Below are 72,089 nucleotides of genomic sequence, written 5' to 3' on the forward strand. Positions count from 1 at the left end.
CCACGGGTGGGTTAGTGTGGAGGAGGCATGGCTGGGTCAGTGAGGATGGAGGAAAGCAGCAAAGATAGAGAACATTAACAAGTATTTATCGAATTATGGATAGGAGGTGGCCCAGATAAAAATGATCCAAGCAGCTAGCATAGGATAGAGGCTGGGAGATAATGGAAGGTAACTTAGGGGTATCTGCTGTGCCCCAAGTAAAAAAATATATTTGGTGTCTGTGTCTTTATTGATTGTAAAAGCAGGTTAATAATACTGCTGTAATAATTATAAGCCTAATAATAAACATAAATTAGGCCATACAGTAACAAGCCACCAATATGGCTTCCCAACCTAATGAAATACTGTGCAAACAGTATTGTGTACTATGTGTGACGTAGTATGAGACATCATTGGAAAGTGGGTCTGCAGAGATGGCTCAGCAGTTAAGAGCATTTGCTGCTCCTGTAGAGGATCTAGTTTCAGTTCCCAGAATCCACATGGTGGCCCACAACAGTCCATTTCCAAGGGATCTGAGCTCTCTTCTGTTTTTCCTGGCCACCAGGCACACACGCAGTGCTCTTACATACAGGCAGGCAAAACCGTTCATGCATATAAAAATAAAAATGCTTTTAAAGATTTACTGAAAAGTGTGATATAATGTTAGATAGAAAATTAAGAATGTAAAAATTTATATAAAATTAACCTATGCGTTATGGGTGATAGCATATCAAAACATGTTGATATGGTTTTGATAAGGAATGCCTCCTTGTGTGCTAGAATTGGTTGGCCCTGATGAATTTGAGGATGGGGGAGAGTAACTGGATTATAAAGGGTTCACAATTCATTAGACTATTGGGAGGTGGTGGATACTGTGGAAGACGGAGCCTGATTGGAGGATGTGGGTGCCGCGGTGTGTCTTTGAAGGATGCATCATGCCCCAGCCCATTCCTGTCTCCTTCTCTCTGCTTTCTGGCTGCCACGAGGTGAGAGGTTTGCTTCCCTGCTATCATGAGGTGGAAGGGGGGTCTACTGAATGCTCCATGCCACGGAGTCTGGCTTCTCCTCAGGACCATGGTACTGACTGAGAGCTGAGCATGCTCAGGAGGCGTGGCTCCAGATGATGGTGGCTTTGATGACACCCAAAAGAAAGGCTCCTTTTGGACTAAACAAAACAATGACATATCAAACACAAAGAAGGACTGGAAATACGGTGCAGCGACTAAGGGCACTTACGGCTCAATTGTGAGAACATGGCTTAGAACCCACACCTACAAAGGCCAGTAAATCCAGCTCCAAGGGATCCAACGCCATCTTCAGGACTCTTTGGGCACTTCAACACATAAACACATGTGCACATATTCTCACACAGACACGTGAACACACATACAAAATGGAAAGACCTTTAAAAGGAGACCTGCAGAATGGATTCACAGGGATTTTGCACTATGCTGTTGAAAAAGTAATTCCAATCACAAACACAGAAGGGAAAACGGGCGGATTTTTTTCTTCTCGACCAGGAAGCCATGCACAGTGTTGCGTCTGTGCTTCACACAGCAAAGTCAACATCCGGCGTAGCATTTACAGAGCCTGTTGCACGTAATGCTGGGTTGCGTCACCCGTGCCGCTCTCTCTGACTTTCTGTGCACATCTCTGAATTCTCGCGTTGCTAGCCTGACTCCTTCACTTCCGTTTGTTCTCTGCTCTATGAAAAACAGTGGCCTTTGTGTTCCTTCCACCCTCCTTTAGCATGGGAGAGACCAGATTCCTGTTCACAGAACCAGGAGTCCCATGAGAGAGGCCTCGGGAGATGATTTCCGGTAATGCCATCCTTGGTCTTCCTGAAAGAAAACCTGAATCGAAGGGGCGGAGTAGAGTGGCCTGTGCTCCCAGAAACGCCTCGGCTCAAAGGAGTTCTGAACAAGAAAAGCTCCTGCATCAGAACTACTTGAGGAACATTTTAAAAGTAGCTGAGAATTGGGGCAGACATATGTTGGGTTGGTATGGTTGGGGGAGGCTCCCCTTTTCTGAGGAGAAGGGGAGGGGGGAAGAGGAGGGAGGGGGCTGCGGTTGGGATGTAAAGTTAATTAATTAATTAGAAAAATAAAATAAAGCATGTCTGCGTTGGTATGAAGAAGCGGAAGTAGCTGAATGACGGCGGCATGTCAGCTGTAAACTCGAGTCAGCCCCAGGCTAGTTTCCATCCGTTTCTTGGCTCTGAAAGGGATTCCTGTGCCTGCTAGGTCTGTTCCTTTCAACAGAGCCACCGTGTTCCTTGTGGTTTCACCTCTAGCCCAACACCACGAGGAGGCCAAGTCCTGTGAAGAGGCACAGCGGGTGGACTTTTGCCTGCAGAGGGATGAAGGAGAAAACTGGTATGCTCACGGGGACAGACAAAGTGACCTGAACCATCAACAGGGCTGAGGCCAAGCTAAGTGACCTTAACCATCACCAGGGCCCCTCACTTTCTGAGCTCTCAGTTGAGCTTTCTGAGCTCTTTCTGAGCTTTCAGTTACTGGCCCTTTCTGAGTTCTCAGGCAGAGGGTTCATCTTCACTTTCCAAGTCAATCTTACCTTCTACTGGACCTTCCAGAATCTCACATTTGATTTCTCAAAGTCCCACAGAGAATGGGAGCGTTCCTGTTGGGGCAGGGTCATGGCGATGAGTTTTCCTGGTCATTCGGATGAGGAAGGGACAAATGCATCCAGAGATGGAAGGAAGGTCTGAAGAAACTGTGGTAGAAATAGCACCGAAGTACCTGTAGGCTTTTCTCTCGGGTGTGGTGTCCTCAGACATGCATGAGACAACAGTGGCAGCTCCTTTATTACTGGCTTTTCTTGGAGGCACTGCTGGAGCTCAGTGGCTTCACAGTGACCACAGCAACACTTCGTTTGTCTGAACACATGACCCTGGTGATGTGGGGGTGAAAGTCATAGCCTGAAACCAGTTTACAAAAACTAAATTAGTTAAAAAAAAAAAAAAAAAGAAACTATTTCACACAAACTAGAAATGACCTTGGTATATAGCGATGCTACTAGGACAGCGATGAAATGTAAAAAATCTATTTTTTTCTGTTTATAAAATATCAAGCCAACATATATTTCTAGATTCTTTAAAAATAAAGTATGGTTTCTGAGCTGAATTGACAAGAAGGGAAGGTAAGCTGCCAAAACCCTTCCAACACGTGCATCTCTGAATCTTTACAAGGAATGGCACTTGCATTTCTAGCAACATCTTTGCCATGGCATGTAAGAAATGCCTTGAGCCGCTTTCTCAGAAAAATGGGAATAGTGCTTCCTCAAGACCCAGCTATTCCACTCCTTGGAATATACCCAGAAGATGCACTACCACACAACAGGGACATATGCTCAACCATGTTCATAGCTGCCTTATTCATAATAGCCAGAACATGGAAACAGACTAAGTGTCCCTCAGTAGAAGAATGGATAAAGAAACTGTGGTACATTTACACTATGGAATACTACTCAGCTATTAAAAACAAGGAATTCCCGAAATTTGTGGACAAATGGATTGAACTAGAAATTATCATAATGAGTGAGTTCACCCAGAAGCAAAAAGAGTTAAATGGTATATACTCACTTATATTGAGACACTAGTCCAAGGGGTACGTCCCCATGGAAAACTTTACCTACCAGGAAAGTGGGTCAGAGGGGAAGACATCCTATTGAGACTTTAGGTGTGGGAAGCTTGGGAGAATGAGGAAATAGAAGGATCCAGAGGGTCCTGGAAAACTACAGGCGGGTCTGGGCCCTGGGGTCCTCCTCAAACTATGGCACCAGCCGAGGAAAATATAGGCAGTAAACTTCGAACCCCTACCCAGACTAGCCGATGGACAGGACATTTTCCACTGTTAAGTGGAGAAGGAGATCTGACTTTCACACAAACTCTGATGCCCCATATCTGACCATGTCTCTCTGATGGAGACGCCTGGTGGCACTCAGAGGAAGGATAGGATAATAGGTCATCAAGAAGAGACTCGATACCCTATGAGCATATACAGGGGGAAGAGGTCTCCCTCAGTCACAGACATAGGGGAGGGGAATGGGGGGGGGAAGCGGGAGGGAGGGAAGAATGGGAGAATACAAGGGATGGGCTAACAACTGAGATGTAATTTGAATAAATTAATAATAAAAAAGGAAAAAAAAAGAAACCTTATGGAAATTAAAAAAAAAAAAAAAGAAAAAGAAAAAAAGAAATGCCTTGAGCACCTAAGAAACATCAACATGGTAAGATAATGTCTGGCATCAGCTCATGTGGTAGCCAAACCACTTGGACCACATTTGTAGCAACCTTTGAGTGCAGGGGTGGTGAAACATGGCGAACACTTCCTTAGATGATCCTGTGAAAACTGAGTTCCCTAAGGATACTCACTTCTCATGAAAAAGTCTTTTGAATGAATCTGTTTTTTTCTACCCTTGAGCCTGTATGAGTGACCAATTTCTAAAACATTCCTAAGGTACTTTTCTTTTTGTTCTGATGCTAATTATTTGGGTAATATTAAAGGCAGAAATGGTACCTTCCTTAGCCCAACCTTTGTGTGTGTGTGTGTGTGTGTGTTTCAAAAACTTCTTTATACATTTATTTTTAAAAAACCACAACTATTTTTTGTTTTTTTAAAGATAAGATTTCTCTGTGTAGCCTTGGCTGTCCTGGACTCACTTTGTAGACCAGACTGGCAGTAAATACTAATTTTACAACCCGACATAATGAAATTTCAAATCTCATTTTTGTATCATAACAAATAAATCAATAAAGAATGCCAGTTGAATCAATCATTTATTTTTGGAACCAATTAATTTTCCCTACCTTTTATCTGTGCTTCTGAGAGAAGAGCGAAATGTATCCTTGTGGAAATATCTTCATATACAGGCAAGGAAACACATTAAAATCCTTATCTGCCTTTTGTGTTGTCCTGACAACAATCACTACCATAAATCCATGGTGCAAAGGGAACATGGAAATGATGTCTCATATATGGTAGTTTTGCAGTCTAGTCAGCTGTTTAAACAATTTACAATGCCATTATTATCAATAACTGTCACAGAGGAACTTCATGGTTCCACAAAACAGTCAATGATTCTGACGTCGTAAATATAGAATCTGAACTCTGTTTCTGGTAGCTATAACAAGCTAGAGAGAAATAATTTACCTCAAATATGGGAAAGACTTTCTGATTGCACCTCAGAATAAGTCAGGCCCTAAGTAAAGCAACACTCGGTAGGAAGACTTCAAAGATTCCCATGCCTCCATTCAACGGTCATGACATCCCAGACACTGCATTTGTGACTTACTTCTATATCCCTTCTATGTTTCTTGTCTGTTGCCAACACTCAAGACCTCAATTCTGGGGCATCATGCCTGGCAACAGTTAGACTTCTTCTATTCCACTCTACTTATTTTTGGACCTTTGGTGTCTCTCTCAACAAAGCTCAACACATTTTTTGAAACATGGCATGTTCCCATGCCTGTGAAAAATCCCCTCCTCCCGGGAATAATCTTCCACTCGTCTTTTTTCCCCCGATCCTCTCTAGTCCCCTCATCTTCTGTCTTCTTGAATCATTTGCTGCTCTTGTGATGAAAAATATTTTATGCTGGTAGGCCCTTTGGCACACTCTTAGTCTGCCACCTACATAATGTTTATTCTGTTTACTCTGTATCAGAATATTTCTTCTTAAGTGACTTTATTATGTCTAATTGACTTCCTTGAAGTCTGTCCTGACAACACAGGCTGTCTGAACCACTCCAGTTTTCTTTTTGAAACATTTGTATTGAAAATAGATTCTTTTCTCATACAATACACCCCAACCACAGTTTCCCCTCCCTCCACTCCTCCTAGTTCCCTGTACCTCCATTTTTCCTCAAGTCCTGTGGGGAGCCGTGCTAAATTCTGCCATGTTAGTAATCCCTTGCATAGGCTGCACGCTGTGACCTTCAAGCTGCTGACCTTTGCCAGAGGAGGTCTTGTGTTCTAGGCTATCTATGGATTACTTACCTTTGAAAGAAATAGGGAAGTTCCTAATGGGAACCACCCAGAGGGTAAAGGAAGTTCTTACAGGGAGCTACTCAGAGAAATAGGAAGTTCTTACAGGGAGCTACTCAGAGAAATAGGAAGTTCTTACAGGGAGCTACTCAGACCATTGTATTCTTGCCTGGGGACTAGGGAGAGTGGGGTCAGAATAGATCCTACTGACCTTGCTATATATATCCTTACTCATCCGCATTAAGGAGTCTTGATCAGAAACTTCCAGACTTGACTCATTATTTCTCACGTCTCTGTACCCTACTTTCAATCCCCACTCCTTCTTTCAGGTGAACCCTGGTTTGATTTGTCCTTCAGGCTGGGACACATCCAAGTCCAGGCCCCTGTTTCCTCTTCAGAAAAGAGCAGACCTCCAAGAGATGACAGCCAAACAAGACAAGATGAGGTACAATAAGACAAGGCGAAAGCCCCGATATTGAGGCTGAACAAGGTGACCCAAAAGGAGAAAAAGAGTCTCAAGAGCAGGCAAAAGAGTCAGAGATACACCCACTTTCACTGTTAGGAGTCCCACAAAACCCACCAAGCTAACAGACATAACATAAACACAGAGGACCTAGTATAGACCCATGCAGGCCCTGTACTTGCTTTTCCAGTTTCTGTGAACCTATGTGAGCCCTGCTTAGTTAATTAAGTGGGCCATGTTCTCCTGGTGTCTTATATCACCCCCCGACTCCTACAATTTTTCCTCACCTTCTTCCAAGGAGTTTCCCAATCTCCAAGGTGAGGGACCCAAGGGAGACCTCCAGATTAAACTCTCTCTCCACATAATGTCTGACTGTGGGTCTCTGCATCCAGTCTCATCAGTTGTTAGAGGAAACCTTTCTGTGATAACTGGACAGTAGCCCAAACGTTTTCAACCCTATGACAAGTTTTCAAGTCTGTCTGTTCTGGTTTGTCTCCGAATTCTTTGCAAACCATACAAGGGAGCTAGCAACAGCCATACCACAGATAAATGAAAAGCTGCCTTCAATATTTTTTATTAACTTATTCGGATTACATCTAAATTTTTATCCCCTTGCTTGTCTCTTTCTGCTCCTCCCTCCCTCTTTCATCCTATTCCCATCCCCTAGGTTTTTGACAGAAGGGGACCTCATCCCCCACCATATGATCACAGCCTATCAAGTCTCATCTTGGTAACCTTCCTATTCTTTCTCTGAGTGCTACCAGTCCTCCTTACCAAGGGGAAGTGGTCAAATATGAGGCACCAGAGTTCATGTCAGAGTCAGTCCCCACTCTCCACACATTGGCTAGATCTGAGTAGGAGTTCAATGTTTACTGCATGTATTGTCCTTGGGTTGGTGCAGTAGCTTGAGCAGACCCCCTGGGTCCAGATCTGCCCATCACGATGTTCTACTTGTAGGTTTCTAGGACCCTCTGGATCCTTCTATTTCCCCATTCTTCCATACTTCTCTTACCTAGAGTCCCAATAGGATGTCCTCATATCTATCCTAATCTTCTGGTAAGTGAAGACTTTCATGGGACATCCCTGTTGGGCTAGTGTCCAATTATAAGTGAGTATATACCATGTGAGTCTTTCTAAGTCTGGGTTAACTCACTCAATATGATCATTTCTAGTTCCACCCATTTGCCCACAAATTTCAGGTTTTTTCTTGTTTTTAATAGCTTAGTAGTATTCCATAGTGTAAATGTACCACAGTTTCTTTATCCATTCTTTGACCGAGGGACATTTAGGTTGTTTCCAGGTTCTGGCTGTTACAAATAAGGCTGCTATGAACATGGTTGAGCATATGTCCTTGTTGTGTGGTAGAGCACCTTCTAGGTATATTCCAAGGAGTGGTATAGCTGGGTCTTTGGGTCTTAAGGTAACCCTATTCCCAGTATTCTGAGAAGGTACCAGATTGATTTCCAAAGTGGTTGTACAAATTTGCACTCCCAACAGCAATGAAGGAGTGTTCCCCTTTCTCCACATCCTCGCCAGCATGTGCTGTCACTTGAGTTTTTGATCTTGGCCATTCTAATGGGTGTAAGATGGAATGTCAGAGTCGTTTTGATTTGCATTTCTCTGATGATCCAGTTTCTTTATAGAGGCACTTAATGCTATGGATTTTCCTCTTAGCACTGCTTTCAAAGTGTCCCACAAATTTGGGTATGTATTTCCTTCATTTTCATTGAATTTCAGGAAGTCCTTAATTTCTTTCTTTATTTCTTCATTAGGTAGAAAATTGTTTAGTTTTCATGTATGTGTAAGCTTTTTATTATTTCTGTTGTTGTTTATTTAAGTCCAGCCTTATACCATGGTGATCTGACAGGATACAAGGTATTATTTCAATCTTCTTGTATCTGTTGAGACTTGTTTTGTGACCTACTATATGATCAATTTTGGAGAAGGTTCCATGGGGTAATAAGAAGAAGATATAATCCTTTGTGTTTGGTGAAAAGTTCTGTAGATATTTGTTAGATCCATTTGACTGATGACGTTGGCTAGTGTCAATATTTCTCGGTTTAGTTTCTGTTTCAATGGCATATCCTTCAGTGAAAGTGGGTTGTTGAAGTCTCCCACTATTAATGTGTCGGGATCGATGTATCGTTTAAGATTTGTTAATAGTTCTTTTACAAATGTGGGTGCCCTTGTATTGGGAGTGTAGATGTTCAGAATTGTGATGTCATCTTGGTTGACTTTACCTTTGATGAGTATGTAGTGTCCTTCCTCATCCCTTTTGATTAATTTTGGTTGAAAGTCAATTTTATTAGCTATTAAAATGGCTACATCAGCTTTTTTCTTGTGTCCCTTTGCTTGGAATATCATTTTCCAGCCTTTTACCCTGAGGAAATGTCTATCCTTGTGGCTGAGATGTGTCTCTTGAATGCAGAAGAATGTTGGATCTTGTTCATGCATCCATTCAGTTAGTCTGTGTCTTTTTATTCGAGAACTGAGACCATTGATATTGAGAGATATTAATGACCAGTGACTGTTAGGTCCCTTGATTTTGATGTTGGTTGTAGTAGAGAGTTTGTGTGGTTGTGTTTTTGCGCTGGTGTAGTTATCTATTTCCCATGCAATTTTGGTTGTAGTTTGTTCCTTTGGGGTGTAGTTTTCCTTCTAGTAATTTCTGTAAAGCCAGATTTGTGGATAAGTACTGTTTGAATTTGTTTTTGTCATGGCTTGCCATCTGTGGTCTCTTAGGGTTTTCAGGACCTCTGTCCAGGTCCTTCTGGCTTTTATGGTCTCTGCTGAGAAGTTGGGTGTAATTTTGATATGTTTGCCATTATATGTTACTTGGCCTTTTTCTCTTGCCACTTTTAATATTTTTTCTTTGTTCTGTATGTTTTGTGTTCTGATCATTATGTGGTGGGAAGGTTTTCTTTTCTGGTCTATTCTATTTGGTGTTCTGTAAGCCTCTTGTATGTTTATAAACATCTCTTTCTTTAAATTGGGGAAATTTTCTTTTATGGTTTTGTTGAAAATATTTTCTTGGCTTTGGAGCTGGGCATCTTCTCTTTCCTCAATGCCTACTATCCTCAGGTTTCATCTTTCCATGGTGTCCTTTATTTCTTGGATGTTTTGTGTCAGGAATTTTTCAGATTTAGCATGTTCTTTGATGATAGCTTCAAGATGTATGATTGTATTTTCTATTCCTGAGATTAGTTCCTCCATCTCTTGGATTCTGTTAGGGAAGCTTGCCTGTCCATTGTTTGCTTTCTTCTCTAAGCTTTATCTTTCCTGTTTTTCTTCCGTTTGTGTCTTTATCATTGTTTTCATTTTCATCTTCAGATTTTGTACTGTTTTATTGATTTCCTTCATCTGGTTGTTTGTATTTTCCTGAATTTCTTCCATTGCCTCTCTATAGGCTTCTTTTATGCCTTCCACCTGTTTAGCTGCATTTATTTATGGATTTTATTCATTTTCTCCATTATCATCTTCATTACTAAGGATTTGAGGTCATTTTCTTGTTTTTCAATTGTGCTTGAGTTCTCTGGTTTGCTTTCTTTGGGATAGCTGGGATCTGGAGATGTCATATTGTTTTGGGTTTTGTTGTTTATGTTTTTATGGTTGCTTTTAGTCATCTTGTTGTCTCTGATGTTGGGAGGTAGCTTCTGGTGTCCTTCACTGGCCACTGAGAGCAGTATGTTGGTGAGTGATTATAGGTCGATGGTCTTTGCCTGTGGTGGTCAGGGAACTCTTCCCTAGGAGAGGAAGGTGACCTAGTTTTGGCTCCTGGAGACTTTGCTCCACACCCTGGGCTCCTCAAGGGGTCAGCCAATGTGGATGCTGGTGCTCTGCAGCTCCAGTATTGGTTTGAGGTAGTGTATATAGAGCCAGTTATCCTGTCTTTGGCTGGGCTTTGAACACCATGCCCTCAGGCCCTAGGGCTTTGGGCCCTAGGCTTAGATCACTCTATAGTACCTGAACACCTGCTGGCTTCTAGAAGTTGTTTAGGTTTCTGCCTGCTCCAACCAGGTAGTGGGGCCTAGGTTCAGCCTGCCATGGAGAGAGCAGCTATTGCCTTCTGATTGTTGTTGGTTGGCTAGATTTTTGCTCTATCCCCTCCAGCCTGCCCAGCCTCTCCCTAGAGCATGTGAGTCCCTGATAGGCTGTGGAGCCTGGTTAGGCTGGGTCTGTTGTGACCAATTGTGCCAGGACAGTCCTCTTGTGCCAGCAGTTAGGCTCCTGCTCAGCCCTGGTCAGACAGCTGCTGTGGTCCATGACTCCTGGTAGCATCTGTGGTCTCCTCCTTGCAGATCAAACACTGTGCATCTTCATCGTTGCCATATTGCCTCCAGCTGCCTTAAATATTATCTCTACCAGATTGTCTCTCACTTTTAAGTTCAGATTTATACAAAAGCTCAGAAAACAGACAAAACATAGACAAGTTCATATTAGAATATGGTATTCATGACCACTAATTCAAATTTCAAAACAGTGCTTCCCATTTGAAGTTTTGTGGTCCTGGACTTCACTGTACCTATTTATGTTGTAAATCTTTCCATCTGAAATGTCCAGAAACATCCACTAGGTTTTTTAAAACCAGTATAATGTTGCTTTAGCCCATATCTTAAAACTTCCAAATTCTACCATAAATCAGTTTTGAGTACATACAAACTGTGAGTCGGGTTTTGTAACAGAAATGAGCTCACTCTTTTTTTTTTAGGTGGGATCTCCCTGTAGCCCAGGCTCTTCTGGAACTCACAATGTAGACCAGGGTGGCCTTGAATTCATAGAATTACACCTGCTTTTTGCCTGGGATTAAAGACGTGTGCCACCAAGCTTGACATTACTTGTTTTATACCAACTTTTGTGAAGCTATGACCAAATGCCTGAGATGGTGACTGAAAAAAAATATTTCTTTTGCCCCTTATTTTTGCAGGGGGTTTGGTCCCCTGAGCTTGGGCAGAACAGCACAGCAGTGGGGGTGTGTAACAGGGAAGGTTCTTCACTTTGTGGATGACATGAAGTATAGAAAGAACAATGAAATCAAGAACAAGTATAGCTTCCAAAAACCATTTCCCCTTTGTCTTACTGCCTCCATCTAGGCCTCACCTTCTAACGTTCCCATAACCTCCCCAAACAATGTCACCTCTAGGAAGTGAACATTCAGCATTCAGTCTATGGGAGACATTTAATATCCAAGCTATAGCAGCTACTTTGTAATGGCCAAGAGATGAGTTCATCTAGAACAAAACTAAGTTTTGAACACCTAATTTTATAAAACAAATACAACTGCATCTAAAAGTAGAGATAGTATCCTAACATTAGGGGATTCAGTTGTCTATTTTTATTAATGGATAATACATCACCAGGGTGAAAAAAAATTAACAAGGAAACAGAGCAAAATCTTACTGTACATCAAATAGACTTAACACACATTGACAAACTCTTCTGTCCAAAGGCCATGAAATCCACACTGAACTTTCTTCAGAATATATAAAACCCTAGGCCACAAAGTAAGTCTTAGCAGACTAACACAAAACAAAATAGAACAAAACCCCACTCTTCTGTATATTGTATAATCACAATGGAATGAAATTAGAAGAGGATCTTCTAGAAATTATACAAATTCATGGAGATTGTACAACATACTTTTGAATAAACAGTGAGCATTGTGGAAGTCAGAACAGAATTTAAAAATTCTTTGTTATAAATGAAAATGGAAGTGCAACATACAGAAACATTTCTGTTACATCAAAGACTGTGCTAAGAAAGTTTATGGCAGCAGGGTGCAGTGGTGCACTCCTGTAATCCTAGCACTTGGGGAAGCTGAGGCAGGCAGATCTCTGTGCATTCAAGGCCAGCCTGGCCTACAGAGTGAGATCAGGACAGCCAAGATGACACAGAGAAACCACCCTGTCTTGAAAAAACCAAAAGAAGAAAGGAAGAAAAATCTTCAAGTAAGCAGATTTTGAATAAACAGCCCAATTATACATCTCAAAGTCTCTGAAAATAAAAAAACAACAACCCCAGAATTAGCATATATAAAATGGAAGAGGCAGGGGCAGGCTTGAAACCATCTCACAGTTAGGCATACCAATAATGAAAGAAGTGAGAAAAAGTCATATCATGATATCAGGATGCCTGACTCTTAGTACTCGTTCGGCTTGTGTTGTTTCTGCAATTATTTCTGGAACCTGATGCACAGTTTCCCACCACTAAGATTGATTTATTGATTTGGGGAAGCAACATCTAGTTCCAACATTCTTTTTCTGTGGAGGACCCAAACAGGGTCAGAAAAGCAACTGAAAATTGGGTCCTGGTGTTTAATCCCTTGCTCTTCTTACCTCCAGGTGCCAAAATGGAGACTTGAGTTCAAGAACTGGTTTCTATGTCCCTCCAAGAATTCTGGTCTCTCCTGCAACATTGAGTTTCCTTTGGGATGCACTTATCTCTTCTCTGCATGATGATTGAACCTCTGTAGAACTGTTTGTTTTTGTTGAGTAATGGGATTCCCCCAGGACAGGAAGGCCCTTGAGGTAACACTGGGATCCAACTTGAATACAGCCATAGAGATTCTTTGACCCATGAGCGTCATTAATAGACCAGTCAGGGTATCTTCAAGGGAACTGCTGAGACTCAGCAGCTTCAGAATGTGGCTGAAGTAGGGCCATCTGACAGACCAGTACCTGTATTTTGGAACTGCCTAAAGCAGTTGCCAAGACATGGGTATGAAACAGGAGTGCACATTACACTTGGAATCAGGAAAGGAAGATAGGTAAGGAAACTGAAGGATAAGTCCTTGAAATGGCAATTCCCACAAGTTCACTGTGAGCCATCGCTTCAACACTGTAATGCATCAGGATGGCACTGGAATAGCAGAGTCCATTAAAGAAAGATCTTTGATGATGGCAGAGGTGGATTGTGTCTCTCAGTAGCTGGGCACCATCAGGCAAGTCTCTCTCTCTCTCTCTCTCTCTCTCTCTCTCTCTCTCTCTCTCTCTCTCTCTCTCTCCCTCCCTCCCCTTTTAAACCTTCAGAATAAAAAGAACTTGTAATTATAAATGGCTATAACAGTTATACTATTTTGAACACTATTCTGTACAGGCATCACATTAAACAAACACCCATGTAATGTTTTAGTTAATTATTACCAACATCCTTTGAGATGAGTTCTAATTTCCAGACGAAGATGTAAACACAAGAAATTTAGATAGTTTACCCAAGACTAGCACCCATCTCCTATACTAGTATCCATGCTCTTTTTAAAAATATAATCATAGTTACATTTATGTACAGAAAACTTAGCAATGTACATTTAACCCAGTTTAGTGGTGAGTTCTTTAGCCTTTAGCCTTTACCCTTTCCAGCTTTGCAATGTGAGCCACAGATTTAGGACCCAGGATGTTGCCTCCCCAGTGGCAGTAGATCTCATCATATCTGTCGTTGTAATTGGTCCCAATAGCTTCCACCAGCTTAGCCAGAGCACCCTTGTTTTTTGAGTTAACCTGTATGAAGATAACAGTGGCTCAAGCCTTCCTGTGGACTACCCACCCCAGCCTGGCCTTTCCCTTGATGATGCAGTAGGGGGTCTCCGTCTTTTGACACAGGGCATGTAGGAAAACAATCAGCTCAATGGGATCTACACCATAGGAAATCACCATCAGCTGAAACTTTTTGTTCTCCACCAAGGTGGTGACTGTATTGACCCTTGCTCAAAGGACAGGTGGTCTCTTAGTTGGGATGTCCCCTTTCCCAGCAGCTTTCTTCTTAGCATAGGCCAGTAAACTTTGCTTCTTCTGCTTTGTCTCTGGCCTGTACTTGTGGGCAAGCTTAAGCAACTGGGTAGCTGTTTGCTGGTCCAGGGCCTGGGGGAACTGGTTAATGGCAGGAGGTACTTTGAGCTGCTTATAGAGGATGGCCCTTTGCCTCTGCAGCCTGATGTAGTGAGGCCATTTAATGAAGCGAGTGAGATTTCTTTTGTGATAGATATCCTGCTCGATGCCAAAGTTCTTGGGTCTCTTCTCAAGCAAAGGATTGACCACCTTTTTGGCCTCCTTTTTCTTCATGATGGTGGGGACCAGGGCTACTTTTTCTCCTTGGGCATCTTGCTGCGCTGGAGGAGAGAGTGTCCATGCTCTTAATGATGTCCTGCCTTTAATGTAAGGAAACTAGGTCATGCTCAGAGAAAAGTTGCTTCTGTCCTTGTCCATCCTTCACCTTAATCCCATCTCATTAATATTGGAGGAGAAACTCATCTGAGAAAGAAAAAAGCTATCAGGGGATTCTTAATACACTTCTCCAAATTTTCCATAAAATTTTGTTCATATTCATTAACAAGTAGCCAAGGAGGGAAATATAGTTGTGGTGAAAATTGATAGCCTGGTGTTCAGGTAACCACTGGATTAGATATTCATTGTTGAAGGTAACTTACTATTGTATCATGGCACAATTTCATAGTCATCTATCTAAGATTTACTAGCCCTGCCCATGATATGTGCTAAGAATTAGAGACAGGTGGTCAAGTTGAGATTTTTCATATTTAAGAGACTCTATAGGTCAGTGTGTGTGTGTGTGTGTGTGTGTGTGTGTGTGTGTGTGTGTGTGCCTATGAGCAGTAATGGAAGTACCTTCAAAGGTCCAACCAGAGGCCAAAGAAGAATTAGGATGAAAATCATGCAGGATGTCCATGATTAGAATTTTATTAAGAGGCGGCAACAAGGAGATTTCCAACAAAAATGAGTAAATAAATAACAGCAATAATAATAACTGATATCTAATCAGTTATTATAGCATCACATACACCTAAAAACTTTGTCAGTATTCACAAGACCTTCAAAGTATGTGCTGTTCTCCTAGCTTTATGCATGATGTGCAGAGGCCCAATGGTTTTCTCTAGTTTGTGCTGCTGATAAATGATAGACTCTGGCTCAAATATAAATTTCTTTGACTTTAGAGCCTCTCCTACCTTCCTGACACATACAGCACCACAGCTCTGTGAAGCAGGCCCAGTTCAGAGATCAGCAAATGAGGTGGTCTGTCTTGAGTGGCAGCCACAAAACCTTCCCTGTGTTTCAGTTGCAGGCGCATGAATTGGAGGGTGTTCTGGGCAACCAGTGGGCACTGCTTAACTTATGGACCTGTTTCCTCAATTTTAAGATGTGTGTAATGGCAGGTAGAGTTGGTGATATAGCGGGATGGTTATGGAGAATGGACTAAGTAGTGAGAGCCTATCTCCATTTGGAAATCCACTGAGAACCGTAGAAATGCAAGAGCTCTTGAGGGTCAGCTTTCTATCCAGCCCCAAAGGAATCAAGATTCAGGACCAAGGACAGCGCTTTCATGACCAACAGGACTGGTGCCCAGCTCAGACTTAGCACCTTTATTCAACACATAAATTCCTACTGTGTTCCAGGCACTGCCCTGAAATCTGCTAATATTCAGTGTGATACACAAGAAAAGCAAGGCTCCCATGTCCTTTCAAGGAAAATGTAGATAACACTCTATATATTACACGTATTACATGAAGGGAGGTGAGATAGGATATAGGAATAGAGAGTATGAGATGCCACCTCGCCCCCTGTTGAACAGGGTGGTCAGGAAGGACTCAGATGGTCTCTGAGAAGACAACACTTGGGAAAATATCTGTAGGAAAGTGAGAGTGTGACTCACAGAAAGATAATTTCCAGCCGTGGAAACAGAATTCTTAAAAAGTGATGAAAGAGCAGTGTTCTTTGGGTGAGGAACAGCAAAGGGGTGTGCGGCTGGAGCAGATGGAGAAGGAAGAGATAGGAAGTGTTGAGTGACCCTGAAGCCCTTAAAGGACTTTGGTTTTTCCTGGTGACTAAAGGACCCACTATAGGGCCAGTGAGGTGGCTTAGTGGGTAAAAGACCTTGCTGCTAAGCTGTCTACCCTTGGAATCCACTCACTGGAAAAAAAAAGAGCTAACTCATATAAGTTTTCTTTTGACCTTTACAGGTATGCTGTGGTGCCTATGTGACCACACATAAACGTGCACATGCATCACACACACACACACACACACACACACAGAGAGAGAGAGAGAGAGAGAGAGAGAGAGAGAGAGAGAGAGAATGTGATACATTTTAAAAGAAGCCACCATAGTGGTGGTGGTTGCTGCTTCAGGTAGAGCCTGAGTTGGTCTTGAACTCATTCCTGCTCCCATCTCCTGAGTGTTGGTATTCAAATACAACTTCACGAGTAATACAGATCATAAATAAATACGCTGTCACTCTTGATAGAGGGTCACACTCCAGAGGTCTCAAGGTCACAAAGTGCTTTTGTTCTTGAAGATTTATGGCATGTGGGTTCTGAACAGAGTCAGAGAAGAAGAGAGAGAGGGATAACCTGGGTGCTGTGGTTGTGATTTCCCTTTTTCCTACATTCTTACTTTTTAAAAAACCTGTATGTTTTACATTGTCTCTTGGAGCACCCATTTGTTTTGAAATGATGGCAGTAGGGAACAGCGGGCACGTGTAGCACCCTTGTTTTGACTTGTGTGTGGTGTGTCCTTCAAATAAGACTTCTTTTCCTCACAGCTTTTCACAGGAACCTTGGTGCTTTCTGGAGGTTGTTAGCTGGACAACCTAAAAAAGTACATAGTGGAATTTCTAGTAAGTACCATGAGCTAGGCAAGGCCAAGTTGGATAGACTACTCCCCAGGCATGGACTTAGGTATTTCACCTTCAGCTCCCAGTCTGTGGATCTTGCACAGCATTCTATCTTGGAGACTGCAAAGGAGTCAGCTATATTTTCTCTTCTCTTCCCAGAAGGAAGGCCATGCACAATCGAGGCTGGAGAAATCACAGCTCCGTAACTGAGTTTATCCTCTTGGGCTTCTCCAGAAACCCCAGGACCAATTGGATTCTTTTCTTCCTCTTCCTCTTCCTCTACTTATTTACAGTCCTGGGCAATGGGCTCATTGTTACCCTGATTAGAATAGATGCACGTCTCCACACACCCATGTACTTCTTCCTCAGCATCCTCTCCCTTCTGGATCTCAGTTATGCTACCACAACAGTGCCCCAGATGCTGGCTCATCTAGTAAGCAAGAGTAAGACCATCTCTTACACTGGTTGTGTGGTCCAGATGTACATTTTCTTGACACTAGGCATCACTGAGACCTGGATTTTTGCAGCTATGGCCTATGACAGATACGCCGCTATATGTTACCCACTCCACTATGGAGTCAAGATGAGCCAGACCCTATGCATGACCCTGATGGTGAGCTCTGCCCTTTGTGGTCTCATTTGTGCCCTTGTCTACACAGCCTTTGCAATGACTCTTCCCTACTGTGGCCCCAATGAGATCAACCACTTCTTTTGTGAAATCCCTGCTGTCTTGAAATTGGCCTGTGCAGACACCTCCCTCAATGACCAAGTAGACTTCATCCTGGGTTTCATCTTGCTTCTGATCCCATTGTCCCTCATCCTGGCCTCGTATGTCCGTATCTTCATAGCCATCCTAAGTATTCGTTCCACCCAAGGACGGATGAAGGCCTTCTCCACCTGCGCGTCACACATCACTGTGGTCACCATGTTCTGTATTCCATGCATGGTCATGTACATGAGGCCTGGCTCTGAAGCCTCCCCGGAAGATGACAAGAAGTTGGCCTTGTTCTATAATGTCATTTCTGCCTTTCTTAACCCCATTATTTACAGCCTCCGGAACAAGGATGTGAAGAGGGCTTTTCTCAAGTTAATGGGAAAGGGAGAGGATACTCATTAGGACTGAGGCTGTCTGCAGTGGCTCTGGCTATATGTGTGTGCCACTCACAAGTTCACTGAGGTTCTTGGAGTGAATTGGGGGATAATTCTCAACATGAGGAAGACACAAGGGAAAACAACTTCTCACATCAATTTTCTAATGTGAACATTAGAAAGGACTCAAGGAACTGTGCTGAAGAATTAGCCATAGCATTGACTGTCTGGGGCTTTGGAAAGGTCACATTGGTTAGAAACAGTTGCCTCACTTCTCTGGGATTTACTCTCCAATTGCCAAATGTGTTTGGTAATATTTATTATGCCCAAATGATAATAATTAATGTTATGTTTATGTGATGGTCACTCTGGGCTTCTCTCTCTCTCTCTCTCTCTCTCTCTCTCTCTCTCTCTCCCTTCCTTCCTTCCTTTCTTTTTTGTGATGGTTTGGCATTTTCATTTTTCTTTCCTCCTTCTCCTCCTCTTTGCCTTTATATGGGGATCTCATTATATTGCCTAGGCTGGTTTTGAACTAGATATCTGGATATCTGAAAAGAAAGCTGTATTCCTCCATGCATGATGGGTATGCATTCTTTGTTTTACTTCACGTGTTAACTCTAGAGGTGTGCAGTATCTTCTCCATACAAATAAAGACACTGAAACACACACACACACACACACACACACACACACACAAAACATTAAATAGTTTTCTAAATGTCATCAAGCTGGAAAGTGATGTGGCTGAGATTTGAACCTAGAGCCTAGTCCCAAAGGCCCAGGCCCTGATGTATTACACCACACAGCTCTGAAATATCCCAGAGAGAATTCTAAGGCTTAGCTAAGACAATGAAAGGCCGTGACTGAGGAGGGATGGAAGGAACTTAAGGATATTACTCTGGCTGGGGCGGTGGTGGCACACACCTTTAATTCCATCACTCAGGAGGCAGAGGCAGGCGGATCTCCATGAGTTTGAGGCCAGCGTTGTCTACAGAGAGCTCAGGGACAGCCAAGGTTATATGGTGAGATCCTGTCTCAAAAACAAAACAAAACAAAAGGTTTATATTCTAAGGCCGTAAGTGCAGAGCCAGATCTTTGGAGTCTAGAGCTATGTGGAGAAGTCAGCCCTTCCACACCAGTGTCCTGCAGCCTCAGCAATTAGATTGTACAGTGCAAAACAACATCTCAACACATGTTTGTTAGGGGCACAGCTTCTTCCTAGCTCCATCCTTATCTTTGTTTTGAGTTGGTCAGTTTTGCTCTCAGATCTTCGCTTTCACGGGCTCCTCTCCTGTTTCCGTTGTGTTTGTTACAATTGTAGCTTCCACTTTCAACACCCAATTTTCCCTTCAGTTTCCTCAGCTGCAAGAGAGACATGAGACAGGAGGAAGGACCCTGGACTTAGAGCTTGGCCTAATGCGTTGAGATCTTAAGTAAAACCAATTACACTCTCCAGGACTAGTCCTCTTCTAACACAGGTGGGATGGTGACCACGTTTTATTGGCTGAACTATAAATCACTTTAAACCTCAAGTGAGAGTGGGGCTTGGAAGTTTAATAATGATATGCACTGCCACTTCAGAACCACTCAGTTATTAACAGAACTGTGTGTTCCTCAACTTCAGATGCGAAGGACAAACTGATTGTCTGTATTAAGGGAACAGCCATGGTAGCAGTCGACTACGCATACAGAGCCGTGATCACAACACAGAGAGAGGCAGAGGTAGGAAAGGGGCACACTTGTAACTTCAGCTGCTGCATCAATCAGGAAACAAACCATTCTTGGACCTGATACCCTCTTCTGGCCTCCGAGGGCACTAGGAGGCATATGGTGCATAAACATGCACGAAAGCAAAGCATCCATACATACAAAATAAATTAAATAAATCCTTTTTAAATTAATTTTTTCTGTCATTCTAGTTTCAGGAAAATTATTAAATTGCTTAGGGAAAATTAACACAAGCAAAATCTTTTAAATCAGCATTCTTCATATAAATGCAAGATTAAATTAAACAATATTCCAGTTGCTCTTGTTTTGAAAGAAGTTTTATGGCACACACACACACACACACACACACACACACCTTTTATCTATCTGTCTGTCTATCTATCTATCTATCTATCTATCTATTTTTCTGTCTTATTTGGTTTTGTTTGCTTTGGTTTTCTGAGAGAGAAAGAGCATGAAGTTGGGTGGGGAGAGAGTTGGAGGAGGAGAAAGAATAGGATCAAAATATATTGTATAAACTTTTTTAACCAATGAAAAATGTTTAATAGGCAAGACTAAAAAAAGTTCTATCTGTAGAGCAAGAATGACTGAAATGTTACCAAAAAAATCCCCAAAGACCAATAAATGCTAAAAGTGTGCTTTGCTCATTAGCAACTTTCTTCCGAATAGAAAGCAATGGAGGCTCGCAGTGCCGTTAGTGTCCCCCAAGCACTAAAGGATACAGACTCTCAGGGTGACATGGGGCTGTTGAAGGGAAGTCTCCAGGGCAGGTTTAGTGCCTGCAGGACTCAGCCTCGATGGAGAAAAGCCCCGGGGAAGAGGAGTCTTGGCTTCTGCAGATAGAAATAAAGTTGTCAGCCACGCAGGATCATTGTGTTTCTTGGGGACTTGTTAAGAAAAATGTTCTGGGGTCCTTAGAGGGGGCGTGTGAGGGCATCTGTGGAAACGAAAGAGGATTTCTTCTTAGAGTTTTCAGAGCACCGAAAACCCACAGCAGACCCCCTCCTCTCAAGCCGCTGCCAACTTCTCAGGCAGCTGCATAGGCTGGCCCAATAGATAGCTGCACTGCCACTCTCCTAACGTCTTCTCATCTATCCATAAAACTGCTTTGTGATTTTCTTCAGAAAGTTGTTTTCAGACCATGAATGTTTAAGAAGCCTTTTTTTAAAAATTAAATTTTTATTTTTTATTTTCCTATTTTTTACATATACATTTATATTATTACACATATATACAATAGACTACCTATAGCAAGAAGAACCGTGACACAATCATGAAGTATATAAATGTTACATTCTTAGTGTTTTGGCTATTTGTATTTGACAACCTTGAAGAAAACATCTTTCCTATCTTGGTGAGTCGAAAATTATGAATACAAAGGGAAGTTTAAAAATTCTTAATGCCATAGGCTAAGCATTCAAGTCTGGCCTCAGAAGTAATGAGAAAGTCAAGCTGCTAAGAAATGGAGAGTGGCTAGCCCAGAGACTCAAGGCGGAACCAAACGTGACTGGCTAAAGTAAAATAGAATAAATTAATAAAAATGATTCCTAATGATATTCTGCTGTGCTCATAGATTGGTGCCTTGTGATCAGAGAGGCTTCCTCTAGCAGCAGACAGGAGCAGAAGCAGAGACTCATAACCATACATTAGGCAGACAGGATCTAATTTGGGGGTGTCCTTCAGGACTCTCCCACCAGAGATTGGGGAACTCTATGGAAGAGGGAGAAGAAAGATAGTAGGTGTCAGAGGGGATGGAGGGACATCAGGAGGACGTGGCTAACCAAATCAACTAAGCAGGGTTCACATGGGCTCACAGAGGCTGATGCGTCAAGTGCAGGGCCTGCATGGGTCTGCACCAGGTTCCCTGTATATATGGTATGGCTGTTGGCCTGGTGTTTTTGAGGGACTTGTACCAGCAGGAAAGGGTGAATCTCTGACTCTTTTGCCTGCTCTTGGGACTCTTTCCTCCTATTGGGTTGCCCTGTCCAGACTCAACATGAGGGGTTTTGCCTTGTCTTATTGTATCTTGTCTCATCCTGTTTGGCTCTTCAGCCTCCAGCACCCACATGGCAGCCCACAGCCATCTATCACTGTAATCCCATGGGATCCAGTGCTTTCTTCTGGTGTTCAGATGTACATGTAAACAAAAATGCCTATTTACATATATTATATATATATATTTTAAATTAAAGAAAAAATCCTCCTAGAACTAATTTAATAATTTGGCGAAATGTTTGAGGACACACATAATACCCATTTTGGCAAAAGTGATCTTTTCTGGAAAATTTATATTGCAAAATCCCATACTGAGGATGAGGAGGAGAAGGGCCACCATGGTGACAACTACCTCAATTCATAACCTTTAAGGTGTGATGGCTCATGTCTGAAATTTCATCACTTAGGATCCTGAAGCAGGAGGGTTTCTGGGAATCTGAGGCTAGTCCTGAGTACAGTGTGAGATCTTACTTCATCAATCATACAAAAACAGAGTGAAATAAGGAGTAAACGAGGATGAAATTAAAGATTCAAGCAGAAATAAATAAAATGGGGAGTAGAAAACATTTGAGAAAAATGAATGAATTTTTAAAAGTTTCTTTAAAAGATCAGTGAGAGTAACGAATAGGAGATTGGTCATAGGAAAAGAAGAGAGAAGAGATTAACTACTAAAATTTGCAATGAAAGAGGGACTGTTACTTTGTGACCTACACAACAAAGATTATAGGGAAATACCACTACTAAAATAATAAAGTGTGTCACACTTAGAAAGATATAGAGTAGCAGAACTGTTTCAAGAAGGAATAAAAAACCAAAACGTAGCACATTAAATGATTTAATTAGCAGTTTATCAGCTTCCCAGAAAAGCTAAAGGAACAGGTGGCTTCAACCACAACTCTGCCCAACTTTTAAAGTTCAACACCAATCCTTCCAAATTTCAAAACAGAAAAAAAAAATAGAAGACAAAATTTTCCAATTCATTCCTCTCATACCAAAACCAAGACATTGCAGAAAATTGACAGCTCTCATGAACATTGATCAAAATGCTCTCAAGAACGTGCAAAGTAATTGTATATAACAATGTAATAAATATCATCAAGAAAACTGCTCCTAGGTCATATAAAGGGCATGTGGGAGTTGTTAGTCAGCAATTGTGGTTGATCCACAGAGAACTGCAGTTCTCTCATCAAAGAAGCATCTCTTTACAGCAGATGGAGAGCATGACAGAAACCCGCAAGTGGTTTGCAGTGCCAAGAGCAAGTGATCCTGGAATGGACAGTTCCAGTCAGTACATCTACAACACAAATTTTACACCTAAGACTCAGGGAACATCGTGGAAGAGGAGGCGGTAAGACTGTAAGAACCAGAGGACCAGGAAATTGCTGTGGGATTGTGTCTCAGAATTGACAGGGAAACGTCGCCCACCATACACCAATGATATGGCTCCCCATGTTGTTGTTTTGGGGGGTGGGACAGAATCTCTCAAGGAACTTGAAGTTCACCAATTGGCTTGGCTGTCAAGCCAATGGCCTGTTTGTCTTTGCCCCAACCTCCCAGCATTAGGCTTACAAATGTGATGCCCAGATTTTACATGGGTTTGGGGAATTCAAACTCAGGTCCTCATGATTGCTCAGCAGACACTTAAACTGGCCTATCTCCCCAGGCCCTATTTTCATGTTTTCTATACCCTTTATGCCTTGGAGTCCTCCAGGTCCCACCACAGCCTTCCTAAGCACTGGGCACACCATCCATCGCCTTATCCTGGCACCAAAAGGTTCCCAAACCCAAGACCCCTGACTTTCTCAATCCAGGGTCCTGTGCAACCCATGACATCTCCCCCATTACACCTTAAAATCCAGCGGGGACAGATTCACAAGCATCAGCCAATTAAATCAATTGGAACATCTGGTCCAGCCTAAATTATATATTTCGCCACATTTGTTTCCTTTAAACTGCCCTATACTGTCATTGTTTCATTTTGCTATTGTGAAAACTGAGGTATAGAGGGTTGGTTTTGTGCTAGTTATTACCCTATTATTAAGTGGCAGAACCAGGTCTCCTTGGATTTCACTGAGATACAACCGTACAGAGATTTCCTAGTCCTTTAATTCTCACAGTCCTGTCTCTTCTTCCTTGATTCCCTGGGGTTTGCTCCCATGTTAAGTATCTATTGCTTCATCTTGCCTCCATGAAGGATCCCACTGTTACTTGAGTCATATTTCTTTCCCTCCAGAAACTCAAAGTATTTCAGGGCTACAAAGTTCCAGCACACAACATAGCCCAGTTCCCATCAGGGCATAATCGAAAGAACGAGACACTTGAGGGGCTGAGCACAGAGAGCCCTACTTTGACTTCCCACAGCCCCTGAGAAACATGTCCGTGTGCTTATGGTTCATGGAAAGCTTTCCTGACATGTCTGCTCAGCCTTCTCCTTTGCAAGTCTTCCCCGTGTATGTGTGCATGTTCACAGGCATGTGCACATACATACAGAGACCAGATGTTAACTGTAGGGTGTTATCCAGTTGCCTTCCACCCTATTTGGAGACAGAGTCTCTCATTGGCTTGACGCTTACCAATTGGGCTTAGGCTGTCTGGTGAGCAGGCTCTGCTTTCTTGTCTGTGTGATTGTAAGTACACATCCCTGTGTATAGCTTTTTTTTTTTTCTTTCTTTCTTTTTTTTTATTAATTTATTCTTGTTACATCTCAATGTTTATCCCATCCCTTGTATCCTCCCATTCCTGCCCCCCCCCATTTTCCCATTATTCCCCTCCCCTATGACTGTTCTTGAGGGGGATTACGTCCCCCTATATATTCTCATAGGGTATCAAGTCTCTTCTTGGCTACTTGCTGTCCTTCCTCTGAGTGCCACCAGGTCTCCCCCTCCAGGGGACATGGTCAAATGTGAGGCACCAGAGTACGTGAGAAAGTCGTATCACACTCTCCACTCAACTGTGGAGAATATTCTGACCATTGGCTAGATCTGGGAACTGGGACAGAGGGGAAGGCATCCTATTGGGACTCTAAATGAGAGACGCATGGGAGAACAGCAAAATAAAAGGATCCAGAGGGTCCTAGAAATCTACAAGTAGAACAATATGATAGGCAGATTTGGGCCCAGGGGTCCCGCTCAAACTAAGGCACCAGCCAAGGACAATACAGGAGGTAAACTTTAAACCCCTGTGTATAGCTTTTACATGGATGGGTTCTGGGCATTGAACTCAGGTCCTCATGTTTGTGTGACAAGTTATTTACCAGCCGAGCCATCTCCCTGGGACTTGCCCTTGCATTCCTTAAGCCGTGCATTCACTCCACTTGATCTTCACACATCATCTCCACTGACAGCCAAGGAGGAAGAGGAAAAGGTTCAGGAACACGGAGCAGACTTGGACTTGGGAGGATCAAGAGTGTTGGCTCTGGAGGCCTTCTGCACCACATGGAAGGGATGAAACCTGCACTCAGGGTCTTGGAGGGCCGCAGTGGGACCCAGAGGACCCGAAGGCACAGAGGGCTCATTAAGAAGCTGCAGCTTCATCTTCCCAGGGGACTGGAAGTAGAACGTTAAAGGAAAACCTAGCCTGCTCCTGGCTCAACCTTCACACAGAGCCTGCGTCAGGTGAGGAAGGAGAGGCAGAGGCAGTTGCCTAAGACATACAGGCCTCACAGTCTTACCTGCTGCACTCCATCTGTCCCTATCACCTGTACCTCATCTCCCATCACCCCCATCGCACTTCCCATCACCCCTACCCCATCTCCCATCACCCCCACCCTCAACCCCCATCTGTTTGCCCCACAACGGCCTGCTTCACATTTCATCCCTGGCTCCTGCTCTTTTCTCACTGATCTCTGCTGTCTGTCCTGCTCTGCTCACCAATGTCTCTGTGTGGCTCTCTCTGATTTTTTTTTGTGTTCTCTTTATTTGTTGTTGTGTTATTCAGTCACAACAGACAGCAGCGGCGGGGGGGGGGGGCAGGGAGCAGGAGGCTCCTTCTGTGGAGATGAAGAAGTGGGCTCTCTTCTGCATTCCAGGGTTTGCATCCTTGGATTGAGATGCAGGACAAGGGGACACCATGGTAGTGAAGATAAAGATGAGGATGAGGAGTTATAGTAAAGGCTTAAAAAATCCGATGAGAGCCGGGCGTGGTGGCGCACGCCTTTAATCCCAGCACTCGGGAGGCAGAGGCAGGCGGATCGCTGTGAGTTCGAGGCCAGTCTGGTCTACAAAGTGAGTCCAGGATGGCCAAGGCTACATAGAGAAACCCTGTCTCGAAAAACCAAAAAAAAAAAAAAAAAAACCCAATGAGAGTCAGGAAGCTTGAGGCAGACACTGGAAGTAGGAGGAAACATGCACTGTCATTGGAGGACAGTATCAGAGTGGAGCTGACACCCTACCATTCCCTCTGGAATGCCTTCAGCCTAGGAGACCATAATCGTGCTGACTCCTCTACCCACTCCTGGCCCGTCTACTGATCTCCCTTTCATGACACCCTCCTTATTCTCTACATTCTGGTCAGCTTTTAGCAGGGACCGTGTATGAGATGCCTGTCTACTAGGAGCCTCTACAGTAGCTCAGGCACCAGGCTTAGGGGAAGATGGAGGACAAGCAGAGCAAGAAACATGGCAAGGAGCTCTTTTCTTCCTTCTGGAGTGTGCAGGAGACTCTCCTGCCCCAACGCGAGCAGGGTTGGTTGCGGCTCAGGGTTGGTTGGTTGCAGTGCAGGGTTGGTTGGTTGCGGTGCAGGGTTGGTTGGTTGTGGTGCCGGGTTGGTTGCAGTGCATTCTTGCAGGTGGCTGTTTAGGTTTTGGTGATTCTTTGATGGAATTCAGAAGCCCAGGGCAGCTGAGTCCCCCTTAGAGCTGCCCCAGAAACGCCACATGACACCAAAAGCTTCCTTTTTGATGTGACTCCCAACTTTATCTCTGGGAGCCTCCGAGAATAAGACTCCTCTGGGCCACATATTAAAGTTTGTCTGTGTCTCCACATGACTTGTAGAGTCCAGAGGTTCTGGAATGCTCTTCACCTTTCAGTTCTGTGGGAGAAATGTCCCTCCTTGTTTCAACTCCCCTCCATTCAACGTGGCCTCCAGATCCTTCCTCATAGCCTGATTTGATTTGTCCACAGCCCCCTTAAGGTATGGTCCAGGAGTGTGAGTGCTCTTCAGCAGATGATCTGGCTACCCCAGACACAGCATCACCAGCACTGATCTACTAGGATCCTTTCTCAATGTTGTAGCCTCATGCTGACCTTGAGGATGCTCCTTCCTGACCTGATGTAAGGCAGCAGCTATTTCCCAGGAACTTGCTGTCTCACGTGAGCTTCCTGCAGTCAGTTCAGTCTTTTCTTTGAGTCAGTAGCTCACTATGTAGCTCAGCCTGCTCTCGATCTTTCTGTGTAACCCTGGCTGGCCTGGAACTCTTGATCCTGTGTCTCGGTGTTCTGAGTGTTAGGATCACAGGTGTGTGGTACCACTACGGCCGGCTGTAGTTGGATGTTTTAGTCAGTTGTGGGGAGATTTTACATCTGTGCTGTAACATCGTTGTTGTTGGTATCAGCCAGATGTCTTACCCAGCTGAGGCAAAGCATCTGGTTTTCAGCCCCTGGGTCAGATCTTCCTCACTTTGTATACAGGCTGTCGTGAAGGAAGTACTTGAGGCTGGTCTGTGGGAATGTGGACCTGGGCTTTCTGACAGTCACAGTCCCGTGTATCTGTGTGCACTGCATCCTCACCTCTGTCCCTTCATCTCTGCCCCACTGGACCTGGCACTCAAGAAGCTTGTTCCTCCCCACAGCTCTTGGCACATCTCTTCTCTCCTTTGTTGTCTCTTCCTTTGGTGTATATGTGCTCGGGCCTCTTTTTTTTTTTTTTTTTTTTTTTTTTTTTCCACCTTAGTTAAAACTCCCCCATCTTACGTCCTGATCCTGACATCTCATCTCACTCATTTTTGGCCCAGTCCACCCCTCAGAACCCAGTGCGGTTTGACGTCTGCCTCAAAGCAAGGAAGGTAGCTACTGTTCTGTCTTAAGTAGAAGTTAATGTACGGAGTCAAGCAGGAAGGCTCTTGTTGGGGGCGGGGGAACTGGTAAGTAAGGGCAGGAAGAGGCAGAACCGTTGAGTAACTCCATGTGAAAGGAAGTGTCAAAAACTTCCAGAGGATCAATAAACACAGATAACAACTAAAATTTACTAAAAATCTCCTCTGATTATGAGGTTCTATATCTACCCCCACATCTCTGGCTTTCTCAGATGTCCGAGTCACAAAAAGAAAGGGTTCTGGATGTATGTCTTCATACAGGAAGGGGCGTCTCATCTTCATCTTCCCACTCTGTAGCCTGTGCCAGGCAGACAGAAGCAGTGTGGTGTGTAAGGCTAGGTCCCAAGGGAGAGGAAAGCGGGGTGGGGGGTGGGGCACTCGGTGGAAGTGGGCTTGGGGGATGGTGAAAGGAAAAGAAATGATGTCCTGGAGGTTCTGGCCTGAGATGCTAAACATTCCAAGTTTAGACCTCAGTCCCTGAACTGGTATCAATCACAAGGAAAATCAAGGCCTTGGGATGGGTGAAGCCCCTAAATGTGCATTCTAAGCTGTGCCACTAGGTCCATCTCTCTTTCTGCAGCAAAAGAATGCAAGGCCTCTCCTGGGAGAACCACAGCTCCGTGTCAGAGTTCATCCTTCTGGGCTTCTCCAGGGATTTCCGAGTTAATGTAATCCTCTTTAACGTCTTCCTCTTCCTCTACCTCTCTACACTTGCGGGCAATGGGCTCATCGTCACCTTGATCCACCTGGACTCTCGCCTCCACACGCCCATGTACTTCTTCCTCAGTGTCCTTTCCTTGCTGGATATGAGTTATGTCACCACCACAGTGCCCCAGATGTTGGTGCATCTTGTCTGCCAGAAGAAAACGATCCCCTATTCTGGGTGCGTGGCCCAGATGTACATCTTTCTGGTGTTAGGCATCACTGAGGGCTGGTTGTTCTCGGTCATGGCCTATGATAGATACGTAGCCATTTGCCACCCACTCAGATACAAGGTTATCATGAGGCCTTGGCTGTGCGGGGCAATGGTGGTCTTTTGTGGACTATGGGGTGTCAGCTGTTCTCTGGTCTACACTGTATTCACTATGAGGCTGCCCTACTGTGGCCCCAATGAGATCAACCACTTCTTCTGTGAGGTCCCCGCTGTACTGAAGCTTGCCTGTGCAGATACGTCTCTCAATGACCAAGTAGATTTTATCCTGGGTTTCATCCTTCTCCTGGTACCTCTCTCCTTCATCCTGGCCTCTTATGTCTGCATCTTTGCCACCATTCTGAGAATCCGCTCGGCCCAAGGTCGACTGAAGGCTTTTTCTACCTGTGCCTCCCACATCACTGTGGTCACCATGTTCTGTGGACCTGCCATGTTTATGTACATGAACCCTGGGGCCAATGCCTCCCCAGAGAGGGACAAGAAACTGGCTCTGTTCTACAATGTCATCTCTGCCTTTCTCAACCCCATCATCTACAGCCTCAGAAACAAAGATGTGAAGAGGGCTTTCCTCAAAGTAACAGGTTGGGGAGGAGCTGCAGAGTGAGGCCACTTGAACACAGAAGGACACAGTTGGACCCGAAAGAACAGTCTTTTGCCCTCCCACCCTATTGTTCCTCATCACACAGAGGATGGGCAAGGATCTTTCTTAAGGGGGGTAATGCACAAAGGTGGATTCCTGGTATGACCTGCTGATGGTCCAAGTGGTCTAGTCTCAGGCATCAAGGGATCCATCTGGAGACAGACCGCTAAGTGTCTGATTCATTTATTTTCCTGGGTCAGCACAGTCTCTGACACAAATGAAGCATCATTAACATCTGCTGTTTAGTGACAGTGTGTGATGACCGGGCATATCAAATCTACTCAGGATGCTAAGACAAGGTAACCCTGAGGACTTGGGATCAGTAAATTTATCTCATCTCAGTCTGGAGAAAGAACAATCTTCAGAGGAAGGGAAAGTAACCTCAGCTCTCCTTTATGGTGGTAAAATGCCCGCATAAAAACAACAAAAGGAAGGACAAGTTTATATTGACTCACAGTTCTAGGCTGTGACCCATCAGAGAGGGGAACCTGAGGCAGCTGCTCACACTGTAGGCACAGATGGAAAGCAGAGGAAAATGAATGATCAGGCTCAGCCTGATTTCTCTCTCTCTCTCTTTTTAATTCAGTACAAGGCCTTGATCTGCAAAATGGTAGTACCCCTATCTCATCTCAGTCAAGAGTCTTCCCATTCCAGCTAACCCAGTCTAGATAAGCCCTCACAGGTATGCTCATGAGTAGTCTCCTGGGGACTTCTAAATGTCATCAAGTTGACAATATTAAACCTCAGGATACACATGCAATGGCTTCCTCAGCAGACACCCTGCTGTGGTGTCTCTTAGTTCACAGATGAAGCATCATCTGAATCATATCATTATGTTTAGAAGCTTGTGCTCGGCATATTGATTCCTTACCTGTAAAACTGGGATGATGGTGATAATTATAGCAAAAACCACCTTACGGGACTGTTGTGAGAGGTTAAAATAGGCAAAAGTCTTGAAATGTTTGGCCTGTTAAATCTCTGCATAAACATCACTGTCCTAACATCCCATTTCTCAAACAACATCAGCCCAGGGAGAGCAGACACTTCTGTCCTTAAGAAAGGAATAGCCAATGACAAGCTTAGCATTTGTTTGTATCTCAGTCTGCGGTGGGTTTAGTAGAAACCCATCAACTCAGTCAATAAACTGAAGAAAACATGACAGTGCCTCAAGATGTTGCCTGAAGACACTCTGATGACAACCAGGCAGAACTGCACAAAGGTTTTCTCATTAATATCCCACGTGACCGAGATTTTAATAAACTTTTGCTCAAACCTGAAACTGAGCAGCAGTGGTGTTATTCAAATATTTGATTTTAGAAGTTGCTGAGGCAGCAGACATGGCGGGCATGCCCGTAATCATAATCCCAGCACTGAGGAGGCTCAGGCAGGAAGACTGATAGATTACAAAAGGCCAGTTTATGGCCCCATAAGGTCCTTGGTACCTCAAAGGAAGTAGAGACAAGATTGTTCTATAGAGTCTTGAGTCACACTCAGGGAGACAGAATGGATTTGAAGAGGGTTTTCAGGACACTTTGTCCACTTTATGAGATTTCTTCCACACTCTGCCCTTCAACTCCTCCCACCAGCGGGGGTCAGGAGGAAGGCAGTCCCAGTATTTGTTAACCCTTGGCATTCTATAGTTCATACAAGTACCCCCAGACTTTTCCTGCCCCAAATTCAGCTGTGGCCTTTGAGATCCCAAAGCATCAATGCATAGGCATGGCAGACTATCCAAGAAGTGCCTCAATGAGATGCTACCAGACTTTTGTGCTCAATCAGAATTATCAAACCTCCATTGATCAACAGGAGTCAGCAAAATAGTGAAGACTTCAATATAGATAATACTGACTCAGTCCAGCTAGATGTCAGTGAAGACCATTTGAATTTAGGATGAAAATGATAGGGACAGGAGAGCATTTGCTGGCCATCTTTTAGAAAACAGTAAGGAAGTAAGATTGAAGAGAAATGCTGGTAGCAATGTGTGTGTGAGAGAGAGAGAGAGAGAGAGAGAGAGAGAGAGAGAGAGAGAGAGGGAGGGAGGGAGGGAGGGAGAGGCAAGGAGGGAGGGAGGGAGGGAGGGAGGGAGCGAGAGAGAGAGAGATCAGCACTGAGCCCCAGATATTGTTGTGGGATATCCACCAGAATGGACCTCAGACACAGGTTTACATCAATAGAGAGTCTTTATTAGCTTGCCAGTGACTACACTGGGTGTTCAGGATCTCAATGTATCCCTGAGCCTTTCTCAGGGTGATACTTTAAGCACAAAACAAAAACAAAAACAAAAAAAAAACCCAAAAAGCATGTCTTGGGTTGACATACTTTGGTTAACAAGAATAGTTATCCAGAAAGAGAACTATAGAAGCCAAAAGGCAAGGTTAGTATATTTAGAGACTTCTCCAGAACTATGGACTTTGATGGATTAGGTCTTTATTTTCATTTTTGGCTGGTGGGGCTAAATGCTGAGTTTTACAGACTGAAAAGTTCTTCCATCATGGAGTCAGTTGTGCTAAGATATGGGGTCTGTTACAATATGGCTCTGTTACCCAAGATGGCCAGCGAGTTACTTGGTGGCAAGTTAACTACATTCGAACACTTGTTTCATGGAAAGGACAATGCTTTGTCCATACTGGAATATTCTGGTTATAGATTTGCCTGTCCAACACATAACACTTCTTCACAAACCACAATCTGTGGACTTAAAGAATGTCTTGTCCACCATCATGGCATTCTTTACAGCATTGTTTCTGATCAAGGAACTCAACAGCCAGAAATGTGCAAAAGTGGGCCCATACTCACGGAACTCACCGGTTTTACCATGTTCCCCTGAAGCAGCTGGTCTTATGAAGAGATGGAACGGCCTCTTGAGGACATGAATAAAATGCCCATAGGACGGAAGTAGGCTAGAGAGCTGGGGCAGCATTCTCCAGAAGTCAGTATATGCTGTAGTCAGTTTGTCCAACAGTGGCATCTCCCAATGGAAAATGCAAGAATCTGGTAGTTCTTTCAATCCACAAGGCTGGATGACTTAGCTGGTCTTCAGTGTATGTCAGAATCCTGAAGAAGCAGGCTGTCATACCAGTGAACCAAGACAGAGGACAAGCAAGGGACAAAAACCTCTTTCTTCTTTGTTCTTTATACAGGCTGCCAAGAGAAGGTGTGCCCCAGATTTAAGGTAGATCTTCTGGTTCAAGGGAGATCTTCCTACCTCAGTGATCCAGTTGACGAAAAATCCCCCAAAGGTGTGTGGCTCAGGCTCTGGCTGACAGAGAAAGTTGATAATTAGCCAGGCCAGACCACTTTGGATCTGATAGGCAAACTTATACTCAGACCCTAAGTGGGGGTAAGGGTGCAGACAGCCAGAAACGAGTGCATGGACACACCACTAGAAGCAGAGACCTTCACAATAGGGTAGGATTTGCAAAAAGAATAACTTTCTTTTTAAAAAATATTTTATTAATTTATTCATATTACATCTCAATTGTTATTCCATCCCTTTTATCCTCCCATTCCTCCCTCCCTCCCACTTTCCTCCTACTCTTCTCCCCTATGACTGTGACTGAGGGGGACCTCCTCCCCCTGTATATGCTCATATGGTATCAAGTCTCTTCTTGGTAGCCTGCTATCCTTCCTCTGAGTGCCACCAGGCCTCCCCTTCCAGGGGACATGGTCAAATATGGGGCACCAGAGTTCATGTGAAAGTCAGACTCCACTCAACTGTGGAGAATGTCCTGTCCATTGGCTTGATCTGGGTAGGGGTTCAAAGTTTACTGCACATATTGTCCTTGGGTGGTGCCATAGTTTGAGCAGGACCCCAGTGCCCAGATCCGCCTGCCATAATGTTCTTCTTGTAGGTTTCTAGGACTCTCTGGATCCTTCTATTTCCCCATTCTCCCATGCATCTCTCACCTAAAGTCCCAATAGGATGTCTTCCCCTCTGTCCCACTTTCCTGATAAGTGAAGACTTTAGTGGGACATATCCCTTGGGCTAGTGTCCAGATATAAGTGAGTATATACCATTTGAGCTTTTCTGCTTCTGGGTGAACTCACTCATTATGATCATTTCTAGTTCAATCCACTTGTCCACAAATTTCAGGAATTCCTTATTTTTAATACCTGAGTAGTATTCCATAGTGTAAATGTACCACAGTTTCTTTATCCATTCTTCTACTGAGGGACACTTAGGCTGTTTTCATGTTCTGGCTATTATGAATAAGGCTGATATGAACATGGCTGAGCAAATGTTCTTGTTGTGTGGTGGAGCATTTTCTGGGTATATTCCAAGGAGTGGAATAGCTGGGTCTTGAGGAAGCCCTATTCCCATTTTTCTGAGAAAGCGCCAGATAGATTTTGAAAGTGGTTGTACCAGTTTGCATTCCCACGAGCAATGAAGGAGTTTTTCTCTTTCTCCACATCCTCACCAGCATGTGGTGTCACTTGAATTTTTTATCTTAACCATTCTGATGGGTGTAAGATGTAATCTCAGAGTCATTTTGATTTGCATTTCTCTGATGACTAAAGATGTTGAGCATTTCTTTAAGTGTTTCTCAGTCATTTGATATTCCTCTGTTGAGAATTCTCTGTTTAGTTCTGAGCCCCATTTCTCAATTGGTTTGTTTGGTTTAGTGGTGTTTAATTTCTTCAGTTCTTTATATAATTTGGGTATTAGACCTTTGTCAGATGTAGGGTTGGTAAAGATCTTTTCCCAGTCTGTAGGTTGTCGCTTTGTTCTGTTGACAGTGTTTCATGCCTTACAGAATCTTCTCAGCCTCATGAGGTCCCATTTGTTAATTGTTGACATTAAGGCCTGGGCTGTTGGTGTTCTGTTCAAGAAGTTGTCTCCTCTGCCAATGTGTTCCAGGCTCTTGCCCACTTTTTCAACTAACTGACTTAGTGTCTCCGGTTTTATGTTGAGGTCTTTAATCCACTTGGACTTGAGTTTTGTGACAAACATGGGTCCAATTGCATTTTTTTACATAGACATCCAGTTAGACCAGCACCATTTGTTGAAGATGCTATTGTTTTTTTATTGAATAGATTTGGCTTCTTTGTAAAAAAAAAAATCAAGTGACCATATGTGTGTGGATTTATCTCTGGGTCTTCAATTCAATTCCATTGATCCACCAGCCTATTGCTGTGCCAGTACCATGCTGTTTTAATTACTGTTGCTCTATAGTACAGCTTGAGATTGGGTATGGAGATTCTTCTGGAGGATCTTTTATTGTATAAGATTGTTTTTGCTATTCTGGGCTTTTTGTTTCTCCATATGAAGTTGAGAATTGATCTTCCAATGTCTTCAAAATATTTTGTAGGTATTTTGATAGGGATTGCATTGAATCTGTAAATTGCTTTTGGTAGGATGGCCATTTTTGCTATGTTAATTCTCCCAATCCATGAACAAGGGAGATTCTTCCATATTCTGATGTCATCTTCAATCTCTTTCTTCAGAGATTTAAAGTTTTTTTCAAATAAGTTCTTCACTTGCTTGGCTAGAGTTACTCCTAGATATTTTATATTGCTTGTGGCTATCATAAAGGGTGTAGTTCTCCAAATTTCTTCCTCTGCATGTTTGTCATTTGTATATAGAAAAGCTACTGACTTATTTGAGTTAATTTTGTATCCAGCCAATTTGCTGAAGGTGTTTATCAGCTGTAGGAGTTCTCTGGTGGAATTTTGGAGGTCACTTATATACACTATCATATTATCTGCAAACAGGGATAATTTGACTTCCTCCTTTCCAATTTGGATGCCCATGATCTCCTTTTGATGTCTTATTGCTGTGGCTAGAACTTCAAGAACAATATTGAAGAGATATGGAGAAAGTGGGCAGCCTTGTCTTGTCCCCAATTTTAGAGGAATTTCCTTGAGTATCTCTCCATTTAATTTGGTGTTGGCCATTGGCTTGCTGTATATAGCTTTTATTATGTTTAGGTATGTGCCCTGTATTCCTGATCTCTCCAGAACTTTAAACATGAATGGGTGTTTGATTTTATCAAATGCTTTTTCTGCATCTAAGGAGATGATCATGTGGTTTTTCTCTTTCAGTTTGTTTATATGGTGGATTACATTGATGAATTTCTGTATATTAAACCATCTTTGCATGCCTGGAATGAAGCCTACCTGGTCATGGTGAATGGTGTCTTTGATATGTTCTTATATTCATTTTGCAAGGATTTTATTGAGTATTTTTGCATCAATGTTCATAAGAGAAATTGGCCTGAAATTCTTTTTTGTTGTTGTTGGGTCTTTGCGAGGTATAGGTATCAATGAGACTATGGCCTCATAGAAAGAATTTGGTAATGTTCCATCCATTTCTATCTTTTGGAGTAGCTTGAAGAGTATTGGTATTAACTCCCCTTTGAAGGTCTTTGCTGAAACCATATGGCCCTGAGCTTATTTTGGTTGGGAGACTATCAATGACTGCTTCTCTTTCTATCTGATCTTGATTCAACTTTGGCAAATCGAATCAATCAAGAAAATTGTCCATTTCCCTTAGATTTTTCAAATTTTGTGGCATGAATGCCTTTAAAGTAGGATCTTATGATTCTTTGTATTTCTTCGGTGTCTGTTGTTATGTCTCCCTTTTCATTTTTGATTTTGTTGATTTGCATAGTGTTTCTCTGTCCTTTAGTTAGTTTGGCTAACTATTTGTCTATCTTGTTGATTTTCTCAAAGAACCAGCTCCTGATTTTGTTGATTCTTTAAATTGTTCTCTTTGTTTCTAACATATTGATTTCAGCCCTGAGTTTGATTATTTCCAAATGTCTACTCCTATTGGGTGTTTTCACTTCTTTTTTCCTAGGGCTTCCAGATGTATTGTTAAATTGCTTATGTGGGATGTTTCCACTTTCTTTCTAAAGGCACTTAATGCTATGAATTTTCCTCTTTCAATGTGTCCCACAAATCTGAGTATGTTGTTCCTCCATTTTCATTGAATTTCAAGAAGTATTTTATTTCTTCCCTGAACCAGGTGTCATTAAGTAGAGAGTTGTTTAGTTTTCATGTGTGTGTAAGCTTTTTGCTATTTTGTTGTTGTTGAAGTCCAGCCTTAGACCATGGTGATCTGATAGGATACAAGGTATTATTTCAATCTTCTTGTATCTGTTGAGGCTTGCTTTGGGACCTACTATGTGATCAATTTTAGAGAAGGTTTCATGGGGTGCTAAGAAGAAGGTATAATCCTTTGTGTTTGGGTGAAAGGTTCTGAAAATATCTGTTAGATCCATTTGACTCATGACATTGGTTAATGAAGTTATTTCCTGGCTTAGTTTCTGTTTCAAAGACCTGTCTTCAGTGAAAGTGGGGTGTTGAAGTCTCCCACTATTAATGTGTGGTGATCGGTGAGTGGTTTACGCTTTGTTAATAGTTCTTTTATAAATGTGAGTGTCCTTGTATTAGGCGCATAGATGTTCAAAAATGTGATGTCGTCTTGGTTGACTTTACCTTTGATGAGTATGAAGTATCTTTCCTCTTCCCTTTTGACTATTTTATTAGATATTAGAATGGCTACACTAGCTTGCTTCTTGTGACCATATGTTTGGAATATTTTTTTCCCCAACCTTTTACTCTGAGGTAATGTCTGTCCTTGTGGCTGAGATGTGTTTCTTGAATGCAGAAGACTGTTGGGTCATATTTATGCATCCATTCAGCTAGTGTATGTCTTTTTATTGGAGAATTGAAACCATTGATATTGAGAGATATTAATGACCAGTGTCTGATAAGTCCCTTCATTTTTGCTGTTTGTTATAGTCGAGAGTTTGTGAAGTTGTGATTTTGCGATGGTATAGTTATCTATTTCCTATATAGTTTTAGTTGTAACTTGACCCTTTGAGGTGGAGTTTTCCTTCTAGTAACTTCTGTAAAGCTAGATTTGTAGATAGGTACTGTTTGAATTTGCTTCTCTCATGGAATATTTTGTTTTTTTCATCAATGGTTATTGATAGTTTCACTGGGCATAATAGTCTGGCCTGGCATCTGTGTTCTCTTAGGGTTTGCAGGACCTCTGTCCAGGTTCTTCTTCTGGCTTTCATGGTCTCTGCTGAGAAATCGAGTGTAATTTTGGTAGGTTTGCCATTGTATGTTACTCGGCCTTTTTCTCTTGCTGCTTTTAATATTTTTTCCTTGATCTGGATATTTTGTGTTTTTATTATTATGTGGCGGGAAGATTTTCTTTTCTGGTCTATTCTATTTGGTGTTCTATAGGCCTCTTATATGCTCATGCGCATCTCCTTCTTCAGATTGGGGAAATTTTCTTCTATGATTTTGTTGAAGACATTTTCTGGGCCATGGAGTTGGATGTCCTCTCTTTCTTCAATACCTATTATTCTCAAGTTTTGTCTTTTCATGGTGTCCTTGGTATCTTGGATGTTCTGTGTCAGGAACTTTTCAGATTTAGCATTTTCTTTGATGGTTGTTTCAAGTTCTATGACTGTGTCTTCAAATCCCGATAGTCAGTCCTCCATTTTTTGAATTCTATTAGAGAAGGTCACCTCTGTGCTGCTTATTTTCTTCTCTAAGGCTTCTCAATCACGTTTTTCTTCTGTGTGTTCCTTTATCATAGATTCCATTTTTATCTTCATATCTTGAACTATTTTACTGATTTATTTTATCTGGTTGTTTGTATTTTTCTCAAATTCTTCCAGTGCCTCTCTATATGACTCTTTTATGTCTCCAACCTGCTTGGTTGCATCTTCCTGCAGGTTTTTTTTTTTTTGTTTTTGTTTTTTTACAGATTTTATTCGTTTCTTTCTTTATTATCTTCCCTACTAAGGACTTGAGGTCATTTTCTTGTATTTCTATTGTGTTTGGGTTCTCAGAGTTGCTTTCATTGGGACAGATGGGATCTGGAGATGCCGAACTGTTTTGGCTTTTGCTTGCATTCTTATGCTGTCCTTTTGTCATTTTGGTGTCTCTGATGTTGGAAAATAGCTTCTGGTGTCCTTCACTGGACATTGAGAGTGGATGGTTGGTGAATGATTATAGATCACGTGCTCTTGCCTGTTGGGATCAGGGAGTTCTTTCCTGGAACAGGCAGGTGATCTGGCTTCCACTCGTGAAGATTTTGCTCTACATCTTAGGCTCTGGACTGAGTCAGCAGAAGTAGGTTTCTGTCTGGACCCTTTCACTTTACTGCTGTGATTCAGATCAGCTGTTTTGGGACCTAGAACAAGGTCAGCATGCAAGCACTCTGGTTGGGTAGGTTGGTCCCAGCTGCCTGTCCTTCCTTCTGCCTTGTAGCCATGATCCTAGCTGGGTCAGATCCTCTGAGCTGTAGCTGCCTTTTAGCTCAGTCTCTAAACAGTGCAGAGGTGTCCAGCCTCTTCCAAGAGCATGGGAGATCCTGCCGGGCCTGTGGGAGCTGATCCAGTTAGGTTCTGTCTGTTGGAGAGTGCAGGATCAGTATGAGGCAGCCCAGAGACAGGACTGTTTCAGACCACAGAAAGCTCCAAGCTGCTTGCACTTCCTGCCCTGCAGTAGTCAGAACCCCACCTGGGTCAGACTCTCTGAGCTGTAGCCGCCTGTTAGCTAGGTGTCTAGACACTACAGGTGTGTCCAGCCTCTCCCAAGAGCATGGGAGATCCTGCTGGTCTTGTGGAACCTGATCCAGTTAGGTTCTGTCTGTTGAAGGGTGCAGGATTGGTATGCTATGGCCCAGAGACAGGACCATTTCAGACTGCCAAGCTGCCTGCACTTCCCGTGGGCTTGTAGCCAGGGCTCCACTCAGGTCAGGTCCTCTGAGCTGTAGTCACCTTTTAGCTCAGTGTTTAGACACCACAGGGATGTCCAGCCTCTCCCGAGACCATGGGTGATCCTGCTGGGCCTGTGGGAGCTGAACCAGTTAGGTTCTGTCTGTTGGAGAGTGCAGGATCAGCACTAGGTGGCCCAGAGACAGGACTGTTTAAGACCACAGCAAGCTCCAAGCTGCTCACAGACCCTTGGAACTGTAGTCACCTTTTAGCTCAGTGACTAGACACTGCAGGGGTGTCCAGCCTCTCCCGAGACCTTGGAAGGTCCTCCTGGCCTTTGGGACCTGATCCAGTTAGGTTCTGTCTGTTGGAGAGTGCAGGATCAGTACTAGGCGGCCCAGAGACAGGACTGTTTCAGACCACGGATGTGCTCCAGGCTGCCTGCACTTCACATGGCCCTGTAGCCAGGACCCTGCTCACAGGCCCTTGGAGCTGTAGTCACTTTTTAGCTCAGCGACTAGACACCGCAGGGATTTCAAGCCTGCGGTGGGAGATCCTGCCTGGCCTGTAGAAACAGTCCAAGCTAGGTTCTAACTGCCCATGTTTGCGGGCTCAGTCCATTGTGTCCGGCTCTAGTTTGGGCCCAGGTCGGCCTACGAGCTGCATGCGCGCTCTAGCTGATTTTGGTGGGCCCAGCCGCCAGTGTTTCCACTCAGCCCCGGGGACCTCCTCAATTTAGCATGGGGTGGTGGAGGGCTCCAAGGGCAGTTTCACCCATTTCCCTGAGACTCTTCAGGCCAGGGACTCCAGTGTACCATCATCCCACACAGTGAATTTATAGGCTGGCTGCAGCCCGTTGGTGGGTTCTGTTTGAGTGTCTGGAGAGTGGGTTCAGGACATCTGGGCTGTTGCTTGACCTGGGGCCAGGCCCGCTGGTGGTCTGCAGTGTGTGGGACCCCACTCACCTAGATCCAGCAGTCTGTGGCTCCACTCAAGTCCCTGGTCTCCACGCAGTAGATGAGATATGGTGTGTACTGGGCACCGCCATCTTGGAACTCCAGAAAGAACAACTTTCATGGTGACCTTGCAGACTTCAGGAACCACATGGGGAACCTTGTGAATGAGTCCACCTGGTAGTTAGCTGCACTGGAGGACTTGAATGTATCCAGCAGGTGACTGGACGAGCAAGAGGGCTGATTTCCACAAGAACATCCATCTGAGGCTGCAAGTCGAAGGAACTCCTCACCCTTCTAATTCCCAGGACCACCATTTCTCAATGATTGCTCTGCTGGCCTTTGTTTGACTTCCTGTGTCTGTTCTTCCCCAGTTCTCTCCATGTCATCGAAACTCCAGCAGCACAATCAACAAAGACCTCCTCCCAGGATTCTCAGTCCACTGTCCTTCCCAGGCACTCCACATGCACTGGAGCTCTTTAAGGGGGAATTCTTCATTCACAACCCACAGCCTGAGTCCCCTGGGAGTCTCACATTTGATCCCATCCTCCCCAGCCACCCCTCCTAAGGCCAGCCCTATACTGGAGGTTATCATCCAACAGAGAACAGCGCAGCATCTCAGTGCCCTCATGGACCTTGGCTCTAGTCCACCCTATGATTCATCTCTGCCTCTACTGCACATACTACATGACTAAAGGAACTTTCCTCCAGTGAGTCTGTGTGTGTGTGTGTGTGTGTGTCTGTGTGTGTGTGTGTGTGTGTCTGTGTGTGTGTAGCCTTGGCTGGCCGAGAGCTCTGTACATAGGCTAGGCTGATCTCCAAGTCTTTTAGCAATCAGCCTGCCTCTGCCTCTATGGTGCTGGGGTGTGTGTCATCACTCCCAGCACCCCTCAGCTCTTTGAACAAGGGAAAGTAATTTCCTAAATTGAGGATTATTCTTTTTTTTTTTTTGAATTTCACATGGCTTTATTTATTTATTTATTTATTTTTAATTAATTTATTCTTGTTACATCTCAATGTTTATCCCATCCCTTGTATCCTCCCATTCCTTCCCCCCCCCCATTTTCCCATTATTCCCCTCCCCTATGACTGTTCCTGAGGGGGATTACGTCCCCCTATATATTCTCATAGGGTATCAAGTCTCTTCTTGGCTACTTGCTGTCCTTCCTCTGAGTGCCACCAGGTCTCCCCCTCCAGGGGACATGGTCAAATGTGAGGCACCAGAGTACGTGAGAAAGTCGTATCACACTCTCCACTCAACTGTGGAGAATATTCTGACCATTGGCTAGATCTGGGTAGGGGTTTAAAGTTTACCAGCTGTATTGTCCTTGGCTGGTGCCTTAGTTTGAGCGGGACCCCTGGGCCCAAATCTGCTTATCATAATGTTCTACTTGTAGTTGAGGATTATTCTTGCTTCTCCTCCTCTTTCCATAGTGGCTCTTTCACATCCACAAGCGTCAGCTAACATTACTTTCTTAACTTCAAGGCCTTGCTTGTTCAGTCTTCATAGTCATGTTTCTGTCTTCCATTTTTCCCTACCAAAGAACCCTGTTTGCTCAATCCAGAGACTGCATCCTCACTTCTAAGCAACTGACTTGATGTTGTTTCCATCTCATGCCATGTTGCTGGCGGAAATGAATCTGCAAACTCAGAGATCTACAGGGACATAGGTTAAGAAGAGATGCTGGTGTGAGGCCACTTTGAAGACTGAAGCAGCTGGAGTCTAGTGTCTGCAGGGCATGGAGACCACAAAAGTCATATCCACTCAAGAAAAATCAAGCTTGCCTGCTGCTCGACTTTCTCCTTTTTTTTTTTGGTTCCATCTGGGCTCCCATCCTATGGAAGAGTGCCACCTACACACAGGGGAGATTGTCCTCCACTTCAGTTAACTGACTCACATGCCTGACATCTGTGGAAATACCTTACAAGGACACTGGGAAACATGCTTACAAATTGTCTAGGTGTCTCTCAACCTAGTGATATTAACAGGCAAGATTAGCCACCACCTCTGAGGTCATGAGCAACATGAGCAGGATTACTAATCACTTTCTTCCCCTTTCCAGCTCAACCTTCCTACTGTGTCCCCACATTGGAGAGGAGAGGAGAGGAGAAAGAGAGAGAGAGACAGAGAGAGACAGAGACAGAGACAGAGACAGAGAGACTGACAGAGACAGACAGAGACAGGCAGAGACAGAGACAGAGACAGGGAATTCCAGAGTCTAAACAGGCTTTGGAAACAAAAGTCAAGATGTTAATTTTATTGATCCATAAAGTGAGATCCACAAAGAAGCAAATTGACCAAAGTCATTCACATATTAAACAAGAAACCAAGGTTGAGATGAGAACCCAAGTCCATTAATGTCAAGTTTTTTGTCTTTGACAACACAATGTGCAGTTCACCACATTAACCCATATACTATATTGATTTAATGCACAAAGTCATTTCTCTAAGCTGTACAGGATAGGCATACTATTGTCTTAATTTTGGTATTGACAAAATATACTGATTATATATACTACTTTGTTGATATTGCTTGACACCCAATGGCTTCCATTATCATGTCATTTACAGGAAGTATGGTAGATGTTTCTAATTGCTGTCATGTATGATATTTATTTCTGTGGTAAAATGATGGGTTACATTATTTCTTTTCTTTACCATCCTTAGTGGAGAAGCTATATGTACAAACTATTCGAGTGACACCCATTGCTTCTTTGAGGAAGAAAATACACTGAATAGATTGCCACTAGGACTGACCATACAACGTGCCTTAATCAATGAAGGGAATATAAACTATATGTCACTTCTGAGGAGTTTGAAGCTATGTTACTAGCTTTAAGTTCTTTGCACTGTTCCTTTCTTCTGTTATAGAGAACTGTAGTGCATATAGGATAATGTTTTGGGGTGGATGTAAGAGAACAGAGGGTCACTCCCAACCTATAGCTTCACAAACAACATGAGCAACAAATGAATGTTTGCAATTAATAATCCACAAGGATTACTGAGGTTTTTAACATGCTCTTAGTGGAGCATTTTAAGCAAGACAACGACCTTTGTTTCCTCATGGTCAGTGTACCTACCAAGTACTATGTTGGTTCAAATAAACCAGTGAGTTGCCTACAATAAAGACAATGCCCTTTCTTAAACAGTGACTATTCTAACTCCAATTTCTCAGGATCTTGGTTCATAACTCTACCCTACCATGTCGTATCACCTTGAGAAACGCCCTCTTGATGTCTTTGTTCCTCAGACTATATGCCACAGGCTGTGAAGACATTGTAAAAGAGTGAGATCTGCTTGTCCCGCTCAGGGGAGTAGCTGGAGTTGGGCCTCATGTAGATATAAGTGGCTGGAGCATAGAAGAATGTGACCACAGTCAGGTGGGAGGCACAGGTAGAGAACGCCTTGCAGCGGGCCTGCGTGGACTTGATCCTGAGAATTGCCATGGCAATACGAATGTAGGAAGCCACAATGAGGGAAATTGGAGTAGCAACCACAAAAACACTCAAGACTAGGTCCACCAGCTCAATGATGTGGGTATCCATGCAAGCCAGGCTACGCACTGAAGGACCTTCACAGAAGTAGTGGTTGACCCTGTTGGGCCCACAATATGGCAGACTCATGGTGAAGAAAGTATGCAATAAAGACGAAAAAAACCACACACCCATGTCCCTGCTGCCAACCGTATGCACAATCCCCAGTTGAGAATGACAGTATATCGCAGAGGATAACAAATGGCCACATATCGGTCATAAGCCATGACCACAAATAACATGGACTCAGTTATGCCCAGGGCACTAAACACATACATCTGCATCCAGCAGCCAGCAAAGGAGATGGTCTGAGAGTGAGCAAGAAGATGCACCAACATTTGGGGCATGGTGGTGGTCACATAGCTCATGTCCAGCAGGGAGAGGATACAGAGGAAGAAGTACATGGGAGTGTGCAGCTGTGTGTCCAGGCAGACCAGCATGATGATGAGCCCGTTGCTCAGGACTGAGCTCAGGTAGATGGGAAGGAACACAATGAAGAGGATGCTGTTGGTCGTGGGGTCACTGGAGAAGCCAAGCAGGATGAACTCGGAAACCCAGCTTTGGTTCTGTGCTGGGATCATCCACATGGTGGAGGCTGTAAGGATCTCATTCATCTATGTGTCACCTGACAGGTGCCAGCTATAGAGACAGAAAGGGAAGATACAGGCTGAAGAGATGGCTCAAAGGTTAAGAACGCTGACTGTTGTTCCAGGGTACCAGAGAGCTCAAAACTGTCTTTAACTCAGTGTCAGGGGATCTAACTTCCTCTTCTGGCATCCACAGGCCAGACCTGGTAAACAAGCATGCATTTGGGCAAAAATCTATATACATAAAATCGTAATACCTTTAAAATACAAAACACAGGCTGTGTCATGGGTTCTGAGCAGTGTTCAGTTGTGTGTACTCTCCTTGGGTTACTCAACCTCCCAATGCCTCAGTTTCCAAACCTGTCAAATGAGGCTGATGACACTGACCTCTCTGGATGACGATGAATATCTAAAGCCTTGCACAGAACTCCTGGAAACACCGCTTATCACGTGGCAGGTCAGATGCTCTCTCACACTCTCATTGCAGCTCCGGGAAGACAGAGACAGGGATCCCAACAACAAGAGGGCTCTGGCTGCACTAGCTGAAGTGATGAGCACTAGGGTCAACTGAGAGAGCCTGCCTCACGAAGAAGATGAGAGCAGTTGAAGAAGAATCCCATGTCAGTCTCTGATACTCTACCCCCAAAACACCAGAAATATGGAAAAAAGAGGCTAAGCACATAGATGAGGAAGACAGAGCAAAAGTCAGTCCAACACAGCCCCACACACATATGGTCATATGAGTAATGGCAGATGCTCCTGTGTGCAATGCAGTGTACACACTGTAGCCTTGTCTATGAATGCTGATGGATCCTGTGGATACATAAGCAGGAAAAGTATTTTTTTTCCTTTTAGCTCCTTCTGCACACAGAAATTAATTCCTGATGCATTGTAGATTTTAGTAGTAAAAATAAAGCAACCTAGTTTTAGAATCAAACCTGATAAATATATTTGTCTTTTGAGGGGAGAAAATTTAAGACTCATTTAAGAGAGTACGTTCCATAAAGGGGGAAAAAAAGAAGTAATGGTAAGGTAGAAAGCTAAAAACCAAGTAATTGAAATATCTACAGAAAGACTTAAAAACCTACAAAGATAAAAACAGATGCTGCCATAGACCAATGAACAGCATTTAAATGCATTTCATAAAGACCGCTGGCTAAGTAAGCACTGATGAGGTTAAGAGGTTCAACACCATTACTCACCTGGAAATTGCACAAGAACACAACAGCGCCAACATCCACCCTCTGCCTCTCAATCTCACAGCACCACACACCTCTTAGCATGACTACAATACATACATTTATTATTGACAAGAGTATCTATATCCAATGGGAGAGAAAATTAAAATGCTGCCTTCAGTGTGTGTTTGGCTGTGTTCCTTAAAGTTGAACACACTTAACCGATTGCCCAGCAATGCAAATATTAGGTATAATTATGAAAAAGGTACCACATAAGCAAGACAAGCATACACAAAAGCAAAGACAGGTAAATAAAATGTCCAAATACTGCTCAAGATAGTCTGAACTGGTGCTGAAAAGTAACCTAGACAATGGAGAAAACAAGAATTGCCTTTGATAGGAGTTGAAGCATGAAAGACTTCAAGTCATTCCTCTATTTTCCCTGTCTCCACCCATCTCCTGAAAAGTCCACTGGTCCTTACCCTCACAGCCTTCCTTTCTTTCACCCAGGTCAGGAGCCAATCCTCTCTCCTGGCATTGCTGCATCAGAGTCTCCATGTGATCCTTGCCTCTAAATTTTCCTCCTTCAATACAGTCTTTTATTAAATGTTTAAAATTCATATAAAACACTCTGATCAGATCCTCCACTCCTTCACGATCTCTGAGATCCTCTTCACCCAACTTTATGGTCTTTCTCCTCCCAAACTCTCTTCCAAGACAAAACAAATCAAACAACAAAAATTTTAAACACTAAACAAACAAACAAAAAGCAAATCAAAACAAAACCAAAATCAAAACCACAGAGTCAGTTTCCTATTGAAAAATTAATTACTCCTGAGCCCATGGCTAGCCCTGGAGTATGACTGAACATGCTCAGTGGCAGTCCATCAGAGAAAACTGATCTTCCCTTTCCTAATAGGTATTAGTGGCAAAGAGGTTCTTGTATAGGAGAGACTTTGTGTCCATTTGCCTTTCCAGGGCTGGGCATTTGTCTGTGTCAACAGCTCTTTGTGTCACTGCTGCCGTGGTTTTTCAAGATTTTCACTCTGGTCCTATCTGGACCCTGCTGAGAGCCTGTTATGATCTTAGAAGCCCGGTCACATGTGGCAGATACACAGGCCGTTCCTATCCTGCCTACTCTGTGAAGACCAAGCCTCATAGCACAACTGTTTCCTCCATCACTCCTTTCTCCAGGCACAAATCTCCATGACAGTGCTTCGTATCCAGTCACAACTACACCTCTCTCACATCTTAAGGCACTTGCCCAATTAATCCCCTTGGGGGAGGGACCAACACCTGCACACACTGTGGCCACAGCTCAACCAGGAAGCCTTCCCTGCCTTGCTACCACCTCCCATCCCTAACCCAGGTAGGGTACATCCTGCATTCCTTGTTCCCTGGCCAGTTACTATCTGAAGAGCCCTAGTGGCCTCTTTCTTCCTCTCCTATTAACTCAATTTCCCACACAACTAAGAAAGAAATATCTACTTTAGAATGTGGCTGAATGGGTGATATCCTGACCCTTTCAATACTAAAAACAACTAACATTTATTGAATACTTTGTATATTCCAGCTATTGTTACTCTAACTTTAGCTTAACATCACAAAAACTCCCTGAAATAAATTCTACTACCTGTGTGTTACAGTTGACCACCTAAGGCCTGAAGAGGGAGTTTGTTCCAGATTACAGCTAGAAGTGGGAGGTTAGGTGGTCTCAGAGCCTGGCTCTCCATCCCCACCTCCTCTGCTCTGGGGCACAGGCTCTCCCATGGGAGGTGAAGACTGCAGAGTCTGCATAGTGTCCATCCAGTTGAGATCATTGAAATCCAGCATGGGCCAGAACTCCTAGGACAGAGCTGGACTGCTAGACACAGACCCACTCTCCTGAGGAGACTTCCCTCATGTCTGAGTGTGAGAGGACTCAGGATAGACTGAGAAAAGGGTCCCATGAAAAAGGATTTGAGATCTGCTTTCCAAGGCACAGGCAATGAGGGAAGAGGTGTAGGAGTTTGAGAGGTATTTGCAGAAGACCTAGAGATAGATGGCTTGAGTGCTTTTTAACTGAAGTCCATAAGATGACAGAACATCACACACAATCTTAACGCCAGAGACCATCTTACCTCTGATAAATCCAGGCAATATGTCAGTGAGTGTGTGTCTCTTCCTCTTAGGAGGCAGCCTCTTAAAGCTATTGAGTCAAGCAACTTGAGGTTCTAGGCAGTTGAAAGTCCAGTCTCCAGAAACATTCCAGGGCACTGTGGAGTCTCATGGGCTGAGTCTCCAGTTTCCTCTGCAAGGAGCAGGCAGCCCTGGCTCCTGGAGATGCTGCCTATGAAGTCCTGCTTAACACAGCTAAGCTCAGACATCCTTACCTCTTTCCAGTTGCACCTGCTGCTGAGGTTTTATGACCCCCCCCACCTCCCCTCTGAGCCTCTCCTGGAGAGTTGGCAAAAGGCCATTTCTGTGGCCAGTAGGGATCCTAGAATAATTCCCTGGATGCTGTCAACAAGGGCACTACAAGTGAGACTCTTGGGGACAGAACAGAGGAAACAACCCTCAGGTGGGAGAGTGGTGACCTCTTTCCTTTTCTAGACTAATTGGAGATTAAGAGCAGCTCAGAGAACAGAAGGTGAGACCTGGTCCCCTGATACACAGGTCAGGGACCTAAGCTCTCACTGTGATTCCTCATGTACTGTCCAAACACCATGTGCTGAGTTTCAATGAAACCATGTTTGAGTCACATTCCTCTCCCTTTCAACCATCTTGAGGCAAATCAAAGTCCTCCATTGCCTGCTGTGTAATATCTGAGCAAGGTACCCAAACACTCTGGTGCTGACCAAGCAAAAACAACAGGGTATGTGAAGAAAATGATTTGTGGCTCCTACAGAAGACTTAATTTGGGTTCCAGCATGCACATGGGATCTCACAACCATCTATATCTCCAGTTCTAGAGAACTATACCCTCTTCTGACATGCCTAGGGAGCAGAAATCCCTGTGATATACATACATATATACAGGCAAAAGTTTATACACATTTTTAAAAAGCAAAGAGTCAGCCATGACAGCAATATGGATGCCAGCAGTGTCAGCCCCTTGCCAATGGACAGGGAAAACTCTCCCAGGGGCTCATGTCTCTTATATGCAAAGGGGAATTGGGAAACAGATACAACAAATCCTGGAGCATGTTCTCTTAAACTTGCTACTAAACTGCCTTGGTTTCCTCTTTGTAGAATTTCAATAATGCTTCTTCTTTCTAGCTTACCTAGAATAAACTCTGATGATATCCTGGACCTGCCACAAGTACTGGTCAATGTCCATGCCCCTAATATCTATCCCAGCCTTCTGTGTGAGTCTTGGTTTCCTAAATAACCAGAAGGAAAGACTGAACTATAAAGTCCTTCCTTGTTAGAGCGATTTGTTGATCCATAATTTTTAGAATTGCTTTGAGCTGGTTCTTAAACACAGCCAGTATTAAAAGTTAATTATAAAATGACACTAGATAAATCATTTTGGAAACAAAGATACAGTATCTGAGAATGTAGCTCAGTTGTATAGCGCCCAAGTAAATAGAATGTTTTAGGCTAGAGTTGATTCATCATGTAAAAACAAAAAGCAACAAAAACTCTAAAACTCATCCATTCCTGATGAGCAACTACATTTCCCTGTGGTCTGTCTTCTAGCTGCTGTTTAGTGTGGTGCATATGCTTCTGAAAAACTATAGAATGGTGTGTAATCTCAAATGCTCTTTAGCAGCATGTTGGCAGCCCTGACACTGGCCATGATGAGTGTGTATTTACACCTCAGTAATTGGCAGTCATCATTAATCAGAGGCATCTAGGCCTTAGCCCTGGCCCCTGCAGTGCTGTTGCTCAACATTGTTCCACAAGTCTGACTCCGAAATCTTCTCACTAGTGTTGATGATACTTTGGAGAGGCAGTTGAGCTCAGGTAGAGATTGTTCTAGACTAGGACTGATAAGTATGTGGAGGCTCAGAGTACTAGACAACCAATTGAGTGTCATATACAGAATACAGCAGCCACTCTGGCTCTATTGGTTTTAGTAATGGAAATTTTATTGTAGATTCATAAAGAGACATTCAAGAGAGAGGAAGAGAGAGAGAGAGAGAGAGAGAGAGAGAGAGAGAGAGAGAGAGAGAGAGAGAGAAAGAGAGAGCATTTGAGTTAGATATAGGTGTCCACAACATGGCAGAAAAGCAGTCGAATGGTGAGGATGGAACTTGGAAAAAGTGAAAAACACTAGTGTCCCACAGAGAGTGTATTTGTGATTTTGCAAAAGAAAAAGACAAAAGAGAAAAATGGGAAAGGGGGAGATGATACATTTTTTGAGTAAGAACTCAAAATGTAGGCAAACATAACAGAGTCTCATGGCTCCTCCAAGGACTGTACACTGGGATTTTTTAACCACAGCACCAAGAGATTGCCAATATGGTCCTACCTGCCCATTGCCAGATAATAATGACTCAAAAGACATGAGTCAGTTGACAAAGTTCACCCAGCTCTAGGCCTGGCCTCTTGCCCCTTGCGTGAAACTGAATCTACCATGTCTGTCACATGCTTCACTGTGTGAGGTAAGGCTAATGGCTGTAGCTCAGCTCTAATCAAAAACACTCCCAGCTCAGAGCTGGGTTCACCTCACAGCGGTAATGAGACCCTCTCCCTTCACCACCGAGGTCAACAAGAAGAAAAAGTCAAATTCTGGAGTGTCATTCTATAGCTGGAAGACCCTTAGGCATGACTGAGAAAAATGACAGGTTTTGAGAAAGCAGAATCCAGCAGATCCACAGTTCTAACAACCAGGGACTCTTTAATTGGCCTCAACTGGCAATGCCTCATTACTGGATCATGTGAGAATTGGCTTATTTGGTAAGATGAGTGGTTCACAGAGTTCGGTGTGTTACTCTCTGGAGACAGAAGGGAAGATGACCAAGACAAGCAGTGATGGGATGTCCTAGAAAAGAAACTGACAGGTGTCTGCAGAGAATGCTATGCCATCCTCTTAACTCTTCATACCCCTGCTGGAGGAGGACACCATTGATGCCAATGCACGTTAGATGGAACCATCTGAACAGTCTTCCTCATTTCTAAGAAGTCCACACACAGATCTCTCCATGCTCATTCCCTCTGATTTTACAATTATCGTCCATGGGTGACTGTGACCATGTAAGCAAGCCATGGGCCTAAATGCAGCCTTCAGTATAATAGACTATTACCTGGAAACCATTTCTCCTTCCAAACCTAAGGAACCACCAAGTGTCCTGCACAGTGTTCTGTTCCCTAGAAGGGTTTCTCCTCACCACTGTCTTCGGGCACATCCCAGAAGCAGGACACAATGTGCCACTGTTGATTTTAAGGTAGAGCAATTATTATTACAGCAGTATTTTTAAGCCCCTAACAATCAATCAAGACACAGACACCTGTTATGTTTTAAAATAGCCTTAGCTTAGCTTGGACAGGCCAGATATTAATCCCCTAAACTACTTCCCATACTGGGGCAGGTATGGAATACCTGTCCCAATCCCATGACATCTGCTTCTAATACTTTCTATCAAGCTACCTCCCATCCATAATCCCAAATACTTGTTAATGTTCTTCATCTGGGCCAAATATCCATCCACACCAGCCATGTGCTTCTCTTCCATCTAACCCATGGCAGCCTTCCTTCTTCTCTCTTCTCCTCCTGCCTCTCTTCTTCCCAAGATTCTCTCTTTCTCCCCATGCCTGGAAACCTTAGCCATGCCTATTTCATTTGCCCTGCCCAGGTGGGATGGCTTTTATTATTAACATCAAAATACATCAGACCAGCACAGAATGGGTCATCACCTAAAAGAGACATTCAATTTAAGATGGCAGCAAACCTGAAGGAGCACAGAGCAGCTCTAAGGACCCTGAGAGATCTGTGGAGGCTGGGAGCAGAGACATGATGGTGGTAGCACACTTTTCAGAGCCTACAGGACCTCTGGAACAGCTAAAATGGCAGGTCTTATGAGGAGATGCTTTTAGAAAGATGTCTTATGAATTGGAAGGAGAATGGAGAAACTAGAATTGAGGTGAGCAAAGGTATGGGAGGAGCATGTGAGGGTGTCTGCAGCTAACAAAGATGTCATTGCTAAACAGGCCCAGTCCTTGGCCTGCCATGAGGCTAAGGTGAGCAGGACAGCCCCCTGCATGGAGCCTCTACTGCTGTTGCCCATGCTGCTGTCCTGATGGGAGATGAAGCACACTGGGTTAGATGGAGAATGATTCCTTTTCTGTATTTGACCACTGGAGACCATGTTGGCACATGCATGGTAGTTCATGTTGCTGCCCTGTTCCATATTGATGTCTGTGGTCTGTTGGATGCTGGTGGTCTGTGCTGCTTTCAGGGACCATATTGGTGCCCATGTTCCATGTAGCCACCAGAGACCTTGTGAATGCCGTGGTCTGTGCTGTCTCCAGAAAGCATGTGGAAGCTGATGGTCTGATCTGTTGCTGATTGCTATAGTAAAGAAGCCTCTTTTGCAGTGATAGCCATGATAACTGCAGACTCACAGTTGAGAATAAGAGATATTGAAGGCCTCTGGAACAGCAATGTTGCCACAACACATGATGTTGCTGACATTCATTCCTAAATCAAATGGTGTCAAGGCTATCCTAGGAATGTGGAACATTCCAGGCTAGCCTAGGATATGTGATACTTCTTTAAAAAAATAACAATATAGTGAACAATAGTAATGAGTATTAACTCTGAATGAAGCATACTAACATGTTGAAATGATTGCTTACCTATTTTATTGGGTTCTTGTATCTATCACTTTTCTCCTCACCAATCTCTTCCAGCCCCCCAATACTAAGAAGACAAGAAAGGGGATTAGAGGGGAAAAGAGACATAGATGACTTCATCGTGACCGTGGGCATAGGGATCCCTTGGAGCAAGTTTGACCTTTGCTGTCAGGATATTTCATTTCTTCTTGTTGTCTCTTTCCACATGACTACTTGACAAACCTCCACTAACCACAGCCAGAAGGAGCAGATGATTAGACATGGGGTGATGAGGGTGGGGACTGTGTGGGGGAAGAGTGGGGATGAGAACAAGAGGAAAGAGGCAGGGAGAGATGAGGGAGAGAGTACTGGGATTTAGGGGGTGGCACCTCTGGGAGGACCGAGAAATCTAGAACAACGAAACCTCCCCAGATTCTTTGATGGTTTCCCTAGCTAAGGGGTATGGATCCTAAACTAGCCATCTTCTTTAACCAGGCAAGTCTTCTGAAGGAGGGACTGGGATACCAACCCAGCCACAAAACCTTAGACCCACAGTTTGTCCTACCTACAAGATGTGAAAGGGTAAAGTGTGGAGCATAAATTGAGGGAAAGGCTAACCAATGATTGACTCAGCTTGAGACGCACCCATACGAAAGGAGCCTACCCCTGACACTACTAATGATATTCTGTGTCGGCATAAGGTTATTGTGTAGTTTAAATTTTGATTTCTGTCTCATTGTTGGGTAAACACTGTTCCCCAATTGTTCCCTGGTGTGCCAATAAAGCAGCTTACAGCCAATCACTGAGCAGGGGAGAGAATAGGGCTAAATTTCCTGCTTGTTAAAGCCTGGGTGCAGCACTGAGAAGATCCAGGGTAGAGTCTCTGGGGCTGGATGTGAATTCCTTCCAGTTCACTTGATCTCTTGGGTCACCAGAGCTGATGGCTTAGGCAACTGATCAGGATTGAAAGAAGAAAGAGGAAAGGGAGCAAAGTAGCAGAATTTTTATGTGGAATGGGGTCCCAGCTGGTTGTATAGAATGCAGAAAGTAGTAGAGTAGATGGGAAGGTCCTATGAAGTTCATACCCAGTTTAGCACCAATGTTATATATAAAAATTAAAGGCAGATGATAGAATACAAGGTACCAGGCAGGTATTATGCTATATGGAGTTTATTAGATGAGGATGAGGGAGAAGGAAAAGGGGAAAGGGGTACCAGAGGGGGGGGGACAGAGACAGAGAGCAGAGAGAGACAGAGAGAGATAGAGAAGTAGAGAGAGAGAAAGCAATGTGGAGAGTCTGTCTTTTATATGGCGCTGGGCAAAGCCACACCCCTGGGGCAGGTAAGCAGTGACATCACAGGTAGGCAGACTGAAGCAGAATCCTAACAGAAATTGATAGACATAATTTGTGTTTGTGAGAAAGGAGATTTTTATTACATTAAAAGGGGAAAATGTAGGAATAAGAGAATTGTGTAGTTTAAATTCTAATTTCCATCTCTGTCAGGAGCCATAGGACCTTGCCTGACCTGCCCCAGTGGCTGAGAGGCCCTGCTGGCTGAAAACCACAGCTGTCTGCATACTTGAGATAATTATTCTGCCTGGCTACCACAAAGATCCAGCCTGACCTTGAGAAAGAGAACATTCGGTGTATCGAGACTTCTGTATAGTCGCCCCACTCCACACCTGCTGTCCTTGGGCCTGGCCCAGAAGATTTTGTAACTTTCTACTGCATTCCTTCTCACCCCCGCCCTTTCAGAAGCTTATTATAAATTTGGATACCCCCTTATAATAAACGGCCCTCGATAAGCAAAGTTTTTCCTGGGCTCGTGCCTTTCTCTCGTCTATTCTTTATTCACAGGTTGTGACCCTCCTCGCCACTCCACGAATAACTGAACCCGCGGGTCGGGAACACATCTCAATGTTGTATAAACACTGCTCCCCAGTTGTTTCCTGACATGCCAATTAGGCAGCTTACAGCCAATCGCTGAGCAGGGGAGAGAGTAGGGCTAGACTTCCTGCCAGCCAGGGAGGAGGAGTTAGAGGAGGAAGTAGGGGATTTAGCCATAGGGAGATGTGCAGGAAAGATCAGGAGGAAGGAGCTGGAGCAGAGGAAAGCTAAAAAGTAACAGGTATGTGTGGAAGAATGCTAAATGAATGTATCAACCATCAAAAAAAAAGCGCTGTTTAGCCAATCAGCTGGGCAGAAAAACAGGAAGTGGAAAGCGGGACTTCCTGGAGGGGAAGAGAAAAGTTTGACTGTTGGAGAGGGACGAGTTTTTTTGACGGTTGGAGGAGGACGGTGGGAACTTGATGTGGACCAACCCAGGGGTCATAGTGTCAAGTGCTTAGGATATATGTGTATTATAAGGTTTAGATTAGTTTGTTTAGTTTACAAGTAGATTAGAATCAGTTCAGACTCAGCCCAGGGAAGTGCTGGCAGCTTTAAAGTACATTTCAGTCTCCCTGTGTCAGTTATTTGCTTTGTAGGCTGAAGGGATACAATTTACTGTAACAGGTATGCCTGGAATGTTTGCTGGGAGTAAGACAAATAACATAGAGGCCTAAGAATAGGTATAAACTGCTCAAGATTGTGTTATGAAGCTAATTTTTAAACAAATATAAAAGAGTCTCAATTATGTGTGTGATAGCCAGGTTAAGAAATAAGCAAAGAGAAACAAACACAGTTAGATAAAAATAACTGTATCAATTCTGCTATATTTGCAGATGGGACCCTAGTATAACTCACCAGAAAGACTTCACCCAGCAACTGATGGAAACTGTTGCAGAGACCCACAGTTGAACATTAAGTGGAGCTTAAGAAATCCTGTTGGACAGGAGGAGGAAGCACTGAAGGAAACAGAGGGGGTGAAGGCCACCACCAGAAAACCCACAGAATCAACTAATCTGGGCCCACCACAGGGGTTCATAAAGACTGAGCTACCAAACAGAGAGCACACATGTGACAAACCCAGTCCCTCTGCACCTGAAACATACGTAGCAGTTGTGTAGCTGGGTCTCCCAAACTGTATGCAGGGGCTATCTCTGACTACATTTCCTGTTTTAGATTCCTTTCCCCTAACTGAGCTGCCATGTCCAGCCTCAATAGATGAAGACATTCACAATGTTGCTGCAAGTGATATGCCAAGGCTCAATGGGAGTCCTCTCCTTTTCTCAGGAGAAGGGAAGTAGGGGAAGATGGGGGAGAGAGGAGGGGAGGGGAAAATGACTAGGACAAGAGGAGAGAGGGAAAGCTGAAATAGGGATGTAAAATAAATAAATAACTTAATCAATGAAAAAATGTGACTGACGTGTAGCTCTTAACAGCTGAGACATCTGAAAGGGGTCGGGGTCAGGAAGGATTCAGTTATCTTTAAGGGGCTGGCCACTGATACTTTGAAAATAGTGAAAAATTTATGGGAAAAACAAATTGGACATGACGTTTTTTTGGTTTTTTTTTTTTAACTTTCTTTTCTATTTTTGTTCTTCTGTTTTGTGGGGAGGGCAAAAGTGTTGAGGAGTGGACCTGGGAGGGCTGGGAAGTGAGTGTGATAAGGGTGACTTGTGTGAAGTTGTCAAATATAGCCTGTCCTTGGTCTGCCATGAGGCTAGGGTCAGCAACACAGCCTACAGTATGGAGTCACTACTGCTACAGCCCATGCTGCTTGCCAAGCTGGGAGAAGGAACATGCTGGGGAAAATGGATAATGGCTCCCCTTTTGGGATTGGACTACCAGAGGCCATGATGGTTCTATAGCCAGGGGCCTGTCATGGTGGTTGATGTTGCTGTCCTGTCACAGGTCACTTCCTGTGGTCCATGTGGATGTAAATGGTCTGTGCCGCAGCCAAGGGCCATGTTGTATTGGTGCCCATCTTTCATGCTGCCACCAGAGACCCTGTTAATGTTCATGGTTCATGCTATCTCCAGAAACCACGTGGAAGTTGATGATCTGGGCTGCTGCTGACTGTTATGAAGAAGGCTTTTTTTTTTTTTTTTTTGCACTGGTATCAATGATGACTGCAGACCCACAGTTGAGGATGAGAGACACTGAAGGCTTCTATGACAAGCTCCCCATCCGACCCCACCACAACCCCAACGAAAATGGAAAACAACCTAGACAGGAATCCATTAAAGAGAGGCCTTAGAACTTGTGATAGGGTGCTGAAGTGTGACCTTTACAGTTGATAGCTTCTGGTGTGGCCCTTTGTCTATAGGTGGGGGAGGCATTCCCTCTCAGGAAGCTTTGTGCTCAGAAATAGATTGAGTGTACCCCTTGCTGGCAACAACATACCACACCCCAAAAATGTGTTGAAAGGCAGTGATACTTCCAAAACACAGGCACTAATCCAAAAGGTGTTAAAAGCTGGCTCTTTGGAGAAAAACATATCAAAGGTGCCCTGGAGACACAAAGGTGTCCTGGGTGTGGCTCCTGCAATTCAGGTACTCTGGGTTAAAAAACCCAGAGGTCTGGGGTGGTGGCACACTCCCCATTTCTCCCTCCATAGCTCCCTGTCTTTGTTTTTCTTTTATCAGTACTTAGTGAATTAAATTCTAGCTCTCTGACTCTTGACTGTCCTTATTTTAACCAAGTGCAGTTGGTTAGCTGGCCTACTCACGTTGCTTCACCCCTGCTAAGCCTATGGCTGCCCTGTGCTCCCTCGAGCTGGGGGATCTGGCCACAAAGCTCCCTCCCTGCCCAAGGAGGCCTTCCTCATGTCCGGTGCTCAGGACAGAGCCTTCCTCAGGTAGTCTGCAGAAGGCTGAAGAAAACTCTTGTGTCCAGATTCTCAGTCCAGCCTCCTGGAGAGAGGAACCCACATTCTGGCAGGGGATTGCACTGAGATAGGACTCAGTTATCTTTTAGGGACTAGCCTCTGAGGGTTTAACAACACTCCAATAAGTATATGGGGAAAACATTTGGACTGGGTGTGGGCTTCTCTTTTATTTATTTTTCTTTTCTTTTGATTGGTTGTGGAGGGCACACAATTGGGGAGTGAGCCATAGAAGGCTGGGAGGTGAGTGTGATTGGGGTGCATTGTATAAAATTTTCAAATAATAATCAATAAAAATATTCCATTAGAAAAAATTAAATAAAAACCTAGAAAGAAACTTTAAAAACAAAATACAGGAGTAAATATTTGTGACATGGCATCAAAAAATAATTTCTTAGATCTACTACAAAATAGCAAGAGATAAAAGTGCTTGGGGAGGCGTGCTGGAGTATGCCTATAATCCCATTAAGGAGGCCAGGGATCTTTGTAAGTTTGAGGGCAGCTGGGTCTACATAGTGAGTTCCTAGACAGACAAGCTGAATCTGTCTCAAAAGAAAAGAAAAGAAAAGAAAAGAAAGAGTTCTACTTTACTAATATGAATACTTTTAAAATCAAAGGAAATCATCAAAGAAGTATATCCCCAATGTTTTGCAACAGCCTATAATGGCAGCATTGGGCAGGTGGAGGAAGATAAAAAAAAATTCAAGGTATTCTTCAGGAATGTGGTATGTTTCAAGCTAGTCTAAGATATGTGAGACTTCTCAAGAATGAATATATAAGAATAACGATGAATATTAATGATGAGTGAAGTGCACTTATTTGTTGGCATATTATTTTAGCTATTTTATTGGGTTCTTATATCTACCGCTCTTCCAATTCTTATTATACCCTAATCCACTCCAACCTCCCAACACTAGGAAAGAAAGTTAGAAGGGGAAAGGGCATAAACCGTTTTAGGGTTCGTCCTGTTAATTAGGTGCACCAGGCTTCTAGGGGCAAGTCCAATCTTCATTGTCAGAATGTTCAGCAATCCAGCAATAGCAAATCAGCAGCAAGAGGAACCAGCAGCAGCAGAGGCAGCATACTACTTGGCCCACACTACTTGCTGTGAACAAAAGAATGTGTGGAAAGAGAAGCAGGGCACTCTAGAGAAGGTGGATCATTGTGAGGGTGCCCATCACTCCTTTACTTCTGTTATACATTGACATGTTGGATATAAGATTCCTCCTTCAGGATGGAGATGGGAGCACAGGACACTCACAACCTGTAGCTACAAACATGAGCAACCAATGGCCCATTCCAGTTATGATTCAGTAAGATTACTGAGGTGTTTGCAATTATACATTAGTGTAGGATTTCAGTCAACATAGACACTTTGGCTTCATAATATTTTGTCCCAATTCACTAAGTTAGTTGAAATGCACAAGTCAGATACATGCAGTAAAGATACTGACTGTTCTTTTCTTAAACAGTGAATATTTTAAGTCCATCTTCCCCAGGATCCTGGTTCACCACTATACCCTACCATGTCCCATCACCTTGAGAAATGCCCTCTTGATGTCTTTGTTCCTCAGACTGTAGACCACAGGGTTGAGCAAGGCTGTGAAGACATTGTAGAAGAGTGAGATCTGCTTGTCCCGCTCAGGGGAGTAGCTGGAGTTGGGCCTCATGTAGATATAGGTGCATGGAGCATAGAAGAATGTGACCACAGTCAGGTGGGAGGCACAGGTAGAGAACGCCTTGCAGCGGGCCTGCATGGACTTGATCTTCAAAATTGCCATGGCGATACGAATGTAGGAAGCCACAATGAGGGAAATTGGAGTAACAACCACAAAAACACTCAAGACCAGGTCCACCAGCTCAATGACGTGGGTATCCATGCAAGCCAGGCTACGCACTGAAGGACCTTCACAGAAGTAGTGGTTGACCCTGTTGGGCCCACAATATGGCAGATTCATGGTGAAGAAAGCATGCAATAAAGAGGAAAAGAAGCCACAGGCCCATGTCCCAGCTCCCAACCATATGCACAGTCCCCAGTTGAGGATGACAGTATAACGCAGAGGATAACAAATGGCCACATATCGGTCATAAGCCATGACCACAAATAAAGTGGACTCAGTTATACCCAGGGCACTAAACATGTACATCTGCATCCAGCAGCCAGCAAAGGAGATGGTCTGAGAGTGAGCAAGAAGATGCACCAACATTTGGGGCATGGTGGTGGTCACATAGCTCATATCCAGCAGGGAGAGGATACAGAGGAAGAAGTACATGGGAGTGTGCAGCTGTGTGTCCAGGCAGACCAGCATGATGATGAGCCCGTTGCCCAGGACTGAGCTCAGGTAGATGGGAAGGAACACAACAAAGAGGATGCTGTTGGTCGTGGGGTCACTGGAGAAGCCAAGCAGGATGAACTCGGAAACCCAGCTTTGGTTCTGTGCTGGGATCATCCACATGGTGGAGGCTGTAAGGATCTCATTCATCTATGTGTCACCTGACAGGTGCCAGCTATAGAGACAGAAAGGGAAGATACAGGCTGAAGAGATGGCTCAAAGGTTAAGAACGCTGACTTTTTTTCCAGGGTACCAAAGAGCTCCAAGCTGTCTTTAACTCAGTGTCAGGGGATCTAACTTCCTCTTCTGGCATCCACAGGCCAGACCTGGTAAACAAGCATGCATTTAGGCAAAAATCTATATACATAAAATCGTAATACCTTTAAAATACAAAACACAGGCTGTGTCATGGGTTCTGAGCAGTGTTCAGTTGTGTGCACTCTTCATAGGTTACTCAACCTCCCGATGCCTCAGTTTCCAAACCTGTCAAATGAGGCTGATGACACTGACCTCTCTGGATGATGATGAATATCTAAAGCCTTGCACAGAACTCCTGGAAACACCGCTTATCACATGGCAGGTCAGATGCTCTCTCACACTCTCATTGCAGCTCCGGGAAAGCAGAGACAGGGATCCCAACAACAAGAGGGCTCTGGCTGCACTAGCTGAAGTGATGAGCACTAGGGTCAACTGAGAGAGCCTGCCTCATGAAGAAGATGAGAGCAGTTGAGGAAGAATTCCATGTCAGTCTCTGTCACCCTCCCCCCACCACACCAGGAGGTGGAAAAAAAGAGACAAAGCACATAGATGTTGAAGACAGAACAAAAGTCAGTCAGACACAGGCCCACACACATATGGTCATATGAGTAATGACAGATGTTCCTGTGTCCAATGCACTGTACACACCGTAGCCTTCCCTACAAACGCTGGTCGATCCTGTGGATACACACGCAGGATTTTTTTTTCCTTCTAGGTGCCTCTGGACACAAAAATGAATTCCAGGTGTACTGTAGATTTTAGTGGTAAATCTAAAGCAACCAAGTTATAGAATCGACCCTGATAAATATATTTATCAGTTTAGTATAAGCAAAGATAACATTTCTTTAAAAGAGCACTTTCTGAGGAGGGAAATAGTACTGGTAAGGAAAGAAGACAGAAACCAAGTAATTAAAATACCTAACAAAGACTTAAAACAACACAAACATAAAAACAGATGCTGCCATAGACCAATGAACAACATTTAAATCCATTTCATAAAGACCGCTGGCTAAGTAAGCACTGATGAGGTTAAGAGGCTCAACACCATTACTCACCTGGAAATTGCGGAAGAACACAACAGCGCCAACGCCCACCCTCTGCCTCTCAATCTCACAGCACCACACACCTCCCAGCATGGCTACAATACATATGTGTGGTATTGACAAGAGTAAATGGATCCAATGGGAGAGGAAATTAAAATGATGCCTTCAGCATGTGTTTGGCTGCGTTCCTTAAAGTTGAACACACTTAACCGACTGCCCAGCAATGCAAATATTAGGTATAATTATGAAAAAGGTACCACATAAGCAAGACAAGCATACACAAAAGCAAAGACAGGTAAATAAAATGTCCAAATACTGTTCAAGATAGTCTGAACTGGTGCTGAAAAGTAACCTAGACAATGGAGAAAACAGGAGTTGCCTTTGATAGGAGTTGAAGCATGAAAGACTTCAAGTCATTCCTCTATTTTCCCTGTCTCCACCCATCTCCTGAAAAGTCCACTGGTCCTTACCCTCACAGCCTTCCTTTCTTTCACCCAGGTCAGGAGCCAATCCTCTCTCCTGGCATTGCTGCATCAGAGTCTCCATGTGATCCTTGCCTCTAAATTTTCCTCCTTCAATACAGTCTTCTATTAAAGATTTTAAAAATCATACAAAACACTCTGATCAGATCCTCCACTCCTTCACTGTCTCTCAGATCCTCCCCATGCACCTTCATGGTCTTTCTCCTCCCAAACTCTCTCTCAAGACAAAACAAATCAAACAAGAAAAATTTAGAAAACAGAAACAAACTAAAAAATCAAAAAGCCAATCAAAACAAAACAAAAATAAAATCAAAACCACAGAATCACTTTCCTATTGAACAATTACTCCTGGGCCCATGGCCAGCCCTGGAGGATGACTGAACATGCTCAGTGACACTCCCTTGGAGAACACTGATCTTCCCTTTCCTGATAGGTATCAGTAGCAAAGAGGTTCTTGTATAGGAGAGACTTTGTGTCCATTTGCCTTTCCAGGGCTGGGCATTTGTCTGTGTCAACAGTTCTTTATGTCACTGCTGCCATGGTTTTTCAAGATTTTCACTCTGGTCCTATCTGGACCCTGCTGAGAGCCTGTTAGGATCTTAGAAGCCCTGTCATACCTGGTTGATACAGAGGCCGTTCCTATCCTGCCTGCTCTGTGAAGACCAAGCCTCATAGCACAGCAGTTTGCTCCATCGTCCCTCTCTCCAGGCACACATCTCCACACCAGTGCTTCTGGTATAGTCACACCTCCACCTCTTTCACACCTTAAGTCACTTGCCCAATTTCTCTCCTTGGAGGAGGGACCAACACCTGCCTAAACTGTGGCCACAGCTCAGCAAGGAAGCCTTCCCTGCTGTGCTACCACCTCCAAGGCCTAACCCAGGTAGGGTACATCCTGCACTCCTTGTTCCCTGGCCAGTTACTATCTGAAGAGCCCTAGTGGGCTCTCTCTGCCTCTCCTATTAACTGAATTCCCAGACAACTAAGAAAGAAATATCTACCTTAGAATGTGGCTGAATTGGTGATTTCCTGACCTTTTCAATATTTTGTATATTGCAGCTATTGCTACCCTAACTTTAGCTTAACATCAGAACAGCTCACCAAAGAAAATGCTAGTACCTGTGTGTGGGTTACAGCTGAACACCTAAGGCCTGAAGAGGGAGTTTGTTCTAGATTATAGCTAGAAGTGGGAGGTTAGGTGGTCTCAGAGCCTGGCTCTCAGTCACCACCTCCTCTGCTCTCGGGCACAGGCTCTCCCATGGGAGGTGAAGACTGCAGAGTCTGCACAGTGTCCCTCCAGTTCAGCTTATTCAGATTTAGCCCAGACTAAAACTCCTAGGACAGAGCTGGATGGCTAGAAACAGACCTGCTTTGCTGATGAGACTTCCCTCATGCCTGAATGAGAGAGGATCCAGGATAGACTGAGAGGAGAAGGGTCCCATGAAAGGATTTGAGGTGGCTTTCCATGACACAGGCAATGAGGGAAGAGGTCTGGGATGCTTGAGAGGAATGCTCAGAGGATCTGGAGAAATATGGCTTGACTACTCAACAGCAGTCCTCTGGACAGAACCCGACCCATAATCCAAACACTAGTGGCCATCTTACCTCTTGTAAATCCAGGGAATATGTCACTGAATGGGTGTCTCTTGCTCTTAGCAGGTAGCCTCTTAAAGCTATTCAGTCAAACAACTTGGGGTTGTAGGCAGTCCAGTTTCCAGAAACATTCCAAAACACTGTAGAGTCTGAGGGTCTGAGTCTCCATGTTTCTCTGCCAGGAGTAGGCATCCCTGACTTTTGGAGAATGCTGCCTATAAAGTCCTGCTTAACACAGGCAAGCTCAGTCATCCTCACCTCTTCCCAGTGGCACCAGCTGCTGGCATTTTATGATCCCACCTCCTCTCTGAACCTCCCCAAGGGAGCATGGAAAGGACCACTTCTGTTCCCAGTAGGGATGCTAGGATGATTCCCTGGATGTTGTCAATAAGACTCTACAAGTGAGACCCTTGGGCACAGAGCAGGAGGAAACAACCCTCAGGTGCGGACATATTGGCATGTCCTTTTCTAGACTAATAGGAGAATAAGAGCCACACAGAGAACAGGAGGTGAGACTTGGTAACCAGATACACAGCTCAGGAACCTAAGTTCACACTGTGATTCCTCATTTACTGTGTCAACTCTAAGTGATAACTTGCAATGAGATTATGTTTGGGTCACACCCTCTTTCCCCCTCATGCACATTTGGATAAATCAACATCCCCTTTCTAGTTGTGCAATATCTGAGCAAGTTACCCCAACACTCTGGTACTGACCATGAGGCATGAAGGGAGCTCAGAAGAAAAAGATTTACTGATCTAACAGAAGACTTGGTTTGCACTGCAGCACACACATGGCAACTCACAACCATCTATATCGCCAGTTCTATAGGAGCTTGTACCCTCTGCTGACCACTCAAGAAATCAGGCAGGCATGTAGCATACATGCGTGCATGCAGGATAAATGTATATGCACACAAAAATTAAAGCAAGCAAAGATTCAAACATGACATAGCAAGAAGGAAGTCAGCAGTGAACATGGAAGTCAGCAGTGAACACGGAAGTCAGCAGTGAACACAAAGTCAGCAATGAATATAGAAGTCAGCAGTGAACATGGAAGTCAGCAGTGAACATGGAAGTCAACAGTGAGAGCTCCACACCATTGGAATGTGAAAACTCTCCCAGGGCCTCATGTCTCTTGGATGCAAATCAGAATTGGGGACCAAATGTATCAAGCTCTGGAGCATGGTCTCTTGAACTTGCTGCTATTCTGCCCCAGTGTTCTCTCCTGTAGAATTCCAACAGTACATGCCCTTCTAGGATTGCTGGAATAAACTGTGATCCTGTCCTGCACCTGCCACAAGTATTGACCAATTCTCCATGACACTGAATATCCAGCCAGGTCCTCGGTCTGAGTCTTGGTTCCCTAAGTCTCCAGAAGGAGAAGATTGGACAACAAAATCCTTCCTGGTTAGAGTGATTGATAAAGTTTTACATTTTCTGTGAACTGATCCTTAGACACAGCCAATATTAAAATTTCATTATAAATGACAAGTAAATTGTATTGGAAACAAAAAGGTATCTGAAAATGCAGCTCATCTGTATATACCTAAGTAAATAGAATTCTTGGAGCTAGAGTTTCATTTAGGGCAAACAAAACAGAACAAACAAATAAACAAACAAACAAAACAGGCTGCAAAAGCTCCAAAGCTCTTCACCTCCTGATGGCCAACTACATTTTCCTGTGGTCTGTGTTCTGGCAGCTGTTTAATGTGTTGCACATGCTTCTGAAATACTATATGATGACATGTAATCTCAACTCTGTTCAGTGGCACATTGGCCAACATGATCTTGGCCTTGATGAGTTTATTTAGACCTCAGTAATTGGCGGTCATCACTAACCAGCAGTGTCTTGGGCTCAGCTCTAGCCCCTGCAGTGCTGTTGCTGAGCATTATTCCACAGCTTGGACTCCAACTCTCCTCACTAGTTTTGATGACCCTCATTAGATCTGGAGAGGCAGTCAATTCAAGGCAGAGTCTGGTCTCTGCCAGACTTGATAAGGAGACACAGGTTCACAGAGAACCACACAACAGATGGCCACATAAAGAATGGCACAGCCACTCTGATTCCGTTGGTTTTAGTCTTGGAGATTTTATTATAGATTCATAAGGAGAGGCTCAAAAGGGAGGGAGGAAAAGTAGGGAGAGAAAGTAAAAGAGAGAGACAGAGGAAGAGAGAGACCATTTGAATCATAACTGAGTGTCAGCAATATGGCAGAGAAGCAGCCATAGGATGGGGGTGAAACTTGGAAACAGTGGAAAAGACCAGTGTCTCACAGAAAGTGTATTGGGGATCTTGCAAAAGAAAAAGACAAAAGGGAAAAAAAACGGAAAAGGGGGAGATATTACATTTTTGGATGAGGACTCAAAATGTAGGCAGACATAAGAGTCTCATGGCTGCTCCAAGGACTATAAACCCATGTTTTTAAATGACTGCAGCACAAAGAGATTTTTCAAGAATGGACTCACCTGTCCATTGCTCAATAATAACAATGACCCAGAAGACACGAATCAGGTGGCAAAGGTCACCCAGCTAGTGAGTCATAGAAGCAACTCCAGGCCTGGCCACTTGCCTCTTGGGTGAGGCTGAATCTGCCATGTCTGTCACATGCTTCACTGTGTGATATCAAGCTAATGGCTTGTGTGCTGGGCCCACACCACAGTGGTCATGGGAACCTCCCACACACACATCAAGTAGGTCAGCATGAAGAAAAAGTAAAACACTAGAGGGTTCCTTCCACAGCAGGAGGATCCACATGCCTGAAAGAGATAATGGCAGAAGGCCGACCCCAGCAGATTCACAGCTCTTACAAATAGGGACCCTTAATTGGCCTCAGCTGACAATGCCTCATTACTGGAACATGTGAGAATTGGCTCATTTGGTAAGATGAGCACTTCACAAAGTTTTCTGGGTTAGTGTCTGGAGGAAAAGTCCAAGGGGAACAGCAAGAGTGTGTGCTGTTACTGAACACAGAGAGCATTAAAATGGTCCCTTGAGTCATCACACTGAACTTCATAGCTACTTTCACATGTGTCTATTCATCAGACCCAAACAAAAGGCCTAGTAGGTAGCCGCAGGGCCACCATTCACAGAGGAGGTGATAATGATGACAGACACTGACGGAGCCTTTGCCATGGTCAAGCCCAAGAGAGTTACTGATGTTGGTTTAGGGCATTTTGTTCTTCTCTTACTCAGAAAGGGCCAGTGGGACATGGCATAGTCAGCTTCTTACTCTTTTAGAGCCATGGAAACTAAACTCAAATCTAAATCCTCCAAATAAGAGTGGTTATCAACTAGGTGGACTAGTGTGGGAGCCTGGAATCTTCATGTGCAGCCCCCCAACTGTGGGCCTATCACCTGAGAGCTCTAGTACAAAAAGAAGCAAGAGCATCCCAGAGGAGATGGCAGGAAATAGTGAAGCTCAGGGATCAAATCAATAAAGGAGAAAAAAGAGACCCATACACAGAATCAATGAAGCAAAGGGTTGGTCCTTTGAGAAAATCAACAAGATAGACATAACCCTTATCCAAAGTAACAAAAGACAGAGAGAAAATATCCAAATTAACAAAATCAGAAACCAGAAGTGAAATGGCCATAATAGCTGATACCAAGGAAATCCAAAGATCATTACATCATACTTTAAAAACCTATGCTCCACAAAATTGAAAAATTTAAAAGAATAGATCACTTTCTAGATAGTATTATGTAAGTAAGCAATTTAAGTATATCTATAACCCCAAAGGAAATATAAGCAGTCATTAAATGTCTTCCAAGCACAAGAAGCCCATGGCCTGATGGTTTTAGCTCAGATTTCCACCAGACTTTCAAATAAAAGTTAACATGAACACTCCTCAAATTATTTCACAAAATAGGAACAGAGGAAACATTGCCAAATTAATTTTATGAGGCCATAGTTACCCTGATATCCAAATCAGACAGAGAATTAATAAGGAAAAAGAATTATAGATCAATTTCTTTTATAAACATTGATGTAAAAATACTCAAATAAGTACTTGCAAAATAAATCCACAAACACATCAAAAAGAACATCCTCTACAATCAAGCAGGCTTCATACCAGAGAAAGAGGGACAGTTCAACATAGGAAAATCCATCTGTGTAATCAGCATATAAACAAACTGAAAGAGAATAACTGCATGATCATCTCACTAGATGCTGAAAAGGCTTTTGAAAAAATATAACACCCCTTCATGATACATCTCTTGAAAACATCAGTGATACAAGGTACATACCTAAACAAAATAAATGCTATTTACAGCAAAACTATAGCCAGTATTAAATTAATTAGAGAGAAACTCAAACAATTCTTCCAAAATCTGGAATAATATTAAGTCTATCCACTTTCTCCGTATAGTGTTTCAAGTTCTACCTAGGACAATAAGACAGGTGAAGGAGATCAAGAGGATACAAATTGGAAAGGAAGAAGTCAAAGTATCCTTATTTGCAGATGATATGATAGCATACATAGGTAACCCCAAAAATTCTACCAGGGCACTCCTACACTTGATAAACATTTTAGGCAAAAGGGCTAGGTTCAACATTAAATTTAAAATAAATCAGTAGCCCTCCAATATACCAACAACACAAAGGCTGAGATGGAAATAAAAGAAACAACACCATTCACAATATCCACAAATAATATCAAATATCTTGGGGGTAACTCTACCCAAACAAGTTAAAGATCTGTATGACAAAAATGTCAAGTCTTTGAAGAAGACATCAGATGGGAAAATCTCCCATAACCATGGATAAATAGGATAACATAGTCAAAATGACAATCTTGCCAAAAGCAATCTCCAGGTTCAATGCAATCCCCATCAACATTCCAATGCATTTTTGAGATACTGTTTCTCTGTAGCCTTAGATGTCATATACTTGCTTTGTAGACCAGGATGCCTTTGAACTCACAAAGGTCTGCCTCTGCCTCCCCAAGTGCTGGTACTACAAGCTTGTGCCATCACGCCCAGCTTCCAACACAATTTTTTACAGATCTTGAAAAGATAATACTCAACTTCATATGGAAAAAAAACTAAGGATAGCTAAAGCAACCTTGGACAAGAAAAGAACTTCCAGAGGTATCACCATCCACATAGCATTGGCATAAAACAGACATGTTGACCAGTGGAATTTAGTTGAAAACTCAGATATAAATCCACACATTTATGAACACTTGATAAAGAAACCACAAATATACATTGAAAAAAAAAAGAAAGCATCTTCAAAAATTGGTGCTATTCTAACTGGATGTCCCCATGTACAAGAATTAATATCTATCACCCTGCACATATCTCAAGTCCAAATGGATCAAAGACCTTAACATAAAACCAGATCCACTACATCTAATAGAAGAGAAAGTGGGGAATAGCCTTGAATGCATTGGCACAGGAGACAACTTCCTGAACAGAACACCAACAGCTCAGAAACTAAGAACAGAAATTAATAAATGGGATCTCATGGAACTGAAAAGCTTCTTTAAGAGAAAGAACACTGTCCAAAGGACAGAATGATAGCCTACAGATAGAAAAAGATTTTGACCAAACTCATACCCAATAGAGGGCTGATATCCAAATACCTAAAGAACACAAATAACTCTAAATAAAGAATTCTCAAAAGAGGAATATCTAATAGCAGAGAAGCACTTAAAGACATGTTCACAATCCTGAATAATCAGGAAAATGCAAATCAAAATGGGCTCTGAAACTCCATCTTACACCCATGTAGTGGCTAAGATGAAAAACTCAAGTGACATCTCATGATGGCCAAGATGTGGAGCAAAAGGAACACTCTTCTATTGCTGGTGAGAAGGCAGACTTGTACAATCACTTTGGAAGACAATCTGGCAATTTCTCACATAATTGGGAATAGTTCTACCTTAAGACGTACCTATACCAATCCTGTACATATTTTCAAAAATAAAATTTCACCATACAACAAGGACATTTGCTAAACTATGTTCATAGCATCTTTATTTGTAATAGCCAAAATCTGGAAATGACCTACATGTCCCTCAACCAAACAATGCATAAAGAAAATGTAGTACATTTACACAGTTAGGTATTACTCAGCCATTAAAAAAAAAAAATAGCATGGTGAAATTCACAGGCAAATTGATGGAACTAGAAAAGATCATCCTGAATGAAGTAACCCAAACCAAGAAAGACAAACTTGGTATGTACTCACTTATAAGTAGCTATTAGTCATAAAGCACAGGAAAACCATGTTACAATCTACAGACCCAAAGAAGCTAATTACCAAGTGGGTCCAAGAGGGGACACTTCAAAATCATTGAGAAGGAGAAATAGATTTGACATGAGGGGGGTAGAAGGAAGGGACTCTGTGGGACAGGTGTGGCATATGAACAAGAAGGATGAAGTTGGAGAAAGACAGGGAGAGAGTACTGGGAGACACAACTGCATTTAGGGAGAAATCGGGGAGGAGATAGAAATGTAGGACAATGGAAACTCCCAGGATTCTATGACGGTAGCTCCTAGCAGTAAGGAATATGAAGCCTGAATTGGCCCTCTCTCCCAACCAGGCGAGAATTCCAGTGGAGGTACTGGATACCAACCCAACCACAAAACCTTAAACCCACAATTTGCCCTACCTACAAGATATGCAGGGGCAAAAGATGGAGCAGAATATGAGGGAAGGGCCAACCAAGAATGGCCCAGCTTGAGACTCATGCCCTGAGAGGGAGCCCACCCCTGACATTATTAATGATATTCTGCTATACTTGCTGACAAGAGGCTGGCATAACTGTCATCAGAGAGGCTTCACCCAACAACTGATGGAAACTTATGTAGAATTCCACATTCAAAAATGAAGTGGAGCTTGGGGAATCCTATGGAAGAGGGGAGGGAAAGATTGAGGGAACCAGAAGGATCAAGGATACCACAAGAAAACATACAGAATCAATTAATCAGTGCTTATATGGATTCATAAAGACAGAGCAGCCAACCAGAGAGCAGGCATGAGACAGACTCGGCTCTCTACACATATGTAACAGTCCTGTACCTGGGTGCTCCTGTTGGACTCTTAAAGTGGGAGCAGGAGATGTCTCTGACTACATTGTCTGCCTTTGAATCCCTTTCCCCTAACTGGGCTGCCATGTTTAGCCTCAGTAGATGAAGATGCTCCTAGTCTCACTGCAACTTGATGTTGCAAAGTTGGCAGATACCCATGTGAGGCCTCCAATTTTCTGAAGATCAGGGGTCAATGGAGGGAGAGGAAGGGGAAAGAGTGACTGGGAGGAGAAGATGCAGGAAAAGCAGAAATAGGGATGGAAAAATAAATAAAAATGGTGGCTGAAATGTAGCTCTTCACAGCTGAGGCTGTGGTGGAAAAGACCTGTTATCTTAAAGGACTGGCCACTGATAGTATGACAATATTGAATAAGTTTAATGGCAACACAAGTTGTGCTTGGGTGTATATTTTACTATTCTTTCTCCTTTCCTTCTTTTTGAGGGAGAGCAAACGTTTTGGGAGAGCAGACTGGGAGAGCTGTGAAGCAAGTGTGATTGGCATGCTTTGTGTGAAATTTTCAATAGGGCCTGTCCTTGGTCTGCCGTGAGGCAAGGAGAGCAGCACCATCTGCAGTATGGAGCCTCTACTGCTGCAGCCCATGCTGCTTGTCCTGCTGCAACACGGAGGATGGTGTGCAAGATGGAAAATGGCTCCTCTTCTGGATTGGCCCATAGGAGACCATGTTGGTACTACAGCTAGGTGACATGCATGGTGGCTCAACTTGCTGTCCCATCCCGGGGTCCTTCCTGTGGTCCATGTGGTTGCAAATGGTGTGCACTGAAGTCAAGGGCCATCTAGGTGACTGTGTTCCATGCAGCCGCCAGAGACTCTGTGAATGCTCGTGGTCCATGCTGTCTCCAGAAACCACGTGGAAGTTGATGGCCTGGGCTGATTCTGGATTCTATGGGTAAGAAAGCTTCTGCAATGCTATCAGTGATGACTGCAGACCCATAGTTGAGAATGAGAGACACTGAAGGCCTCTATGACAACCTCCCCACCCTACACACCACCAAGGAAAAAGAAATAGTCTAGACAATAATCAGTTAAAGAGAGTCCTTAAAATTTGTGGTAGGGTGCTGAATTGTAGCTCTTCACAGTTGATAGCTTCTGGAAGGGTGTTGGGCTGAGGTACAACTAAATTATCTTCTAGGCATGGTCCTCTGGGAGTTTATCAATGTTCCAGTAAGTATCTTGGCAACACAATTGGATTGGTGTGTAGATTATTTTTTCATTTCTTCTTTTTATTGGTTTGGGAGGGCATAAGAGTTGGGGAATGAGCCTTAGAAGTGGGGAAGTGAGTGTGACTGGAGTGCATTGGAGTGTAAATTTTTCAAATAAATAATTATTTAAAATATTCAGTTGGAAAAATTAAAATAAAAACCTAAAAGATATTTGAAAAACAAAATACAGGAGTAATTATTCATGACTTGGGATCAAGAAATAATTTCTTAGATCTACTACAAAATAACAAGAGAAGAAAGCACTTGGAAAGGAGTGCTGGAGTATGCCTTTAATCCCATTAAGGAGGCTTGGAATCTTTGAGGGCAGCTGTGTCTACATAGTGAGTTCTAAGGACAGACAGCCTGAATCTGCCTCAAAACAAAAGAAAAATTTAAAAAGAGTATTTCTAGTGGATGTAAGCATGTTTTTATTTTGATCCCAAGTGTAGGATGTGAAACAGACTTGTGTAAGGATGTGAAGTGTTGTTCCACTAAAAACAGACTTGTGTAAGGATGTGAAGTGTTTTTCCACTAAAAACAGACTTGTGAGAGAACAAGTGGTGTTTGTCTACTAGAAGAGGAACTGCTTTTGCAGGGACATAGTCTTTGCCAACTGATACACTTACTACAGACTCTGAGAGGAGTCTGAAACAAGAGGTGGGGCTTTTTGTTCTTGGCTGCTCATCACTCTACTTCAAGATGCTCCAGGAGAGAACTGCACCACTGAATGCTTTGAGGTTCTGGGTTCCAGCTGCTGCTCTGGGTTCCAGCTGCCTCTCTGGGTTTCAGCTGTTGATCTGGGCTCCAGTGGCTACTGATGCAGTCACTTTTGTTGTTGTTTAAAGGGTCTGTTAGACTCTCCTGACTACACCAGTAGAATTATTCCAAGGAACTGAGTCTAAAAAGGTCTACTTCTCCTGATTCCATTAGCTTCTTATAGCTCCATTCTATGGTAGGTGGGTTGGCAGGGAGGTATAAGCATTAAAGAACCCCAAATAAAGTAGGTTTGAAAAAGTTCAAAGCCTTCAAGCATGAATTGGATTTTGCCAACACGAATATTTTGAAAAATCAAAGAAAATCTTCAAAGAAGCAAAGATTTCCCCAGATGTTGCACCACAAGCCAATAACCCCAGAATTGGGGAGGTGGAGGCAAGGAGATGAAAAATTCAAGCTTATCATA

General features: G+C 43.5%; 3 protein-coding genes and 2 pseudogenes across 3 annotated transcripts; 2 read left to right on the plus strand and 3 right to left on the minus strand.

The window, feature by feature from the left end:
- Positions 1 to 13,747: 13,747 nt before the first annotated feature.
- LOC127211952 (60S ribosomal protein L7a-like) lies at positions 13,748 to 15,120 on the minus strand (annotated as a pseudogene).
- Positions 15,121 to 17,230: 2,110 nt separating this feature from the next.
- On the plus strand, positions 17,231 to 18,178 carry LOC127211953 (olfactory receptor 2A5-like). Its single transcript, XM_051172041.1, has one exon. It carries the CDS (start codon positions 17,231 to 17,233, stop codon positions 18,176 to 18,178), a length of 948 nt encoding a protein of 315 aa, XP_051027998.1.
- A 10,313-nt stretch (positions 18,179 to 28,491) lies between these two features.
- LOC127211815 (putative olfactory receptor 2B3) lies at positions 28,492 to 29,439 on the plus strand. The gene has a single exon (XM_051171874.1). It carries the CDS (start codon positions 28,492 to 28,494, stop codon positions 29,437 to 29,439), a length of 948 nt encoding a protein of 315 aa, XP_051027831.1.
- Positions 29,440 to 43,296: 13,857 nt separating this feature from the next.
- Positions 43,297 to 44,232, minus strand: LOC127211954 (olfactory receptor 2A12-like; annotated as a pseudogene).
- Positions 44,233 to 58,452: 14,220 nt separating this feature from the next.
- Positions 58,453 to 59,432, minus strand: LOC127211804 (olfactory receptor 2A12-like). Its single transcript, XM_051171862.1, has one exon. It carries the CDS (start codon positions 59,419 to 59,421, stop codon positions 58,453 to 58,455), a length of 969 nt encoding a protein of 322 aa, XP_051027819.1. The 5' UTR covers positions 59,422 to 59,432.
- Positions 59,433 to 72,089: the final 12,657 nt, after the last annotated feature.

Source organism: Acomys russatus, chromosome 29 (genome assembly GCF_903995435.1).
Source record: "Acomys russatus chromosome 29, mAcoRus1.1, whole genome shotgun sequence".
Classification (NCBI taxonomy): Eukaryota; Metazoa; Chordata; class Mammalia; order Rodentia; family Muridae; genus Acomys; species Acomys russatus.

Bases quoted from the DNA above. Each gene is read 5' to 3' on its own strand.
- LOC127211953 (XM_051172041.1), top strand. From the start codon at position 17,231: ATGCACAATCGAGGCTGGAGAAATCACAGCTCCGTAACTGAGTTTATC.
- LOC127211815 (XM_051171874.1), top strand. From the start codon at position 28,492: ATGCAAGGCCTCTCCTGGGAGAACCACAGCTCCGTGTCAGAGTTCATC.
- LOC127211804 (XM_051171862.1), bottom strand. From the start codon at position 59,421: ATGAATGAGATCCTTACAGCCTCCACCATGTGGATGATCCCAGCACAG.